The 72,089-nt window shown below is 45.3% G+C and overlaps 1 protein-coding gene, 2 long non-coding RNA genes and 1 pseudogene across 8 annotated transcripts; 2 read left to right on the top strand and 2 right to left on the bottom strand.

Moving 5' to 3' along the window:
• Window positions 1-28,046: 28,046 nt before the first annotated feature.
• On the bottom strand, window positions 28,047-30,227 carry LOC109752074 (calcium-dependent protein kinase 2-like). The gene is made up of 5 exons (XM_020310941.4): window positions 29,245-30,227; window positions 29,027-29,142; window positions 28,774-28,941; window positions 28,459-28,686; window positions 28,047-28,350 (listed from the first exon to the last, which is right to left on the bottom strand). Exons 1-5 carry the CDS (start codon window positions 30,188-30,190, stop codon window positions 28,255-28,257), a joined length of 1,554 nt encoding a protein of 517 aa, XP_020166530.1. The 5' UTR covers window positions 30,191-30,227; the 3' UTR covers window positions 28,047-28,254.
• An 8,434-nt stretch (window positions 30,228-38,661) lies between these two features.
• LOC109752089 (putative disease resistance protein RGA3) lies at window positions 38,662-48,371 on the top strand (annotated as a pseudogene).
• Window positions 48,372-48,806: 435 nt separating this feature from the next.
• On the bottom strand, window positions 48,807-50,075 carry LOC109752090 (uncharacterized). 3 transcript variants are annotated; one of them, XR_005755775.2, is made up of 3 exons: window positions 49,905-50,075; window positions 49,551-49,828; window positions 48,807-49,123 (listed from the first exon to the last, which is right to left on the bottom strand). It is a non-coding gene; the product is annotated as an uncharacterized lncRNA (long non-coding RNA). The 3 variants fall into 3 exon arrangements; XR_006663441.1 differs by having other exon boundaries at window positions 49,551-49,672; window positions 49,861-50,075; XR_006663440.2 differs by having other exon boundaries at window positions 49,551-49,726; window positions 49,861-50,070.
• Window positions 50,076-54,389: 4,314 nt separating this feature from the next.
• On the top strand, window positions 54,390-59,418 carry LOC109752092 (uncharacterized). Of its 4 annotated transcripts, none has more exons than XR_002230245.4 (4): window positions 54,390-54,839; window positions 55,745-55,898; window positions 57,733-58,813; window positions 59,101-59,418. It is a non-coding gene; the product is annotated as an uncharacterized lncRNA (long non-coding RNA). The 4 variants fall into 4 exon arrangements; XR_006663444.1 differs by lacking the exon at window positions 54,390-54,839 and having other exon boundaries at window positions 54,865-55,898; window positions 57,733-57,847; window positions 57,930-58,813; XR_006663445.1 differs by lacking the exon at window positions 54,390-54,839 and having other exon boundaries at window positions 54,865-58,262; window positions 58,402-58,813.
• Window positions 59,419-72,089: the final 12,671 nt, after the last annotated feature.

Here is a 72,089-nt window from a genome sequence, read left to right on the forward strand (position 1 = left end):
GCAAATGCACAATCGATTAGGATCATGGGTTACTCTTCCATGTCACATACATCTTGGTGGAACGCTCAAAATGATAGAAGTTAAAGCATGCACTCATCACCAAAACAAGTGAATGATCATCTAGGATATAAGAAATAATATCATCCAACAAGCATTAAGGGTAGCATATGATCAAACACATGATCAAACAAGTATCTCATAAGTAGCTCACACAAGCACATAATAAAGTTTCAAACCAAACCAAATAAGTGCAAAGAGAGATAAAAACCAACACTCTCTCTCTCTCGAAGCTTATGATCTATACATTTTTCTCCCCCTTTGGCAACAAGTTACCAAAAAGTTCAAAAATGCATAGTGCTAAACGACTCTCAGGCTTGATCTTCGGTAGGAGGTGTCGAGAGAACTCCAAGAATGAAGGCTTCAGATGAAGTAGCTGGAGCTGGTGGAGTAGCTGCTGGAGGTGGAACTGGAGTTGTAGCTGCTGGTGCTGATGTTGTAGCTCTAGTGCCTGTCACTGGCACTGCAGCAGATCTCTGTCCTCTGGGCACTCTGGCAAAAACATCTGTGGTAGACTTGCCCTTCTTCTCCTCTGCTTCCTCCTGAAGTTGCTCAATTGCAGTTGGGATCTCTGTTACCTTGACATCAAGGTCATAGAATTTCTGCTCAATGATCCTCTACAGACTCTCCTGGTTCTTGTTCAGGGTGGCCAAGCCCTTCTCAATCCTCAGGGTGGATTGGATCTGGTATCCAAGCTGGTCTTGCTTGCTCTTCAAGAATACCTGAGATGGCTCCTCTGCTGTTCGTGTCAGGACCCCGATTCTAAGTCACACCGATCTAGCCTGTAACACCTCATATCACTTTGCGGCCTCACGCACGGTATTCCCACTGGTGTCGCCTTACCCTGGCCCGGGACCGTTTGCGCCTTTTGGCTCACGTATATGATAGTGTCGCTAGCATCCATATGACAGAGAACCCGGGCGGACATGATTAGTCGTGAACCCAAAGTGGCACTAACTTACGGGGACAGGCATACATGAATCAACATCGAGCATGTCGGTCAGCAGCGTGCGAATCCGGGCTGTAGCTCTGGGCTAACAGGACTCCGGGAACCCAGGCTGTAGCAGGCTAGGCAGGACTCCGAATGTCACCGCATGACATTTCCCCGAAGGGACAGACACAGGAACGAAGTGAATCACATGCCGGCCAGTCAAGTGTTCCGGAGCAGTAGTGCTGGGCTAGCAGGACTCCGGTGAACCGGGCTGTAGCGGACTACTATGGCTCATGGAAGCACAAGATTACATTTCCCCATAAGAGAGGCTACCAAGGATAAACAACTAGGTTGTCGGATCCCACACATACCAAGCATTTCAATCATACACACAATATGCTCGATATGTGCAAATACAACATGGCATCACAACAAGACTCTACGACTCAGAGTATTTATTCATTAGGCTCCGAAGAGCGAGATATTACAAACATGGGTCTCATGACCCAACATTCAGAGCATACAAGTCAAAGAACATGCGGAAGCTTAACATGTCTGAGTACAGACATCTACAAAAGAAGACGGCTGCGAAGCCTGACTATCTACAAGACCCTGCCGAGGGCACAAGATCGTAGCTGAGGTATCAAGCTAAACGTCAAAGTCCACACGGAACTACTAGCGAGACTGACGTCTCTCTGCAAAACATAAAATAAGCAAACGTGAGTACAAATGTACCCAGCAAGACTTACATCAGAACTATCTACATATGCATCGGTATCAACAAAGGGGGTGGTGGAGTTTGACTGCAGCAAGCCAGCTTTGACTCGCTGGCTATCCTGAACTACGACTGCAAGTAACTCTTTTGAGGTGGCGCACACGAGTCCACAATTCATCATACCAATACACCACTATGGATCCGCTCCCGTCTCCCTACGAGAACGCCAGCCATAGCACTCACGCTTTTCTTGCGCATTTTAGAGTATCCACTTTCGCTTGTCTATGAACTGTACAGGCAACCCAGAAGTCCTTTACCGCGGACACGGCTATTCGAATAGATCATATTAACCCTGCAGGGGTGTACTTCGTCACACACGCTCTCGCCACTTACCACCATGTACACGTCGTGTACCTCGGCAACCTTCAAGCGGAAGCCTGGCGAGGGAGTCGGCCACGACCTGACTAACCACACAAGTCTCTAGTCCAGGTTTATCGCCTATTCGGGTTCCATCCGCAAGGAGATCCGGCCGGGGTGTCGCTCACGGCCCCAAACGATGTGTGCAGGGTTCCCGAGCCCACCATCCGGGTGCCACTCGGTACACCAGGCCACGTGTGCCTAGTCTGTCCCAAGCCCACCTGTACCGGGTGCCACTTGGTAGACTACTAACACTACCTACAAACACCAGAAACTAGTTGCAACTCCTGGACAGAGATCAGGTTGATTAATAAGTCGAGAGAGCTTGGAGCGCCCGGAGCCCAATGTGTGGTAGTAACTGTTCATGGATCACAAACACAGAACTCAGTTCCTGAGGACGGTTTCAATGAGACAACCCACCATGTACTCCTACATGGCCTCTCACCGCTACCTTTACCAAATCGTGTTCACACACTTAGCTCTCAACAGTAGGACATGTTCACCACATTCCAATTCATCCCCGATGAATCGGACCTGACTCAACTTTAAGCAGTACCAGGCATGACAAACAAGCACGAATGAGGAGGCACATCAGGGCTCAAACAACTCCTACTCATGCTAGTGGGTTTCATCTATTTACTGTGGCAATGACAGGTCATGCAGAGGAAAGGGGTTCAACTACCGCAGCATGTAACAGTTGAATCGCTGTTGTCCTAATGCAGTAAAAGAGAGCAGGAGCGAGAGAGTGGGTGTGACGCCCCCGATTTGACCGTACACTAATCATGCACGCAAATGTGTACGATCAAGATCAGGGACTCACGGGAAGATATCACAACACAACTCTACAACATAAATAAGTCATACAAGCATCATAATACAAGCCAGGGGCCTCGAGGCTCGAATACAAGTGCTCGATCATAGACGAGTCAGCGGAAGCAACAATATCTGAGTACAGACATAAGTTAAACAAGTTTGCCTTAAGAAGGCTAGCACAAACTGGGATACAGATCGAACGAGGCGCAGGCCTCCTGCCTGGGATCCTCCTAACTACTCCTCGAAGCCGAACTCCACGTAGTATCATCCTCGGGATCTCTAGCTCCTGGACTCCAGCATCTGGTTGCGACAATCAGGTATAGAAAGGGGAAAAGAGGGAGAAAAGCAACCTTGAGTACTCATCCAAAGTACTCGCAAGCAAGGAGCTACACTACATATGCATGGGTATATGTGTAAAGGAGCATATCAGTGGGCTGAACTGCAGAATGCCAGAATAAGAGGGGGATAGCTAATCCTGTCGAAGACTACGCTTCTGGCCATCTCCATCTTGCAGCATGTAGAAGAGAGTAGTTTGAAGTCCTCCAAGTAGCATCGCATAGCATAATCCTACCCGGCGATCCCCTCCTCGTCGCCCTGTTAGAGAGCGATCACCGGGTTGTATCTGGCACTTGGAAGGGTGTATTTTATTAAGTATCCGGTTCTAGTTGTCATAAGGTCAACGTACAACTCCGGGTCGTCCTTTTACCGAGGGACACGGCTATTCGAATAGATAAACTCCCCTGCAGGGGTGCACCACATAACCCAACACGCTCGATCCCATTTGGCTGGACACACTTTTCTGGGTCATGCCCGGCCTCGGAAGATCAACACGTCGCAGCCCCACCTAGGCACAACAGAGAGGTGAGCACGCCGGTCTAAATCCTATGCGCGCAGGGGTCTGGGCCCATCGCCCATTGCACACCTGCACGTTGCGTACGCGGCCGGAAGCAGACCTAGCCTAGTGGCGTTCCAGTCCAATCCGGCGCGCGCCACTCAGTCGCTGACGTCACGAAGGCTTCGGCTGATACCACGACGTCGGGATACCCATAACTACTCCCGCGTAGATGGTTAGTGCGTATAGACCAAATGGCCAGACTCAGATCAAATACCCAGAACTCGTTAAGCGTGTTATTTGAAGTAACCACGAACGCCGACCAGGGCCAGGCCCACCTCTCTCCTAGGTGGTCTCAACCTGCCCTGTCGCTCCGCCACAAAGTAACAGTCGGGGGCCGTCAGGAACCCAGGCCCACCTCTACCGGGATGGAGCCACCTGTCCTTTCAGCCCCCTCATCAGAATCACTTGCAGGTACTCAACGAGCCGACCCGACTTTAGTCACCACATGTGTCATGTATATAATGTATATAGTATATACCCATGATCACCTCCGAAGTGATCACGGCCCAGTAGTATAGCATGGCAGACGGACAAGAGTGTAGGGCCACTGATGGAACACTAGCATCCTATACTAAACAGTAGGATAGCAGGTAAGGGTAACAACTGTAGCAACAATGACAGGCTATGCATCAGGATAGGATTAACGGAAAGCAGTAACATGCTACACTACTCTAATGCAAGCAGTATAGAGAAGACTAGGCGATATCTGGTGATCAAGGGGGGGCTTGCCTGGTTGCTCAGACAAGAAGAAGGGGTCGTCGTCGACGTAGTTGATCACAGCGGCATCAGCGGCAGTCTCGGGGTCTACCGGAGAGAAGAGGGGGGAGAAACAGTAAATACATAGCAAGCAAGTGCATAACAGGACAACAGGCAGAGCTAGACGTGTGCTAACGCGGTGTCACGCGATACCGTGGAAGGGGGAAACATCCGGGAAAGTTTTCCCGAAGTTTGCATTTTTCGGACAGATGAAACGGAGGGGGAAAGTTGCAAGTTTGCTATGCTAGGGACGTGTGGCGGACGAACGGACTACGTATTCGGATTCGGCTCGTCGTTCTGAGCAAGCTACGGTTTAAAAGATATGATTTTCTAAAGATTTACTGATTTCTGGAATTTAATTAATCATTTAATTTAATTCGAAATTGGATTTATGACATCAGCATGATGTCATGCTGACATCAGCAGCCAACAGGGGTTGACTAAGTCAAACTGACATGTGGGTCCAGTGGGACCCACCTGTCATTCTATGTTTAGGTTAATTAGGGTTTAGCTAAACTAATTACTATTTAATTAAACTAACAAGTTAATTAGATTAATTAAACATAATTAAGTTAATTAATTAATTAATATATTATTTTATTTTTATTTTTATTTTTAAGAATCTTTTTTTAAACGTTCTTAGGGGCGGGGCCCCACTTGTCATAGGCCCACAGGGGCCTAGCGGATCGGGCGTGCGGGCGACGGGCGCCAGCCGGAATGGGCGCCCGCCCAGGCCAACAGGGGGAAACGGCGACGGCGTCAGCCGGGCGCCGAAGCGGCACGGCGAGTGGGCGGCGGCCCGGCGAGCTGGTGGGGGGGTGCTCCGAGCACGGCCGTGGCCGGAGCGGCGCGAGGCCGGCCGGTGGGCTGCAGAGACAGGGCGCGATGAGGGCCTGCGCGAGCGCGTGAGAGGCCAGACTGGACGCTGCCGGAGCGCGGCCACGGCGGACAACGGGAGGGGACGGCGAGCAGGGCCGCGCGCAGGGAGCGGCAGTCGGGGATCGGGGGGCCAGGGCGCGCGCGTGCCTGCGTGGCCGTGGGCTTGCGCGCACGAGAACAGGGGAAGGAGGAGGAGGAGCGGAGCTCACGGGGCCGGTAGGGGGGAAGGCAGCGGGGGTCGGGGTGGTCGACGGGGACGACGGCGACGTGGAGGAAGCTGTCCGGCGAGGAAGCTCCGGGCGATGAGGTGGCCGTGGCGGTAGCGTTCCGGGTGGCGTTGGCGGAACGATCCAGAGGCGGGGGGGCGTCCCGACGAGGTGGGCTTTGGGGAGGAAGGCGAGACGTGCGGCGAGGTGCAGCATCGGGGTGGGCGCCGGTGTCCGGGCGCGGGGCGGCGTGATCGCCGGAGTCTCTGCCCCTCGATCTGGATCGGGGGAGGGGCAGAGGGAGCAAGTGAATCGGGGGGAGTGTTGGTGGTTGGGCTAGGGTTTCGGGGGGTGGGGATATGGGGAGAGTGGGGTGGGCCTCCTGGTGGCCTGGGTGGCCAGTTGGGCCACTCGGCCCAAGGAGAGGAGGGGGCTTTGCCCCTTTTTTTTGTTTGTTCTTTCTTGATTTGCTTTTCCTTTTATATTTTTCTTTTATTTCTTTACTGTTTTCATTTATAGTTTCTATTATTTTAGTTTTATAAAATACCAATTTAGCACCTAAATTAGTATTACTAATTAGGCCACTGCCATAATTATTTTGGCACACTACTAATTTAGTTATATTATTATAACTTTATAAAAGGCATTAAATTTATTGTTTTGCCCTATGCTTTGGTTATTTTAGTGAATTTAAATATTATAAGAAATGTTGGTTTCTCCACCATTATTACTCATGAATTATTCAGCAACACCCCAATGTTTTAGTTTTAATATTTGAAAATATTTTATTGTTTGCTTGAGTTTGAATTCGAATTCGAACCGGTTTCGAACTAACGCGAGATTAGCAACAGAAATCGAGGTGACGTGGCAACATTAACGTGGGATTACTGTAGCTTGATTATCCGGGCGTCACAATTCTCCTCCACTACAAGAAATCTCGTCCCGAGATTTAAGCAGTGGAGTAAGGGGGGAAGGTGCTGGTAGCGAAAAACCTAACGAGTCTTCTCGGTCTTGGCTGCCCTTTCGAAGAGGTTGATCCCTTTCGTTGATGTCTTCATTTCTCTGCTTCAAGTCACCATGATCAAGTCGGCGTCCTTTCTTCAGGATCTCCATCGTACTTACGATAGAGTAAGGGGGTATTCCGGAAGAACGGACCACTGCAAGGTTGACTATCTGGTCGATATCATCGGGGAAGGTGGCGGAAAGTAACTCTCGAATTGAAACTTAAGAAAATGTCGAGAGCAAAATAAAGAGGTATCATGGGAAGTTTCAAGCGGGCAGGCAATCGTTCGATGCCTGAAACAAAGTGTGAAAGGGGTTGAGATCAACGGGAATAAGTATTGTGTCTGATACTAGAATATATCACTTGGCAGATGGCCCGTGAGTTACATAAGAAGTCAAGCGCGAGGAATATCTTTGATAACATGGTGTACAGGAGAGTCAGGTTTCGATCCTGTGGAACTATGGGTTATGGGCCCACCATGTGGATTAAAAGTAGGAGGAACGGTGACATCTTGCCCGGTCATGATAGCAAGGCATGTCAGAGGGTAGCCTCCCAGTTATGTCGGCAACAACGTCGGTACCAAGGGCGAGGGACGAAGAGAACAATTTTCCTACTCGTTGAACGAGGCGGACCAATAGGCAAAGTTCTCGTCCATCGGTGGTTACCAAAATGTCAATAGCAATAATAACAAGGTCTTACTGACAACTTGTACACCGAGGTGTTTACATAAGCAGGGAACTATTACTGCTTAGATCATATAGACCAAGAGAAAGGTTAAACAAGACTATGAAATGGAAAATGTGATTATTAGATTAAACAGAACAATTTAAAGGAAAATGTGTCTAAACACATATTTCAAGGGTATATCCTTCCCAAGGACAAGTACAGCATGATATCCATGACAGGATATAACATAGAAAACCATTTAGGTAAGGGGAGAGGAAGTGCATGACATTACCCAAACAACAGTGTTTGAATAATTGATAAAGGAAATTTAGCAGGGTGCTTCAAAATGTTCTTATCGATGACCAGCGTACCACAGACATGCTTCGAGATAGCACTGACATGGTCTTCGAACAAGGTCGGACTTTGGAAACATGCAGGATTCTTCATGAACAACTTATAGAATAAGTCTTACAACTTCCTCATGGAAGCATGGATAACCTTGCTAAAAAGGAAACTATATCAATAGGTCCTCCGGCCAGGTGTGCTACGCATGACATCATCTTATCGGGTTACATAACCGTCATATCTAACCGAGATGTAGATCTGAGTGGTGTCAGGATACCTCAGACTCAGGATGCCTGAGAAGAAAAGATGCAACACAATTGACGAGATGACATAGTAAGATCCTCGGGAAATGAACTATGGAAGCAAGTTCCGAAACAAGAGTCCAACATTAAACCAAGGAGAGGATGAGGAGGTGGCTGACGGACTCAACGACATATCATCGAGATTTCCAAAAAGATGGATTTCCACAATTATGTGAACAAGGAGATAACAATCATCATTTCAAATGATATAATGATGTATTCTCGAGGAAAAACATACACAGTTAAACATTGGTTGAAATGTGCACCCGAAATATGGGCTAGGTAGCACAATCAATGTTCGAATGATGATTCGTTAAGCCATAGACGTAGAATGAACTATAGATCAATAACTTCAAAGCAATAGGGTTGCTAGAAGTTTAGCATTTATACATCACAGACCATTTGTCAGTATTTCGTTTAGAAACAACACGGGGACCAAGAAAGAATGGTGATGGTGAGAAGTATCACTGTACCAAGAATTCTTAAGAGGTGGAGTAATCCTCACGACATTCTTGACATAAAAGATGGTAATACTCCAAGGTAGAACATATCATAAGCCAGATAGCAGGGAAATCAGGATACCACACAAAATATGAACAAGTTTGTGTTGGGGGGGAGGCAAGAATGTTGTCGATGATAACACAATTCATCGAGGGGCAAGGATGGTATTTCTCATCCTGAATTTCGACTCGCAACTTGGAAGAAGTCAAATTGTTGACAATGGTCACGACAAATTTGTCGAAGGTTTTCAAGAAGATGTAATTGATCAGCGACGACATCAAGTCAAAGGAATGATGAAGCAGACGGTTATTGGAACCATGGGTAGGACACAAAGTTGAAATCAAGCTTGTTGTTCAAGGTGAAATGGTATGAGAGGAAGATCGGCGTAAGCTTAGCTCATCATCGAAAGTTGTGCTCCGGGGTTAAGGACCAGGTAGCACAGTTAAAATTTAGCACGCTAATGATATAGCCGAGCAGGCTAGGAATGACTTGAAGGATTATTAAACTCGTAAGCAACAAAAAATTACTTAGAGTTATTGAATCAGAGTGCGGAATTGATTCACTTATCGGTGTCCTTGAGGGGTTCTAACAACTCAGAACCCGTTGGAAAAATGGAATCGGCAAGAATATTAGTTGATGAAGAACTCATAAGAAGTTATGTAGTTCCTTGGCATTCTCGAGATACCAGGGGGGTAATACTCGACGACAGATCAAGGTAAAGGTTGGACTAGGGTATTGCCCTGCAGAAGACAAGTGGTTTAACTTGTCTGGGAAATTGAATCAAGGGGAACAGTATGGTCAGAACCACATTTGTAAATGATCAAACCACGGATACAAGAACTTATAACAAGGGGGTAACTATTTTACGAGAAGCTTCCATGATAAGATTTACATCATGTCCATGGGCATGAACACAAAGTTCAAGGTCGACTCCCACTTCTTTAATGCATAACCTTCCATTCACTTCTCGCCTTGATAAAGGCATTAGTGTTGAAACTTTTACCTGGTGAAATACCAGATGAGTATGACTCGTGAAAACTTCCGAGTCCACACATATTAAGGAAGGCATAGGTTCAACCCGTCAGGCTATCGTGGAAACATATACCACAAGCTTCAATAGTAAATATCACCAGCTCGAAAGTAGAGCATGGTTGGCCAAATCATAGAATGGGATTTACCAATGGTATTATGTATCCCGAAAAGAGCTTCTCGAGGTTTTTGTATACGAAGGACACTGTCAGATGATAATTCAACAAAGGGCTTGATGGTTCATAACGGAGCTGATGTGAGCATCGGCACACAACCAGAGGAAGAATCAAGGCAAGGGCCTTAGATTATAGAAACAACTGACTAACTCAATGCTGAAAGGCAAAGAATCATAATTTCCAAATCAAGGGCTCAGAGGCAAAAACTCTGATTAAGGATGGATAAGTTGAGTAGGCTTAGGGTACAATCGACGGCAATTGGATTGCTTGAGAAAAAGCTCACGTTTAAAATGATGTCTGAGCAAGAAGGATGAATACTAGGATCTGATTGAGGATTGCGAGCATTCGCAACAAATTGAATCAACGGACTCAAAATGATAATGACAAGAGATGCCAATAAGATTATAGACTTATGGGATTAACCATAATGCAAGCAAGTAAGAATTTCAAGAGCAATAGGCTCCTGAGGATTTTCGGAAGATCGAATAGTATTTTGAAGACTATTGTGAAATACATGAATCAACTGGGGATGAGTCGATATTCGTTAGATGCGAGTAATTTATTCATAGTGGTATTCATGTGGCAAAGAACAGCAAGGCAGTAAGCTCAAAGGATTCTCGGAGCAACAAAGAGAATTTCGAGGTATCTTGTAATAACAAGATCAACTGGGAAACATTGTATGAATGGCGAGTATACGTGGTTATCCATAGGAGTCCATCGATGAAAGGGAATTGCAAAAGCGATGAACACAAGTTCTCGGGTTATCAGCGGAGAGTATCTTCCGGGTCTTCACGTGCAGCAGACGATCATCAGTAATAAGGGGCTCTCCGGGTGAAAGTGATAACGAGATCCTAATGTTAGATTTAGTAAAATCATTTAACCCGAATAGAAGAGAGATCAGAGTCCTAGAGTAAGGATCGAGGAGTAAAAGATCCTAATACCACCCAATGGCGACGTGGGCCCGTAAGCCACACAGCCATGTTAGTAAAAGTTTTTCAATGACTAGACTCGACTTCGGCCAAGGAGTTGGAAAGGGGGATTCCTACAGGCAGTCGGCTCTGATACCAACTTGTGACGCCCCCGATTTGACCGTACACTAATCATGCACGCAAATGTGTACGATCAAGATCAGGGACTCACGGGAAGATAAATAAGTCATACAAGCATCATAATACAAGCCAGGGGCCTCGAGGGCTCGAATACAAGTGCTCGATCATAGACGAGTCAGCGGAAGCAACAATATCTGAGTACAGACATAAGTTAAACAAGTTTGCCTTAAGAAGGCTAGCACAAACTGGGATACAGATCGAATGAGGCGCAGGCCTCCTGCCTGGGATCCTCCTAACTACTCCTCGAAGCCGAACTCCACGTAGAATCATCCTCGGGATCTCTAGCTCCTGGACTCCAGCATCTGGTTGCGACAATCAGGTATAGAAAGGGGAAAAGAGGGAGAAAAGCAACCGTGAGTACTCATCCAAAGTACTCGCAAGCAAGGAGCTACACTACATATGCATGGGTATACGTGTAAAGGAGCATATCAGTGGGCTGAACTGTAGAATGCCAGAATAAGAGGGGGATAGCTAATCCTGTCGAAGACTACGCTTCTGGCCATCTCCATCTTGCAGCATGTAGAAGAGAGTAGTTTGAAGTCCTCCAAGTAGCATCGCATAGCATAATCCTACCCGGCGATCCCCTCCTCGTCGCCCTGTTAGAGAGCGATCACCGGGTTGTATCTGGCACTTGGAAGGGTGTATTTTATTAAGTATCCGGTTCTAGTTGTCATAAGGTCAAGGTACAACTCCGGGTCGTCCTTTTACCGAGGGACACGGCTATTCGAATAGATAAACTTCCCTGCAGGGGTGCACCACATAACCCAACACGCTCGATCCCATTTGGCCGGACACACTTTTCTGGGTCATGCCCGGCCTCGGAAGATCAACACGTCGCAGCCCCACCTAGGCACAACAGAGAGGTGAGCACGCCGGTCTAAATCCTATGCGCGCAGGGGTCTGGGCCCATCGCCCATTGCACACCTGCACATTGCGTACGCGGCCGGAAGCAGGCCTAGCCTAGTGGCGTTCCAGTCCAATCCGGCGCGCGCCACTCAGTCGCTGACGTCACGAAGGCTTCGGCTGATACCACGACGTCGGGATACCCATAACTACTCCCGCGTAGATGGTTAGTGCGTATAGACCAAATGGCCAGACTCAGATCAAATACCCTGAACTCGTTAAGCGTGTTATTTGAAGTAACCGCGAACGCCGACCAGGGCCAGGCCCACCTCTCTCCTGGGTGGTCTCAACCTGCCCTGTCGCTCCGCCACAAAGTAACAGTCGGGGGCCGTCAGGAACCCAGGCCCACCTCTACCGGGATGGAGCCACCTGTCCTTTCAGCCCCCTCATCAGAATCACTTGCAGGTACTCAACGAGCCCACCCGACTTTAGTCACCACATGTGTCATGTATATAACGTATATAGTATATACCCATGATCACCTCCGAAGTGATCACGGCCCAGTAGTATAGCATGGCAGACGGACAAGAGTGTAGGGCCACTGATGGAACACTAGCATCCTATACTAAACAGTAGGATAGCAGGTAAGGGTAACAACTGTAGCAACAATGACAGGCTATGCATCAGGATAGGATTAACGGAAAGCAGTAACATGCCACACTACTCTAATGCAAGCAGTATAGAGAAGACTAGGCGATATCTGGTGATCAAGGGGGGGGCTTGCCTGGTTGCTCAGACAAGAAGAAGGGGTCATCGTCGACGTAGTTGATCACAGCGGCATCAGCGGCAGTCTCGGGGTCTACCGGAGAGAAGAGGGGGGAGAAACAGTAAATACATAGCAAGCAAGTGCATAACAGGACAACAGGCAGAGCTAGACGTGTTCTAACGCGGTGTCACGCGATCCCGTGGAAGGGGGAAACATCCGGGAAAGTTTTCCCGAAGTTTGCATTTTTCGGACAGATGAAACGGAGGGGGAAAGTTGCAAGTTTTCTATGCTAGGGACGTGTGGCGGACGAACGGACTACGTATTCGGATTCGGCTCGTCGTTCTGAGCAAGCTACGGTTTAAAAGATATGATTTTCTAAAGATTTACTAATTTCTGGAATTTAATTAATCATTTAATTTAATTCGAAATTGGATTTATGACATCAGCATGATGTCATGCTGACATCAGCAGCCAACAGGGGTTGACTAAGTCAAACTGACATGTGGGTCCAGTGGGACCCACCTGTCATTCTCTGTTTAGGTTAATTAGGGTTTAGCTAAACTAATTACTGTTTAATTAAACTAACTAGTTAATTAGATTAATTAAACATAATTAAGTTAATTAATTAATATTTTATTTTATTTTATTTTTATTTTTAAGAATCTTTTTTAAACGTTCTTAGGGGCGGGGCCCCACTTGTCATAGGCCCACAGGGGCCTAGCGGATCGGGCGTGCGGGCGACGGGCGCCAGCCGGAATGGGCGCCCGCCCAGGCCAACAGGGGGAAACAGCGACGGCGTCAGCCGGGCGCCGAAGCGGCACGGCGAGTGGGCGGCGGCCCGGCGAGCTGGGGGGGTGCTCCGAGCACGGCCGTGGCCGGAGCGGCGCGAGGCCGGCCGGTGGGCTGCAGAGACAGGGCACGACGAGGGCCTGCACGAGCGCGTGAGAGGCCAGACTGGACGCGGCCGGAGCGCGGCCACGGCGGACAACGGGAGGGGACGGCGAGCAGGGCCGCGCGCAGGGAGCGGCAGTTGGGGACCAGGGGGGCCGAGGCGCGTGCGTGCGTGTGTGGCCGTGGGCTTGCGCGCACGAGAACAGGGGAAGGAGGAGGAGGAGCGGAGCTCACGGGGCCGATAGGGGGAAAGGCAGCGGGGGTCGGGGTGGTCGACGGGGACGACGGCGACGTGGAGGAAGCAGTCCGGCGAGGAAGCTCCGGGCGATGAGGTGGCCGTGGCGGTGGCGTTCCGGGTGGCATTGGCGGAACGATCCAGAGGCGGGGGGGCGTCCCGACGAGGTGGGCTTCGGGGAAGAAGGCGAGACGTGCGGCGAGGTGCAGCATCGGGGTGGGCGCCGGCGTCCGGGCGCGGGGCGGCGTGGTCGCCGGAGTCTCTGCCCCTCGATCTGGATCGGGGGAGGGGCAGAGGGAGCGAGCGAATCGGGGGGAAGTGTGGGTGGTTGGGCTAGGGTTTCGGGGGGTGGGGGATATGGGGAGAGCGGGGTGGGCCTCCTGGTGGCCTGGGTGGCCAGTTGGGCCACTCGGCCCAAGGAGAGGTGGGGGCTTTGCCCCTTTTTTTGTTTGTTCTTTCTTGATTTGCTTTTCCTTTTATATTTTTCTTTTATTTCTTTACTGTTTTCATTTATAGTTTCTATTATTTTAGTTTTATAAAATACCAAGTTAGCACCTAAATTAGTATTACTAATTAGGCCACTGCCATAATTATTTTGGCACACTACTAATTTAGTTATATTATTATAACTTTATAAAAGGCATTAAATTAATTGTTTTGATCTATGCTTTGGTTATTTTAGTGAATTTAAATATTATAAGAAATGTTGGTTTCTCCACCATTATTACTCATGAATTATTCGGCAACACCCCAACGTTTTAGTTTTAATATTTGAAAATATTTTATTGTTTGCTTGAGTTTGAATTCGAATTCGAACCGGTTTTGAACTAACGCGAGATTAGCAACAGAAATCGAGGTGGCGTGGCAACATTAACGTGGGATTACTGTAGCTTGATTATCCGGGCGTCACAGTGGGATTGTATCAGAATGAACAAGGGGGTTTTGCTTGCCTGACACTTCCGAAGATAGTATAGCTCTTCATCAGTGTCATCGATCGCATCGTCGAAGCAACGTCTACTGAGAGGGGACAACACCGGCAAACAGAGGAGAAACACGATCAATGCAATGCACAATATGATGCATGCTATGACATGGCAATATGAATGTGTTTTGAGCTAATGCAACTAGCAACATATTAAATGGAGTTGGTTTGAACCTTAGGTTCAAATTCAAACTTCATATGTGGAAATTCAAATGCCATTTACATGATTTGTCCTAAACAGCAGCCATAAATTGTTCTAACATGCATGAAAATGGTACAGATGGATAGATTGGATTTTTCTGATCATTTTTCATATATAAATCTTTTCATTCTGAGCTATAGATTATTTTCTATGATTTTTTGAAGTTTGTGGTATTTTCTGGAACTTCCTGTATAAAAATAATTCCAGTAATTAAATTACTGCGTCAGCACTACGTCAGGATGACATCAGCAAGTCAACAGCGGCTGGTCCAGGTCAAACCTGACAGGTGTGGCCCACCTGTCATTGACTCAGTGCTAACCAGGGTTTAGTTAAATCCTAACTAAAGTAATTAGAAGGGTTGGGGCCCACAGTCAGCGAGTCAGTGGGTTAGCTAAAATTTGATTAGCATCTAAACTAAATTAGCACGGCCTCGGGCCCACATGTTAATGACCCAGGGGGGTCAAACCCTAGTCAACTCGGTCAAACATGCCGGCGACTCGACGCCGGCGAGGCTAGACGCGGCGGGGCACCTCGGGTTTCGCCTACAGGGCACGGCTTGCGACACAGTTGGGTTCTACGGCGAGCTGGGGCTCGTGCGCATCCAGCGGTGGCAGTGAGAGGGCGCGAGGTGGTCTGTAGCGGCGGCAGCGGCGAGTTGGGCGGCGGCCGGAGCTCTGGCGTCGACAAAATCGACGACACGGCGCGCGGGAGGACCGGCGTTTTGTACCTATGTGATCTACGAGAGCTCACGAACCCAACAGAGGCACGCACGGGACCAAATGGCCACCGGAGCCTCGTCGGCGACGGGCTCGTGCGGCGGCGTGCTTCGGCATCAATGGAAAATGCAGCTACAGCGAGTGCTAGGCCGCGGGATTAGGGGAAACGACGGAGAAGCTCACGGTGATCACGAAGAGGGGCTCGGCTTGCTCGGGGACGGCTTGGCGACGGTGAATCGACGTCGGCGGTGACCGGCTCCCGAGGTTGAGGACGGTGGCGATGACGACACTACGGAGCGTCCCGGCTGGCTTGGCTCGGTGGAGATGACGAGGAAGACGGCGTAGAGCTCGTGGGCACAACAGAGGGCGAGGGGGTAGCTGTGGCCGTGGTGGTTCTCGTCGGCGGTCTCGGGTGCGTACGGTCGGTCACGGAAGAGAGAGTCAGAGAGGGGATGGGGACGAGCAAGCGGTCGAGGGACGCGCGGGAGAGTGCGTGGCGTCCGTAGCCAGCGCTAGGCGTTCGGCGGCAAGCAGGAGGTGGCCCGGCGCGTGCCAGCGCGCCGCGGCCACGCGCTCCTGTCCTCCTGGCGTGAGGAGGGAGATGACTGGCAGTGCCAGGTGGGCTGGGCCGGTAAGCTACGGGTGAGCGCCAGGTAAGTTTCTCACTTTTCCTATTTTTCTGTTTTCTGTTTTCCTTTTCTGTTATTTGTTTTGATTTAGTTTTAGGCACTAAACCATTTTGCTTTCTTTTGATAATTTTGCAGGGACTGAAAGGATTATCCCAAAGCCCCTCACAATTTCTCAGAATTATTGGACACATATTCGATATATAGCAAATATAAATCCAATGCAAATAGTTATTGCATTAGCTTCAAATGCCCAAAATAAATATTTATGAGCTCCTAAAAATATTGGTTTGAATTTTAATTCTAGCCAATATTTCCATAGAGAAACATGAACATTTTCTTGGACCTATTTGAAGCAATTTTATCTTGGTCTTTTTTAGAAATGATTTCTGAGGCTTTCACATGTCCCCATTTCAAATTCATTGAAATTTAAACATGATGCACACATGACTAGCTAGCCTAGAGCAAACCAGAACTAGGGATGTGACAACTCACCCCCACTAAACAAAAATCTCGTCCCGAGATTCAAGTGTAGGGTAAGATGAAAGGGGAACGCAAAGTAACATAATCTTCATGATCCAATTGTTCTTCTCGAAGATGTTGATTCATTGCATCATCTTGATCTTGACATATTTTCTTTCGAGAGCTTCATCCAACTATGATGACGGAAGAGAGGGAAACTCTACAGGATCGATCTTCTTGAAGATCGGGCACTCAAGATCAACTTATGGAGTGAGACGTTGGAACAACTCTTGAGTTGAGACAGTGGATGGAAAGAAAACAGATGACAAAGGTTTCAAGTAGCGAGGAAAAATTGACATGACTCCATAACGGAGCACCTTAGGAAAGGTGACTCGTAGAATTATTCCCTTAAGTGGCAAAAAGAATTACTTTTGATACAAAGATCGTTGAAACTCTTTATACCACCCTAAGGCAATCACAAATGATCGTTCGAGGGAGTTCGGGAGAACGACACACTCGGGCTAGAATGGACGATGTGGACTACCTTGTTGAAGACAACGAAATGGATGATTTTTGCTTATCATCGGAAATGAATGGGACTCATGGTAAGTCCACCTTTGAAGATGGACCTGGACAGCAACTGCTGAGAAGGGCAGCCCATGGAAAATTGGCACGATGGGGTGCAAGCTGGGAACAAAATGCAACCGTTGGGAATGTTCCAACCATCATATCTGCCTGAGATTCAGATCCGATTGGTGATAGGATACTTCAGACTCAGCATGTCTGAAAAGAAAGTTTGCAACACAATTCGATGAGATGGCGTTGCGAGATTCTCGAGGAATGAACTAAGATAGCAAGCTCCAAAACATGAGCTGGTTCTGCTAAACACATGTGAACACGCTGTCCCAGACAAGCATGACCACATAGTAGTCTTATGATAAAACACTACCGAGTTCAGGTGGGGAACCATCATCTAGGGTAACGAAGTCTTGTGCATGACCTAGGATTTGCACAACAACTCCTTTTCCTTGAACAAATCAATCAGTGGCTTGGTGTGCTAGGAACACATATAGACTGGAGGTAGCGAGCCTATCAAACCATAGCATACTTCGCACATGCATGACTGACTTGGGATGGTTCCAGAGAAAACAAAAACAATCCTTCTCGGATCCACGGCGACACCTTACATCAAGTGCACGTGAATTAAAGGAAGCCACTTCTTTCATCCAAACATATCCTTCATGAGATAGCACGAAGAAAATGCTAGCACAAGTTTCCAACACTAACTTAATGTTCAACACGAGTCATGGAGAAGATAAGAATGTTGCCGATGGGCTCAGCAACAATTTATCAAAATTCCAATGGAGATGGACTTCCACAATTAAGTGAACATGGTGATAGCATTGGTTAGACCAAAGGATGTAATGGTGTATGCTCGAGGAATCAACCATGAGTAAGACAACATTGGAATATCGTTGGTTCTAACTTGATTTGACGATGGCCCACACTCAAATCAAGGTTTGGGCAAGACGATAGGTTCAACAACTGATCACAAGGAACAATCGATGAAGAAATCATCTTTCTACAACAAACACACAAACACAAGATATCCCTTTGGAATGAACTAAGTTAGGCAAGCTTTATCTTCCAACTCTCCAAGTTGTTGTTCAGCTTAACCAACTAGCTCAGGGGTATCCAACACAGATTCTTGGAGAAGGGGTGGTTTATAAGAAAACCAACTTGATCACGAGCTCAACATAACAGTCAGGGGATAACCTAGTAACACTTCCGAGAAGATATTCGGAAAATCACGAACCACCGGTACGTTGCTAAGCTCGAGATCAATCTTGCTTTTCAGGGCAAGACGATGTGATCAAGAGAGTGATGGATTGACACAATCCTATCTCATTAATCGAGGAGTGCACCAGAAATAAGGACTAGGTAGCACGATCAATCTTAGGATGATGATTTAATAACCAGCACACTAAGAATGGGAGTGTTGTCCATTAACTACCAAGCAACACGGTTGCTAGGAGTATTGATTTCACACATCATGGTTCACTTCTCGGCATTCCGGTTGTGACAACACGGGGCCAAGAAATGAATGATGATGGCGAGGAGTAACACTGCGTCAAGAATTCACAAAAGGTGGTGCAATTCCTACGATATTCTCGACATAAAGGGGGTAATACTCGAAGGTAGAACATAACAAAAGCTGGTTAGGCATTTGATCTGCGGAATACAACTACTTTGACCCAATCCCAAAGGTGGACGAGGTACTGGAGTTTGTTTCTCCTAGTCATTCTGGATTAGAATGGCTTGACAGACCACAAGAATAATAGGCATCGATAACACAAATGCACAATTACTCCTGACTATCAATTGATAGACGAGGGCCAGAAAATAACTAAAGAGGGACAACTCAAAGAAACATACGATTTTCTGAGTTGTGGGTGCATAGATTAGCATGTCGAACGAGTTCAACATATTTCTTCCGGATAACCCATGCAGAAGAAGAAGGACTGGCAGATTCACAATTTGAATGGGGTACTCCTCAAGAGCGCCCTGGTTGTGATCTTTTGGTTAAAAAGAACTTCTGCCATAAGCAGTTCATGGTATTTGGAAGAAGGAAATACCATGGACCTCGAGGACTATCGCAAAGGTTACTAATATCTTAAGGGAACTAGCAAATATTAACAACATGAAGTAGGGTGAATCTCGGGTTCAAAAACCCAGGAGTAGAATACCTACTACTAAGTAGCATCACGGGATGCTTTCGGGAATAATGGCCAGAATCATCACACTGGGGATACAAAGCATTGCTAGATTACTAAGTGACTCCCTAAAACACCTAGGGTCATAGTAATAGCTCCAACATATATACCGAGGCAATAGAGTGCCTCAACGCACCGATAGTGTGCTTAATCTGGCCCAATGGGACGCAAAAACAGAGGGAAAGGATTTTGCAAATGCATCAGACTATTTAGAAACCTGGGATGACTCAGACAACATAACGGCTGTAAATGCTCAGAAAAGATTCGAGACATCCTGCAAAATGGTGGCATAAAAACTTAACATCACAATATCATGGTTTCGAGATCAACTGTCAACACATGGAAGTAGTAGAAACTGAACTGAGGCTTCAGACCAACAATCCTACGAGTCTACGGATTAGTAACACGTGATCCTGATAGAAAGATGAGAAGCCTAGTTCTTAATCCCCGTAGAGGAGAAGAGGTTGACTCATATCAGAAGGGCATAAGGTAAAGGAGTAAAAAGAGCCTTACGTTCCCTCCCACAATCAATTCCCATATATAACTAAAGCATTTCTAGACACAACTTCGACCAGTTTGGCTTGGTAATCCTACAGGCAGTCAGGCTCTGATACCAAAGCTGTCAGGACCCCGATTCTAAGTCACACTGATCTAGCCTGTAACACCTCATATCACTTTGCGGCCTCACGCACGATATTCCCACGGGTGTCGCCTTACCCTGGCCTGGGACCGTTTGCGCCTTTTGGCTCACGTATATGATAGTGTCGCTAGCATCCATATGACAGAGAACCCGGGCCGACATGACTAGTCGTGAACCCAAAGTGGCACTAACTTACGGGGACAGGCATACATGAATCAACATCGAGCATGTCGGTCAGCAGCGTGCGAATCCGGGCTGTAGCTCTGGGCTAACAGGACTCCGGGAACCCGGGCTGTAGCAGGCTAGGCAGGACTCCGGATGTCACCGCGTGACATTTCCCCGAAGGGACAGACACAGGAACGAAGTGAATCACATGCCGGCCAGTCAAGTGTTCCGGAGCAGTAGTGCTGGGCTAGCAGGACTCCGGTGAACCGGGCTGTAGCGGACTACTATGGCTCATGGAAGCACAAGACTACATTTCCCCATAAGAGAGGCTACCAAGGATAAACAACTAGGTTGTCAGATCCCACACATACCAAGCATTTCAATCATACACACAATATGCTCAATATGTGCAAATACAACATGGCATCACAACAAGACTCTACGACTCAGAGTATTTATTCATTAGGCTCCGAAGAGCGAGATATTACAAACATGGGTCTCATGACCCAACATTCAGAGCATACAAGTCAAAGCACATGCGGAAGCTTAACATGTCTGAGTACAGACATCTACAAAAGAAGACGGCTGCGAAGCCTGACTATCTACAAGACCCTGCCGAGGGCACAAGATCGTAGCTGAGGTATCAAGCTAAACGTCAAAGTCCACACGGAACTACTAGCGAGACTGACGTCTCTCTGCAAAACATAAAATAAGCAAACGTGAGTACAAATGTACCCAGCAAGACTTACATCAGAACTATCTACATATGCATCGGTATCAACAAAGGGGGTGGTGGAGTTTGACTGCAGCAAGCCAGCTTTGACTCGGTGGCTATCCTGAACTACGACTGCAAGTAACTCTTTTGAGGTGGCGCACACGAGTCCACAATTCACCATACCAATACACCACTATGGATCCGCTCCCGTCTCCCTACGAGAACGCCATCCATAGCACTCACGCTTTTCTTGCGCATTTTAGAGTATCCACTTTCGCTTGTCTATGAACTGTACAGGCAACCCAGAAGTCCTTTACCGCGGACACGGCTATTCGAATAGATCATATTAACCCTGCAGGGGTGTACTTCGTCACACACGCTCTCGCCACTTACCACCATGTACACGTCGTGTACCTCGGCAACCTTCAAGCGGAAGCCTGGCGAGGGAGTCGGCCACGACCTGACTAACCACACAAGTCTCTAGTCCAGGTTTATCGCCTATTCGGGTTCCATCCGCAAGGAGATCCGGCCGGGGTGTCGCTCACGGCCCCAAACGATGTGTGCAGGGTTCCCGAGCCCACCATCCGGGTGCCACTCGGTACACCAGGCCACGTGTGCCTAGTCTGTCCCAAGCCCACCTGTACCGGGTGCCACTTGGTAGACTACTAACACTACCTACAAACACCAGAAACTAGTTGCAACTCCTGGATAGAGATCAGGTTGATTAATAAGTCGAGAGAGCTTGGAGCGCCCGGAGCCCAATGTGTGGTAGTAACTGTTCATGGATCACAAACACAGAACTCAGTTCCTGAGGACGGTTTCAATGAGACAACCCACCATGTACTCCTACATGGCCTCTCACCGCTACCTTTACCAAATCGTGTTCACACACTTAGCTCTCAACAGTAGGACATGTTCACCACATTCCAATTCATCCCCGATGAATCGGACCTGACTCAACTCTAAGCAGTAGCAGGCATGACAAACAAGCACAAATGAGTAGGCACATCAGGGCTCAAACAACTCCTACTCATGCTAGTGGGTTTCATCTATTTACTGTGGCAATGACAGGTCATGCAGAGGAAAGGGGTTCAACTACCACAGCATGTAACAGTTGAATCGTTGTTGTCCTAATGCAGTAAAAGAGAGCAGGAGCGAGAGAGTGGGATTATATCGGACTGAACAAGGGGGTTTTGCTTGCCTGACACTTCCGAAGATAGTATAGCTCTTCATCGGTGTCATCGATCGCATCGTCGAAGCAACGTCTACTGAGAGGGGACAACACCGGCAAACAGAGGAGAAACACGATCAATGCAATGCACAATATGATGCATGCTATGACATGGCAATATGAATGTGTTTTGAGCTAATGCAACTAGCAACATATTAAATGGAGTTGGTTTGAACCTTGGGTTCAAATTCAAACTTCATATGTGGAAATTCGAATGCCATTTACATGATTTGTCCTAAACAGCAGCCATAAATTATTCTAACATGCATGAAAATGGCACAGATGGATAGATTGGATTTTTCTGATCATTTTTCATATATAAATCTTTTCATTCTGAGCTATAGATTATTTTCTATGGTTTTTTGAAGTTTGTGGTATTTTCTGGAATTTCCTGTATAAAAATAATTCCAGTAATTAAATTGCTGCGTCACACTACATCAGGATGACGTCAGCAAGTCAACAGCGGCTGGTCCAGGTCAAACCTGACAGGTGTGGCCCACCTGTCATTGACTCAGTGCTAACCAGGGTTTTGTTAAATCCTAACTAAAGTAATAAGAAGGGATGGGGCCCACAGTCAGCGAGTCAGTGGGTTAGCTAAAATTTGATTAGCATCTAAACTAAATTAGCAGGGCCTCGGGCCCACATGTTAATGACCCAGGGGGGTCAAACCCTGGTCAACTCGGTCAAACATGCCGGCGACTCGACGCCGGCGAGGCCAGACGCGGCGGGGCACCTCGGGTTTCGCCTACAGGGCATGGCTTGCGACACAGTTGGGTTCTACGGCGAGCTGGGGCTCGTGCACATCCAGCGGTGGTAGTGAGAGGGCACGAGGTGGTCTGTAGCGGCGGCAGCGGCGAGTTGGGCGGCGGCCGGAGCTATGGCGTCGACAAAATCGACGACACGGCGCGCGGGAGGACCAGCGTTTTGTACCTACGTGATCTACGAGAGCTCACGAACCCAACGGAGGCACGCACGGGACCAAATGGCCACCGGAGCCTCGTCGGCGACAGGCTCGTGCGGCGGCGTGCTTCGGCATCAATGGAAAATGCAGCTACAACGAGCGCTAGGCCGCGGGATTAGGGGGAAACGACGGCGAAGCTCACAGTGATCACGAAGAGGGGCTCGGCTTGCTCGGGGACGGCTTGGCGACGGTGAATCGACGTCGGCGGTGACCGGCTCCCGAGGTTGAGGACGGTGGCGATGACGACGCTACGGAGCGTCCCGGCTGGCTTGGCTCGGTGGAGATGACGAGGAAGACGACGCGGAGCTCGTGGGCACAACAGAGGGCGAGGGGGTAGCTGTGGCCGTGGTGGTTCTCGTCGGCGGTCTCGGGTGCGTACGGTCGGCCATGGAAGAGAGAGTCAGAGAGGGGATGGGGACGAGCAAGCGGTTGAGGGACGCGCGGGAGAGTGCGTGGCGTCCGTAGCCAGCATGAGGCGTTCGGCGGCAAGCAGGAGGTGGCCAGGCGCGTGCCAGCGCGCCGCGGCCACGCGCTCCTGTCCTCCTGGCGTGAGGGAGATGACTGGCAGTGCCAGGTGGGCTGGGCCGGTAAGCTACGGGTGAGCGCCAGGTAAGTTTCTCTCTTTTCCTATTTTTCTGTTTTCTGTTTTCCTTTTCTGTTATTTGTTTTGATTTAGTTTTAAGCACTAAACCATTTTGCTTTCTTCTGATAATTTTGCAGGGACTGAAAGGATTATCCCAAAGCCCCTCACAATTTCTCAGAATTATTGGACACATATTCGATATATAGCAAATATAAATCCAATGCAAATAGTTATTGCATTAGCTTCAAATGCCCAAAATAAATATTTATGAGCTCCTAAAAATATTGGTTTGAATTTTAATTCTGGCCAATATTTCCATAGAGAAACATGAACATTTTCTTGGACCTATTTGAAGCAATTTTATCTTGGTCTTTTTCAGAAATGATTTCTGAGGCTTTCACATGTCCCCATTTCAAATTCATTGAAATTTAAACATGATGCACACATGACTAGCTAGCCTAGAGCAAACCAGAACTAGGGATGTGACAGTTGGCATCTTTGCAGCCTTCTCTGCCTTAGCCTTCTCTCTCTTCTCATGTGCTTGAGCTGAAGATGGTTCATTCTCATTCATCACAACAGTGTTATCTTCAAATTCAGGATAGATGGGCAGGTGCTCCTTATCCAAAATGTACTTGCCTTTGCCCATCTTTGAGTTGATTAGTTCCTGAATGTGTGGGGCATACCCACAACTTCTCTTTTGATCAGCTATAGTCCTATTGATTGTTTCAACAATCAGGCTCATAACTTTGAATTTCTGTGGGACATCAAATATGTGCAGCAAGTTGATGGCATGTCCTTTGATCATCTTGTGATCACCTGACTTGGGTAGCAGTGTGTGCCTTAAGATCCAGTTTATGGTTGGCAGACCAGACAACAGATAGTGAACTGATCCAAACTTATGTGTATCCAAAGAAGCATCTAGGATCTCCTTGTACATGTTGGCCATACTGTTGTGGTCTTTCTTCTTCTCTGCATAGATATCCAAGTCATCCTCATGTTCCTCAGGAGCATTTATAAGCTTGGCACACTCATCAACTGTAGACTGGCACCTCATTAAGCAACACCTCATCCCTTCTTAATAGTATTGGCTTTTCCTATAGACTCAATGTGATCTTGGATCACTAAAATAGAAAATGTAGAGTCGTGTGCTTTGAGCTTGACCCAATCTTTTGTCCTTAGCATTTTGAAGGGTCCACTTTCTAATCCATGCCATGCCAATCATTGAGCTTTCCTGAAATATTCATCTTGAAATAGCATTAGCTCAATGAGCTATATGTTGTTAGGAATTACCAAAACCACCCAGTGATAGTTGCACTTTCAGCCTCGCACAGTCCGCCCCCCACGGACCGGAAGCCTTGCAAACCCGTGCCTATGGAGGCGTGGTGCTCTTCCTTAAGGGAGGAGCCCTTTAAGGCCTCCTCCTCCTCCTCCTCGGTCCAAGTCAGTGGGGGTGGCAGAACGACTTTAGACCCAGGCACCGGTGTGCTGGCCTGGGTGATCTCCACCTGAGGGAGCGGATCTAAAGCAGATATCGGTTGGACCAATGATTTGCCTAGCCCCTCTTCTACAACCTCGGGGCACTTCTCCCCTGGGTCTTGTTAGGCCGAGGTGTCGACCTCGGCCATAGTGGCCACCTCTTCGGCCCCCGCCATGTTGACGTCGGGGGCCAGGGTGGACGTCACCTCCCCTAGCCCGTCATGCGCTTGGGGAGAGCAGAGGGCACTCGAGTCCTGCTGGCGGATGGCAACCCGCTTGACGAACCACTGGGGACCGCCTTCGGCGGGCTGCGTGAGAAACCCCCTATGAGTTTACCTTTGCTAAATAAAACTGGCCGAATAAAAATATGAGAGATAAATACAACGGCTTATCCTTTTGGTGCCGGTTTCTTCCTCTACATCGCGAGAAGGTCTTCTTCCAAGTCGCCAGACAGTTCGACTCTCTCCGGCAACTTGTCAGTTGCTCTGGCCGAGATTCTCTTCGGCCTCTTTGAGCCCTGGGGCCTCATGCTGGCTGCGGCATCCTCTGACGTCTTCCTCTTCCCCTTCGGGGGAGGGAGCTCTTCAACATCCTCCTCCTCCGCATCGTCGTCACGAGCGGCGGAGGCGTGGGTCTCCGCGGACCGGGTGGCCGAGGTCTCCCGAGTTCGAGAACTTGGCTTGCCCTTCTGGGACTTTGTCCCTTTAGGGATCACCACGTGCGGCTCCAAGGTTAGGAGCGCCGAAAGAAGCGGAGTCGCGGGCTGCTCTCGCAGTGGAGCGGGGTAGCGCACTCCTTCTACCCAGGCCTGCCACTTTTGCAAAGTGTCAAGCATAGCAATTCATTAAAATCCACTCCTCGGAAGATAGGAATGTTCAACTTGTGAGTAAGGTCACTTACCGGGGGGCTTCATAGCCGTCCTCGAGGCCGCGGAAAGGTCCTCAAACTCCTTGGGGATCTTGTCCTTGACCAGCTTCATGAGCTTAGTCCACATGGCGGCCAAGGTGGAGCGAAAGAAGGCAGTGAGGGGGCCCATCTCCTCGGGCTTTTATGCCCACATTGGAGTAGCCCGAAGTTGGAGGGGGAGCATGCGGCGGTAGAGCATGACGTCCGTGAGTTCGACCTTTCCGGTGGTGGACCACCATTTTACCCTATTGACCAAGGTTTCCGCCTCCTTCTGGTCCCCCCAGGCGACACCCTTCTCCTTTCAGGACTTGAGCTTCTTGGGAGGCCCAACCGAGAATGCTGGGACTTCGGCCTGGCCAGGGGCAAGCGGTTAGGTGATGTAAAACCACTCCCGCTGCCAATCCTTCACCATTTCGATGAATGTGCCCTTGAACCATTCGGCCCCTTGGTTTTTGCTGATCATCCCCCCCCCCCCCCCCGCGCGCGCACTCCGCGAGGTCGAAGCCACTAGACTTCAGCTTGATGCAAAAGATCTTCACCCATAGGCCAAAGTGTGGCTCGCAACGGAGGAAGGCCTCACAGACCGTAATGAAAGCAGCAAGATGGAGGATGAAGTTCGGGGCCTGATGATGGAAATCCAGCCTGTAGTAGTACATGACACCGCGCACAAAGAGGTGCAGTGGGAACACCAGCCCTTGGATGAGGTGGGGGACGAAGACTGCCCGCTCCCCGGCATTGGAAGCGGGCACTTGCTGGCCAGCGGCCGGAGCACGGGCGACGATGTCAGTGGATAGGTACCCCGTGTTGTGCAGGTCCTGGATGGTCTCCTCGGTAACAACGGAGCAGCCCCAGTGCCCCTGGAAGGTCTCGGCCATGGCTTGCGAGGGAGGATGGACTCGTTGGAAAAAAAGGGGGTGCGGGATCGCATCTAGGTGCTGGAGCTAGACGAAGCAGAAGAGGGGAAGACTGGGAGCGTGGTCAGTAGCGCTATCCCCCCGTTTGCTCTTATAGGCCTTTGAAAGGCCAAGAGCCCCCCCCCCCCTCGCTGCGCCGATAATCTCGCCACTCCCATCAAAGATGTCGTTGAGCGTACTAGGGGAAACAAAATCTTGATGATATCCTTGATAAAACGGGCACGATCTCTGCTTCGAAGGGACGTGCTAGTAAAATGTTTGCCTTGGGCCGCGATTCAAGGGAAGCAGTAACTACTCGACCTGTAGTGTGGTGAGTGTGTTTCGATAAAGTTTTCAGACGAAGTGGAACCGTTCATACTGAGGTGCTTAGTCTTCAAGGCTAAGATATCCAATCTCTTCGGGCAGAAGGGACAGGTTCGGCTAAGCTATGGTTGGCATCATTCCTTTGAAGGGGTGGTTTGAAAAGTTATAGGGAGGAACTCATATGTCGAGCCAAGGACTTCGGATCCGAGGTGTCGTCGGGAAGATCATCCTCGGCATAGAACACCAGTTCGGGGGCTACTGACAGTGTTGGACCGACAAGCTCTCATTCGTTGTCAAGATGGACTCCGGAGGCTGCGTACAGGAGGCGTGATCAAGACTACCTCTCCCGAAGACTTGACGTATACTCCAAGATATCTGTCGCCGCCTAGCTCTTAGCCACCGACCTTGTAACCTTAGATACCCTCACTGGCGTGTATATAAGTCATAGGGTTTAGCCCGGAGAGGAGACATCAACACAAAATCATTCACCTAGCCCTAGAGTTAGAATACACAGTACGATCTCGAGGTGGATCAACTATGTACTCGATACATCTTCATCAATATAAAGAAGAGCAGGACGTAGGGTTTTACCTCCATCAAGAAGGCCCGAAGCTGGGTAAACATCGTCTCCTTCGTTCCTGTTACCCTCGATCCGAGACCCACAGCTCGGGAACCCCTACCCCGAGGTCTGTCGGTTTTGACACTGACAAAGGGGATAAATACGAAAAAAACATGATGTATGTATAAGATAAAAGTAAATGATTTACATTTGTAAATGAGTACACTAAAGATGGTGCTGGAGGCCGCTGTGCTAGTTAATTTAAAGTCTATACTATTTCAGCGCTCCTTGCTGATCTGCACATCTAGTTTCCTCTTCCAAAGCATGCGTATACGTTAGTATCATCGTCCCTCCCCTGTCCTGCATATATTCTTGTCTGCGCCTGCTGCAGTGCTGCGTGCCTAACCTACCACGATAATTTAAGTGGCCCTGCAAGGACGTACTACGGCATAGCCACCCTGAAATACTTCTGTCCTCCCTGCCTGATGGAGGTGGCTCAGCTCGCTAGAGCATGACGTCGCGGCGCTTCTTGGGGTTGGCCGCCTCCGGGGCCCCCTTCCTCATCATCGCCACGAACTCCGTGTAGTTGATCCGCCCGTCCTGCACCATCTCCGCCGATCAGCCAGGCATCTTCGGCGCCAGGAGCCAACGTTGTGACAGGATGAATGCACAGAGCAGCAGCGTGAGAAGCGTTGCGAATCTACTTACGTGGTCGGCGTCGACCTCCGATATGATGTCATTGATGTCCCGGCCGTCCATCAGGCCTTTCTCCTTGAGGGCCTGCTCCAGCTCCTCGATCGTGATGTACCCGCTGTTGTCCTTGTCAAAGTACTGGAAGGCGGTGTAGAGGTGCTCCTCCCGGTCCATCCTGTTCATGTGCATCGTCGCCGTGATGAACTCGTCGTAGTCGATCATGCCGTTCCCGTCCGCGTCCGCCTGCGACCACCCATTGCCTGAGTATTATCAAGCGGCAATCCAAGGTGCCAAATCTATGAATCGATTGATCTCGCTAGCTCTTCTTACGGCCTCCATCAGCTGCTGGACCTCCGCTTCGCTGAGCTTGGTCCCCTTCTTGGCCAGCCCCTTCCGGAGCTCGTCCACGGTGATGGTGCCGCTGTTGTCCGAGTCCATGCTCTTGAACATCTCCTTCAGCCCCCTGATCTCCTCCTCCGACAAGCACCCGGCGATCACCTGCCAAGCACCATTCCTTCAGGTTTCTTAATTCATACTGTACTTGTTGAACTGGTTGACTGAAAAAGGATCACAAAGTAAGCACCCTTAGCGCCGCCTTCTTGAACTGGTTCATAGCTGTGAACTGCTTGAGCCTGCCAAGGACGGCGTTGTCGATCAGCGTGTCGGGCGCCTCGCCGTCTTCTTTAATCCATGGATGATCTGAACAGCAAAGGAGAAGAAATATTGCAAATGTGTATGGGTGCAACTTGCAGAGTTGCAGATGCAGAGCAAGCTGAAATTCAGAGATGATGACACGCTTACTGAGGACGTCGTGTGCGGAAATCCTCCTCCTGGGGTCGGAGGTGAGCATCTTCCTGACGAGGTCCTTGGCGCCGCCGGAGATGCGCGGCCACGGGTCGTTGTTGAAGTCCACCTGCCCTCTCAGGATGGAGTTGAAGATGCCGTGCTCCGACTGCGCCCAGAACGGCGGCACGCCGCAGAGCAGGATGTAGAGCATGACGCCGACGCTCCAGATGTCGGCCTGGGGCCCGTAGTTCCGCTTCAGCACCTCCGGCGCGATGTAGTAGGCGCTGCCCACGATGTCCCTGAACACCTCCCCCTCCTTGAAGAAGACGGACAGGCCGAAGTCGGTGGCCTTGAGCGGCGCGTTTTCTTCTTTGCTGAGGAGGAGGAAGTTCTCGGGCTTGAGGTCGCGGTGGATGACGCCCATGGTGTGGCAGGTGTGGATGATCCCCATGATGGTGCGGACGAGCGCCGCGGCGGCCCGCTCCGTGTAGTGGCCCTTGGCGATGATCCGGTCGAAGAGCTCGCCGCCGGCGCAGAGCTCCATGACCAGGTGCACCGCGTGCTTGTCCTCGTAGGCGCCCTTGAGCTCCACCACCCCGGGCTGGCCCGCCAGGTGGTACATGATCTGCACTTCCCGCCGGACGTCCTCCACGTCCTCCTTGGTGGACAGCTTCCGCTTGCTGATGGTCTTGCACGCCAGCTTCTGCCCCGTCGCCTTCTGCGTGCACAGCGACGTGACGCCGAACTGCCCGCGCCCGAGCTCCTTGCCGACGTTGTAGATGCTCTTGACGTCCTCCATGGGCCGGCCGAGGACGGGACCGATCGGGGCGGGGGGCTTGACGTGCTGCGGTGCGGTGGACGGAGACGCGGAGGAGGGCCCGCCGGAGCTCCCGCCGTCGGGGCCGGACGAGCCAGAGGCCGGGGGGTGGGACTTCCGGAACCACCGGCAGCAAAAGCCCATTGCCGGCGCGGGGGGTGCTCGCCGGCGAGCGGAACGTGCCGGGAACTTGGGGATGGTTCCCAGGTAGGCATTGGGCGCGTGCGCCGAGGAATTTGGGGGTCGCCGCTAAAAGGGAGGCGGGGAGGGAATGGCGGGAAGGCAACGGCTTCGTGCGTCGGCTTCGGTGTTTGCCTTTTTGCCGAGGAGAGAAAAATAACGGACGCTTCCGTGTGCCTATATCCCACTTGGATCAAATGACGTCACCTTTGGAAACTTTGCATACTTCGGTATGTTATATAATTTTTTTAGGGTAAACCAAGTTTATTATTCAGCAAAATCCACAGAATGTGGGATACAAATTTGGTCATGGGATTGGCCTCACATTGTACTGCGTCTGCATGCACATGCACCCAGCCTGGGAGACCTAGCCGTCAGCTTACATCAATACATGCCAAAGCCAGCGTTCTCTGCCTCCCGCCGGCGCCGCCGGTCCGTCCCATCTTCGGTGGCCTTAGGGCCATGGAGGCGGAGTGGATCTCGGCCCTTGCCGGTGGGAGGGCTCCGTTTTTAGATCTTTTTTTGAGCTTTGTTAGGGTTTGTGTTCTGCTCAGGAAGTCAGACGGCGGCGGCTCCCTGAATATGGAGTAAAGGTCTCCCCGCCTAGGCCCCGTTCTGATGATGCGTCTAGCATCATCGGGGCGTGTGGAGGTGTGTTTCCGGCAGATCTGTCTTTGGTGGATTTGCTCGGATCTGTTCGTCGTTCGTCTTGGTTCGTATGTTTTCAGGTTGGATCCTTTTGATCTATACACTTCATCCGCGGCGGTTGCTGTTCTGGTGCGTTGGTTCTATGGGACCTTAGCACGACGACTTCCCGACTGTCTACTACAACAAGGTTTGCCCGGCTCCGGCGAGGGAGGGGCGATGACAGCGGCGCGCATTCAGCTCGCTTCAGTGCTTGTAGTCGTCGCTAGGTGGTCTACAGATCTGGATGTAATTTTTATTATTCCTAGTGTTTGTTGTACTACCATGATTGAAGGTGAATAGATTGAAAAAATTTCTCGCAAAAAAAATATTTAATTGCACGACCTTCGAAAATAAATTTACAACTAAAAGAAGAAGCTTGAAGTTTGATTTCGCTGATAATTGCTCTGTTACTACGACGTCCGTCTTTGAGGATGGCTCTGACAACCTCCTTTGCATCCGAAGCTACCACGAAATGATGTAAGTTGAGATCTTGTGCAAGGGCTAGAGCCTCCCTGCAAGCTATCCCCTCCAAGATTTGGGGATTCTCTTCTTTGATAAGAAGGAAATTTTAGAAATTTGCGATGGGCAGATGCCAAAATTAGGAATTGTTTCTATAAAGAGGCAAGTGAGGCAGAGGAAAAAAAATCCCTGAGAGAGGAAGAGGAAGAAGATGTGGCACTTTTTTTGTCCATGTGTCATTTTTTTTGCCAACTCAGCCTGACAGGTGGGCCCAATCAATTAGTGACGTCAGCAAAGCACTTAGCATTTTCCATCAGTATTTTTTGTCACTGTCAATTTTTTGGTTCGGTGAGAAATGCCACGGATCGTAAAGTGGTGGTTTTCACTAACTGTAACATGAAAGTGATGGTTCCATGCATTAAACCGAGGTTGACTATTACACTATTCTTTTTTCTACCTTCTTTTTCTTTTTCTTCAATTTTATTATAGTTTATTAGGAGCACGTGTAGAGGTGTACTACTGCATTAGTGCCCACTCGTCTCTTTCTTTTCCCCCCATCTCCCTCACATAGACAAAGGAGCTATGTAAGAGGGTTAGTTTATAGCCCCTTCTTATACTTATCCTAAGCAAAAGTACTCCCTCCGTACCAGTACATTAGACACATTACAAAAACCAGGAGTTCTCAAAACTCTTATGCGCGAATAGCAATTAGTGATCCTAGTTTATCTCTCTTCTCCATCGGGTAACCGATGTGCATGCTAGGTAATTAAAGGGTGGACCACTACATGCCTATGGCATATACTGCGATTGGGTGTAGAGTTGCATGTGAATGCATGGGACTAAGAGTCAGTTTGGTTAGAGGCCTGGATACTGTGCCTGAGGAAATGAGTTGCCTGGATAGTGCCTGGAAAGATGCAATTTTTTTCCTGGCGAGGCCAGCCAGTAGTGTGCGCGTTTGGTTCATGTCCTTGCATGGCGCTGCCTGGTGGGTTGTTGATATTATTTTCAAATAGCAGACTATACTGTTTACAGGTTTTAAAATACTCCCACAGGTTGTGCTGCGGCACGCCAGGCGTAAGGGAGAGGAAGCCTGGCCCAAGCTAATCACAGTGCCTGGGCTAATCCTACCTGTGCCAGGCTAATCATACAGTTGGGGGAGGGTCAGGCCAGGTAGCCATCTGCTTTTTGAGGACGCAAAACAAACAAGTCTCAGGCACATCCCAAGGAGCATCCAGGCCAAGGGTAAGATGGCGTGGACAAGAATTAAACACGCCCTAAATCAGGACATTAAATTCGGGAGTGGAAGGAAGAAATTAGCGCTATGATTGGAACAATTTCGGGTCAAATTTCTCAACCTCGTCCAATATGTAGCCACCTAAGTCGTGTTGCACCTTCTAATGTACCTGATGCACTGGTATAGAGGGAGTAATAAGTGTGCATATAAAGGTAACAAATGTGCAGGCTGAAACACATGACCCTTTATCTCAGGGAGGGGGAGCACCTATATATATATATATAACAAAGGATTAAGGGCATCTCTAACACCGACCCCCAGACCGCCTGTATCCAGCTGGACGCAGCTGTGTCCGGACCCGCAAGCCATCCAACAACGACCCCATCGGTCTGTGGAGCAGTCCGAACCGCCACCTTCCCGCAAACTAGAACCAAATCAGGGGGCTTTGCGGGAGTCCGGACACAAACCACATAAGACTTCAGCACCCCAGGACCACCAAAAAATAAGGCGGAGCCCACACTTTTGTAGCTGGCCACACCGTTTCGATGGCAAAATCCCCAACTCTCGTCTTCCACCCCCCTGCCGCTCTCCACCCAATTCCTGCCCTTTTTCGCCGCCACCTACGCATGAATCCGCAGGACTCGCAGGAGCACCCAAAATCCCCCAATGTTTTTTTCGTAGTTTCCCCGTGTGTGTAGTGTGTTCTTGAAGTTGGAGAAGAAGAACTTCACTGTCATGCATTGTTGGTTGAAGTTTGTTAGGACTGAGAGTATATCGACCAGAAGGGGGGTGAATGGGAGATTCAAAATTTCTTTCGAAAGTTTTGAACTGATCCCAAACACGACAGCGAAGAAAAGGTTTGGTAGAAATGAAATTTATCAAGCATGACCTTCGGAAGCATATTTCTCGATGAATGAAGCAATAACATAACGAGCATGCGAGATCACTGGTTTAACTACGATGAGAGTGATGCAACATGCAAACAGGTGAAGTAGAACCAGGCACAACATGATACATGTGGTGAATGATATGCAAGATGATGGACTGAAGATAAATAGGGAAGATTAACAGAATGATAAATGTGCAACAAGATGGACACTGAATTATGTAAGTTGCAAGCAACAGAGATGTTTGATGCGAATGAAGATATGCAATTGAAGATAATGATGAGGTAAAATATCGACAGGGAGCACAAAAGTAAACTACTGAAGGAATTGCAGTAGAGTAGAATGAACCAGTGGTGCTCGATGGCGACAGAGAGATTTGATAGACCAGTTCACCCTTCTGCCAAAGAGCTACATCTGGTTGGAGGGGCTGTGACTTAACAAGGAAGATAAACTCTCTTCACCATATTCTCCTTCAATGCAGAGCTGATTAGACACAGGTTGATTTCACTTGTGGTAGATACTTGTCGGTGATCTCCAAACCTTCGGTCGACCTTCGCGAACCACAATCACTCTTGGTTGCTGAAGATCTAGCTCGCTGAAGATAACAACTCTTCAACACTCAAGCCGAAACCTATCCGTTTAGAGAGTGTGCAGCTCTCAAGAGTAATAGGTACAAGAACTCTAACTCAGAACTACTGTGATGCTAAACCACTGTCTAAGTTTGGGCTCTTGATTTTTCTCTCGGTGGATCTTAAACTCAAATCACTCGGATAGGGGTTGGTCAAATCAATCTTATAATATTTCTCAGAAATCTCAAGTGGAGCAACCAACGGATAATGTTGAGTGGGGTGGCTATTTATAGCTGCAGCCTTCCTTGATGGGAAATGACCAAATTAGACATCGGGATCAGCCAATGGCCGAACGACACGAGTCCAACGGTCGGATTTGAGCACAACGGTAACATTGCTTGCGGAGGAAGTAATGCTAACTCCTCGGTCTGAGATAAATCTCTCACAGCGAAGAAGATCACAGTCTCTTGCTAACGAGTATTTGCTCGGAACACAAAGAGATTTCTCTCGCAACTTTCATAGGTTTTGGCTAAGCATCACAGCGGATCTAAAGCTTCGAGAACCTATACCCCTCTTAATAGTACGGAGGTCCTATGACTCAATTAAACAGAAGAAGAAGAAGAACGAAATGAATACTACGTCTTCACTTTGTCTTCGACTTACATTCGCTGCAGTCCATTTCTTCGGACGACGATACCGAACCAAATGCTTCGCTTCAGCAGTAAACCTTTGAGGGTTTAATTCTTCACTTCAATCTTCTTGTCTACAAGGCTTAATCAAATGTAGATCTTTCTTCTCTGCAACGCAGATATACTTTGGTGAAGTTCCTCGAACTTGAAACCGGAGACATCATTCGTTTCGGGTTCTGTATGGACTATTTCTCTCTGTATGCACTAGCAAACAAGTCAGTCCATACTTGTTTCTGTCAACAATCTCCAAAACACAAGGTAGGCAGATATTGCACCAACAAAGTTGAATGGACAACCCAAGTGGAATCTCCACATTGCTAAGAGCACCGCCCATGCCATCGAGGAAGAAACCGGTGATCCAACTGACCCATCGAAAGAACCGCCCAAGAAGGTTAGAAGAGGGTTCTGGGGAAAGAAGTGGGAGGAGGAGAAACCGAAGCGAGAAGATGTGGCGGCCAAGATAACAGAGAGGTTCCAAGACATCTTGCGAAGGAGGAGGCATATGTCAATCACTCTGACGTCAAGGAGGAAAAAAAGGCAAGGAGGTTTAACTTGTTGATGGAGGCGACACAGAAGAAGCTCAAGCTTGAAGAGAAAAAAAAAGGCCATGCTCAAAGAGAAGAAGGTGGAGATCGCAGCCGCTGCGCAGGACACAAAGATGTTGACCTTGAAGATGGAGGATTTAGATGATGATGCAAGAACGATTGTGTAAGCCGTCTTTTTCAAGAAGTTGCAGTGGCAGAAGGATGTGTTGGAGAGGGCGGAGAAGGAGGCGGAGGCAGCCGAGATAGCGGTGACGATAGATTGAGCATGGAGGCTCGAATTGCCGATCCGGCAGGACAGAAAATCCAATTTCTTGCATGGACTACCGGACTGATATTCTTTTGTGATGGGGCATGTAAAAACTAAGCATACTTGTCTCTTTTTGATTTTAATCAATCGATGATGTGATCCAACGCTGGTGTGATCTGACGCGTGCTATGTAGGGCTGCCGGTGCATGGAAGAGGTCATCACGATGGAGGCTGGTGAGGGCGGCAGGCGGCGCGACGCTTGGGCTAGAGGCGTATGGCAAGGTCGGCCGCTAGCTTCATGATGGCGGTAGCCTTGTCTCGACACGCTTTGTATTTTCCAGTGAACTTTTATAGTACTCCTAAGAGCGTTTAGATCACTACTTTACAGAGGGAGTATATCTTTTTTTTTGAATTTTTTCTCAAACTCACATTGAACTTTTTTTTTGATTGGTACAAAACGTATTTTAAATAACAGGAACATTTGTTTATATTTTATTAACTTTAAAAAAATTCATGAACATATTTTTGATAAACTTGAACTTCTGTTTTTAGAATAAAAATTTGTTTAATGTTGATTTTTTTAAATAAAATAGGTGCACATTTTTTATATTTTCATTCACATTTTTTTAAATGCCGCAAATAGGTTTTTGAAACCAACACTTTTTGAATAGTCATGGTCATTTTTTCTAATGTTATGTAACACATTTTTTCCTAAAATTATGCTAACATTTTCTATCATTGTATTACCTTTTATAGGAATGTTACAAATATTGACCATTTTTTAAATGTCATGAAGTTTTTATATGAACGCTATCTACATTTTTCTTAAAGTTTCGCGAATATTTTTTACATTGCATGTACATTTCTTAAACACGGTTCTTTAAAATTGAAGTAAAATATTATTCCATTTCATATAATAAAAAGGAATAAAAGCTATAATAGAAATAAATAAAAATACGTGCTAGCGCTCATCCCGCATTGGGTCCCATTTAGGAAGCGCCAGAGCTGTGCCCTTTCTTTGTTTCGCTGCAGGCGAGATGAAGCCCCCCCCCCCCCCCCGCCCTATCAACCCTCCTCCGTGAGCGCGCTCTATTTGTGCGAACGGGCTATTCCTCGCCAGCAACGAGAGGAGCATCCATCTCTCCTTTGCGATTAGTGCACTCACACCTTAGCCGGCCGACTACTCGAAGCATTTTAGCAAGTTTCTATGGACTTGTTCTAGAACCTTTCGATTGCCTCATGTTTTCGTCATTTCATTTCTCTATTTTCCTTCTTTTTTTGAAACATGTCTACTTTTTAAAATTCATGTTGTTCATTTTTCACATACATGTATAACCTTTTTCGATACACATTGAACATTTTTCAAATACACGATGAACATTTTTTTGAATCATGTTCAATCATTTTTTTTCAAATAAATGTTAAACATTTTCAAAGAGACATTAAACATTTTTTTGAATGGTATGAAACTTTTTTTATATTACGAGAATTTTTTTACATTATATTAATATTTTATAAAAATGTCACAACATAATTTTGAAATGTGTGATTTTTTTTTTCAAATGTAACGTAATTTTTTTTGAATGCTACCCATTATTTGAGTTAAATAAACATTTTAGTTACCTTGTATAATTTTCAAAAATATCACAAGCACTTGTTCGAAACACTTGAACATGTTTTAAAATTTAAAAATTAATAAATGGTACTCCCTCTGTCCCATATTAGTTGGTGCTCAAATGGATGTATCTCGACGTATTTCAGTGCTAGATAATCCATTTGAGCGCCAACTAATAGGAGATGGAGTGAGTAGGTAACATTTTTTCTCAAAACATTTAATAATATTTTTTAAATGTCGTGCATATATTTTTGAAACACGTGAAATGTTTTAAGTGTCAAGAACATTTTTTAAAGTTGCACGTATATTTTTTTTCACACTGCTTGAACATTTTTTATATGTGCGTTCAATGCTTTTAGCTTTAAATAAATTAATTTCTTAAACATATGTATTTAGAATATATAAAAGAAAACTAAGAAAACAATGAACGAACGAAGAGATAGGTCATACTGGGCCGGGCTACTAGAGGCTGCGCTGAGGCGAGCACATGCTATGTCTTGCAGCAGGCCAGACAGGAACGGTTGGATCGAGCATTTGATCATGTAAAAGTGGGCGCATCCTAAACGGTTTGTACCGTATCGCTGAGCTAGCACAAAAAATGCCAGTTTATTAGGCGGCCTTTGGTCCTTCCCCTTGCCCCCACACATTAGGTGGGGGTACTTGTACAATACAGATAGAGATGTAAATATAAATTATAAAAAAAAAAAATCTCATCTTTGTTTTCACCACTATACACCACCGTTACACGCCTGCATTCAAATACACCGATACTACGATCCTTCAGAAGACAAAAACAAACCTTCACAGAATCAACCTCCTCATACAAAAAACTGAACGCGCACCTGATAACTCAGTCTCAGCTTCCGCTAAAATGAATCATACTAACTTGAAGATGTCATCCTTGGTGTCTTTCCTCCAAATTTCCAACCAATCTTCCAGACATTGTTGACAGACAAGAGCTGTAAGGAAAAGTAAATCAGTGGTACACGATGTCACACACAACGACAAACTGTGTTCCTTTTTTTCCTTCTCTGATGAAGTCTTCATCAGTCTTCCCAGGATATTGCCAGGCTCGGATCCTTCGGTCTGTGAAGGAAACATAAACTATATGTGAAGGCAAGAAATAGTCAACTTGTTCCCTCGGTTAGCTTTGGCTGCACAAGACATGAAACAATCAACGAAATCAAAGCGAAGAATCAAACAACCAATGTTACAGACAGTTACACATCAAGTAGATATAATTTCTAACGTGAAATTAGTCGTGCCTAGCGCTATGATCAAATGGGTGTCACATTCGCAGATGACACCATTTAAATGATACTGTACTTGTTTGGGACCAAGTGGGAAAACAGAAGACACTGTTTTTTCTTTAAAAAAATATCGTCAGCTTCAACTGCTACCAAGAACGACATTGGAATCAATGATAGAGGCATAGAGCACTAACAAAATGCACCCCCCCCCCCCCCCCCCCCCCACACACACACACACACCCCACCTGCCATTCTGACTTCCAGTTTGCATCTCTAGGAGACTGTAAACAACCAAAAATCATGCCGATCGGAGAAGCTATTCTGTCCGCCTTCATGCAGGCACTCTTCAAGAAAGTGATTGCTGTCGCTTTTGGTGAACTGAAATTACCTCAAAATGTAGCCGAGGAGCTGGAGAAACTATCCAGCAGCCTGTCGACCATTCAGGCCCACGTTGAAGATGCTGAGGAGCGGCAGCTGAAGGATGAGGCGGCACGAGACTGGCTTGCCAAGCTCAAGGACATCGCATATGAGATGGATGACTTGCTTGATGATTATGCAGCTGAGGCCCTTCGATCCAAACTAGAAGGCACATCCAACTACAACCATTTGAACAAGGTGAGGAGCTGTTTCTGCTGCTTTTGGTTCAACACTTGTTTATTCAACCACAAGATATTACAAGACATACGGAAGGTAGAGGAGAAGCTCGACAGGCTTGTCAAACAAAGACAGATTATTGGCCCAAACATGATCAGTACTACGGACAGGAAAGAGATAAAAGAAAGACCCGAGACCAGTTCAATCATTGACGACTCAAGTGTGTTTGGAAGAGAAGAAGATAAAGAGATCATTGTGAAGATGTTGCTTGATCAAAAGAACCGTGCCAACCTTTCTATTCTTCCCATAGTGGGTATGGGCGGACTAGGGAAGACGACTCTAACACAGCTGGTCTACAATGATACAAGAAGACCTCTCAAAAAAGCTAACAGATAAAAGGTTTCTTCTAGTACTTGATGATGTATGGAATGAGGACCCTGAAAAGTGGTATACATATCACCGTGCTCTAGTTACTGGGGGAAAGGGAAGCAGAATCGTAGTAACCACAAGGAACAAAAATGTGGGGATAGTAATGGGCGGGATGGCTCCATATTATCTCAATCAGTTATCTGACGATGATTGCTGGTATTTGTTCAGAAGCTATGCATTTGTAGATGGTAAATCCATTGAAGACCCAAATTTGGTACGAATAGGCATGGAAATTGTAAAGAAGTTGAAAGGCCTGCCACTGGCTGCAAAAGCAATAGGCAGCTTACTATATTCCAAGGATACCGAGGATGATTGGGAAAATGTATTAAGGAGTGAAATATGGGAATTGCCATCAGATAAGAACAATATATTACCAGCTCTGAGATTGAGTTACAATCATTTGCCGCCCGTACTGAAGAGATGTTTTGCATTTTGCTCGGTCTTTCACAAAGATTATGTGTTTGAGAAAGACAGGTTCGTCCAGATATGGATGGCCCTTGGGTTTATTCAGCCATAGCAGAGGAGAAGAATAGAAGAGACTGGAAGTAGCTATTTTGATGAATTACTAAGCAGGTCCTTCTTCCAATATCACAACGGTGGATATGTGATGCATGATGCTATGCATGATCTAGCACAGTCGGTCTCAATCGATGAATGCCTCAGACTGGATGACCTTCCAAACAGCAGCAACCCTGCAAGAAGTGCCAGATGTTGGAAATATGAGCAATTTACCAAATGATTTTATTAACAGAAATACTAGATAAAGCATGACTAATATAGCAGAGATAAAACAAGCCATGCGATCTGACAGAGAGAAGGTAAATAGCATCTGCATATATGAACTGTAGCCAAATATATCCAGAGCAGATAATAGAGCAAAGTGCATATATGAAGTAGAACGGGACATATGTAGGGCAAACACTAGAACAAGGAACTGTGGCAGGACCTCGAACAGAAAGAAGAACACATATGGGACAACAGCAGCAGAAGCACTGGACTTGGGGTCGGTGTCCTCGCCAGCCATGTCGTCGAGGAGGTTGTCGACGTCGGGGAAAAAGTCGTCGTCGGGGAAGTAGTCGTCGGAGTCCGGGGCGTCCGTGACGAAGAATTCAGTAGTCGCGCGGAGGGCTCCCCAAAAACCTTATCACCCTTCTCCCGTACAGGACTCAAAGAGGTGCGGTTTCGGAGGCCTACTGTCCCGACCCGCAGTGCATGCCGCAAGCCGGGATGGGGAAGAACGTAGCAGCAGCGCAGTGCTCAGGAACTTGGTGGCGAGAGGGAGATGATCTTCTGGTGCATCTCTCTGAGAGGAGCGACCTCCCTTTTATATAGGCGCAAGAGAAGGAGGCGAGAGGCTGCGCCGGGAGCTGAAGGGAATGAGGGAGACGAAACGAACAGGCAACAGCCGAAGAGTGCAGCGTTCGTATTCAATATCCACTACGGCAAAAACTTTCCAGTCCCGAGTGACCTTTCGTATACCCGTAGTGTGTGGCAAAAATTTAGACATCGGCTCATTCCCGCAACCCGCGGCGCGTCGTGACGTGGCGAGGCGGGTGGCGGAGGAGGAGCGCGCGTGGATGTCCCTCTTGTTCTCATGCTCATACAAGTGGGGAAAGAACCTCCCTTATAAGGAGGTCCAACTCCCACTAAACTAGCAATGTGGGACTAAACTTTAGTAGTATCCCTTGCCTTGCACGAATGGGCTAAGTGGGCCTCTAGGGTTTATTTAGGAATTTCTGAAATAGTTATTGGGCTGCCCCAAAATAAACTAAATTCCAGCAATCCCCCACCAGATCCCAGAGGCACACAAAAATTTACCTTTGATTCCAAAACACTGTTTTATATACCGGTATTGCAGTGGAGACTGTTAAGTTGAACTTCCACCTAAAACTCTATGCTACCTAGTAAGCAACTTGAACAGTGGACTGGGCCTTGAACTGCAAGTTTTCTGCGAATCTAGCTTCACACAAAGCTTTGGCCGATACTAGGCTACCGTGGGTCTTCCCCGCGGGTGGAGCTTATGCGTCATACTCCGTGACCTTTCATGAGTTTACTAGAGAGAATCCTACTCTCATAGATTGCGACGTTTGACAATCAGACTCATATAGGTGCGTTCTTTAAAAGATGTTCTGCAGGACAACATCTCTGCTTCAATAAGCTACTTAGAACACATTAAGATATACATCAACCTGCCATGCAGATTTAGGAGAGTATTGCATCTTCATGGAGTGGTATTGTTAACAGTAAGGATACTCTCCTCTCAGTTGACCAACAGCTTGTCTTCCACATCTAATTCACGGGATCTCCGATCACGAAGAATAGGTTACCACTATGAACAACTCATATTGTGGGTCTCATACCCATCTCCCTCGATGCATTATCAATCACATTACGTGATAGACCCTTAGTAAAAGGATCTGCCAGATTTTTAGATGTTTGGATATAATCCAATGCAATAACTCCGGAGTTTCTCATTTTCCTGACAGATTTTAACCTTCTCTGAACGTGTCTTGATGACTTCATGCTATCCTTTGAGCTGCTCATTTTCGTGATCACAGTTTGATTGTCGCAGTTCATAAGGATGCCCGATACAGGTTTCTCAACAACCGGCAAGTCATTCAAGAGCCGACGAAGCCAATCTGCTTCGACCGTAGCTGTATCTAGTGCTGTGAGTTCTGCTTCCATTGTTGACCTCGTTAAGATGGTCTGCTTGCAAGACTTCCAAGAAATAGCGCCACCTCCATGAGTGAATACATATCCGCTCGTGGCCTTTATCTCATCAGCATCTGAGATCCAATTTGAGTCACTATACCCTTCAAGCACCTTTGGGTGCCCAGTGTAGTGAATTCCATAATTCGCAGTGCCTTTCAAATAACGCAAAACTCTCTCTAGAGCTTTCCAATGCACATCTCCTGGTTTTGAGACAAACCGACTCAGTTTGCTAACAGCAAAAGAGATGTCAGGTCTTGTAGCACTGGCTAAGTACATAAGCGAGCCAATAATCTAAGAATACTTCAATTGATCTCTAGCAATTCTTCGATTCTTTCGAAGCAGCACGCTAGCATCATATGGTGTTGGAGAGGGCTTGCAGTCACTATAGCCAAAGCGACTCGAGATCTTTTCCACATAGCGAGATTGAAGCAATGTAATCCCACCATCATCGTCTCTCAACAACTTGATGTTCAGAAAGACATTAGACACTCCTAAATCCATCATCTCAAAACAACGAGATAGGAAACCCTTGACATCCTTAATAACATTCAGATTTGTTCCGAAAATCAGTATGTCATCAACATACAAGCAAAGGATAACTCCCTCGCCCCCACCATGGCGATAGTACACACATTTGTCAGCTTCTTTCACAACAAAGCCTGCAGCTGTTAAAGTTCTTTCAAACTTCTCATGCCACTATTTGGGTGCTTGCTTGAGTCCATACAAAGACTTCAGCAACTTGCACACTTTCCCTTCCTGACCATATAGTACAAACCCATCTGGTTGTTCCATATAAATTTCCTCGTCCAACTCTCCATTTAGGAAAGCAGTCTTAACATCCATTTGATGAACGAGAAGACCATGTGAGGCAGCTAGTGAAAGTAGAACTCGAATAGTGGTCAGTCGAGCCACAGGTGAGTAAGTATCAAAGAAGTCTTCACCTTCCTTTTGGGTATAACCCTTAGCCACGAGCCGAGCCTTGTACTTTTCAATAGTACCATCAGGCCTAAGCTTCTTCTTGAATACCCATTTGCATCCTATAGGTTTGCACCCATAAGGACGATCAGTTATCTCCCAAGTTTCATTCGCCAAGATGGAATCCATCTCGCTACGAACTGCTTCCTTCCAGTAGTCAGCATCTTCAGATGCATAGGCCTCTGAAATAGAACTGGGAGTGTCATCTATGAGATACACAAGAAAATCATCACCAAAGGACTTTGCAGTCCTCTGTCTCTTGCTCCTAGTAGGAACTTCATTGTTCTCCTCCACAGGATTTTCAAAGTGTTCCATCGAAATAGCAAGTTCAGTAATTGTAACTGGTTCCTGATTCGATGAACTAGGCATCTCCTGATTAGATGAGGTAGCCATATCCTTCGTGGGAACGATATCTTCAAAGAAAGTCGCATCATTCGACTCCATGATCGTACCGACATGCATGTCAGGTACCTTAGATTTTACAACCAAGAATCTATAATCAATGCTATGAAAAGCATATCCCAGGAAAACACAATCCACAGTCTTTGGTCCAAGCTTGCGCTTCTTTGGAATTGGCACATTGACTTTCGCCAAACAACCCCAGGTTCGTAGATAAGAGAGCTTTAATCTTTTCTTCTCCCATTCCTCGAATGGAGTTATCTCTTTGTTCTTTGTGGAAACTCGGTTTAGGACATGACATGCAATCAATATCGCCTCCCCCCACCATGCCTTGGAGAGACCCGATGTGTCTAACATGGCGTTAAGCAAATCAGTTAAGTACGGTTCTTTCTTTCGGCTACCCCATTTGACTGAGGTGAATAGGGAGGCGTCCTCTCATGGATTATACCATGTTCCGCATAAAAAACATCAAATTCATTGGAAAAATACTCTCCACCATGGTCGGACCTAAGCCTCTTGATTTTCCGATCAGGTTGGTTTTCCACTTCAGCTTTATAGATCTTGAAAAAGTTCAAAGCCTCATCCTTAGATTTCAGAAGATACACACGACAGTATCTAGTGGAGTTGTCAATTAACATCATGAAATATTTCTTTCCACCTTTTGTCAAAACACCATTCATATCACATAGATCTGAATGTATGAGTTCTAGTGGTGCAAGATTTCTCGTTTCCGCAGTCACGTGAGACTTACGAGGTTGCTTAGCTTGCACACACACTTGACACTTAGATCCCTTGACAGTGGTGAAACTAGGGATTAAGTTCAACTTCGCTAGTCGTGACATGCAACCAAAGTTAACATGACAAAGACGTGAATGCCACACATTTGATTCACTATTGTTGCAAACATGATTAACAACTTTATTGCAAATGTCTGATAAGGATAAACGAAACAGGCCTCCTGACTCATAGCCTTTACCAACAAAGGTTCCAAACTTAGATATTACAAATTTATTCGACTCAAGACAAGCTTATAGCCATCTCTACATAGAAGAGATCCGCTAACAAGATTTTTATTGACGGAGGGGACATAATGCACGTTCTTCAGCCGCATGATCTTCCCCGAAGTAAACTTCAGATCGACCATGCCAACACCACGAATAGAAGCACTTGAACCGTTGCCCATCAGCACGGTTGAAGTCCCTGCGGTCTGATAAGACGAAAACATGGAAATATCACCGCATACATGCACATTAGCACCCGTGTCAATCAACCAATCAGGAGAATGACATACTGAAAGAATAGTGGGAAATATACCATACCCAACATCCTTCATGTCAGTGTCTCCAATGACAGCATTAGCGGTCTTGCCACCTTTCCCAAGATGACGCTTGTCATAGAGATTAGGGCAACTAGGAGCCCAATGATCAGGATCCCCACACACATGACAAATACCTTTCTTCTTGTCATTCTTCTTCTTGAAGTTCTTGTGCTGCACAGCCTTGTTCTTCCCATCAAACTTTGCTTTAACATCAAACTTGCCCTTGTTCTTGAACTTGTGGGGCTGGAAGTTCTGCTTCTATACCAGATTGGCACTAGATCCTCCCTCAATACCTCGAGCACGTGTGTCCTTTGCTCTCGCCTTTTCTTCCACATCAAGAGTACCAATGAGATCCGGAACGGAAAACTCCTGTCTCTTATGCTTCAGTAAGGTAGCAAAGTTCCTCCACGAAGGAGGGAGCTTAGTGATGATACCTCCGGCAACAAACTTGTCCGGTAGCATACAATTGAAGTGTTCAAGTTCTCTAGCAATTGACTGTATTTCATGAGCTTACTCAACCACGGAGCGCTCTTCAGTCATCCTGTAATCATAGAATTGCTCCATGATGTACAGCTCAGTGCCAGCATCCGAGACCCCAAACTTGGCCTCGAGTGCGTCCCACATATCTTTTCCATTGTCAATTGACGCATACGCATCAACTATGTTCTCACCAACACTCAAGAAAGCAGCCTTAAACAGAGTATCCATTTTCTGAAAAGTTTGTTCCTGTTGGGCATCATACTCCCCTTCAGGTTTGCCAAGAGTGCCGTCATAGCAACTCATGGTTTGAAACCATAAGACTGCTCTCACGCGCCACCTCTATAGTGGATACCCTCAAACATAGGAGGTCTCATGGAAGCAGCAAAACCACTTGGTGTAAATTGCCTATAATAAGGTTTTTGGATTGTTGGAAATATGAGCAATTTATCGAATGATTTTATTAACAGAAATACTAGATAAAGCATGAGTAATATAGCAGAGATAAAACACGCCATGTGATCTGACAGAGAGAAGGTAAATAGCATCTGCATATATGAACTGTAGCCAAATATATCCAGAGCAGATAGTAGAGCAAAGTGCATATATGAAGTAGAACGGGACATATGTAGGGCAAACACTAGAATAAGGAACTGTGGCAGGACCTCGAACAGAAAGAAGAAGAACACATACGGGACAGCAACAGCAGAAGCACTGGACTTGGGGTCGGTGTCCTCGCCAGCCATGTCGTCGAGGAGGTTGTCGACGTCGGGGAAGAAGTCGTCGGAGTCCGGGGCGTCCGTGACGAAGAATTCAGTAGTCGTGCGGAGCGCTCCCCAAAAACCTTATCACCCTTCTCCCGTACAGGACTCAAAGAGGTGCGGTTTCGGAGGCCTACTGTCCCGACCTGCGGTGCAAGCCGCAAGTCGGGATGGGGAAGAACGTAGCAGCAGCGCAGTGCTCAGGAACTTGGTGGCGAGAGGGAGATGATCTTCTGGTGTGTCTCTCTGAGAGGAGCGACCTCCCTTTTATAGGCGCAAGAGAAGGAGGCGAGGCGAGGCGTGGCGTGGCGGGCGGCGGAGGAGGAGCGCGCATGGATGTCCCTCTTGTTCTCATGCTCATACAAGTGGGGAAAGAACCGACTAAACTTTAGTAGTATCCCTTGCCTTGCATGAATGGGCTAAGTGGGCCTCTAGGATTTATTTAGGAATTTCTGAAATAGTTATTGGGCTGCCCCAAAATAAACTAAATTCCAGCACCAGACACCTATCATTCTCTTGTGAAAATAGAAGTGAGACTTCATTTGAAGCCTTTCTTGGATTTAAGAGAGCACGGACACTTCTACTGCTAAGTGGATATAAATCAACGACAAGGTTTATCCCCAGTGATTTGTTCCTCAAGTTAAGGTACCTCCATGTGCTTGATTTGAACCGACGGGGCATTACCGAGTTGCCAGATTCTATTGGAAGCTTAAAAATGCTACGGTATTTGAATCTCTCGGGCACTGGTATTGCAATGTTGCCTTCATCAATTGGTAGGATCTTCAGCTTGCAAATACTTAAGTTGAAAAACTGCCATGAATTAGGTTGCCTCCCACAAAGCATAACCAATCTTGTAAATCTTCGATGGCTAGAAGCAAGAACAGAGTTGGTCACAGAGATATCCGGAATAGACAACTTAACTTGCCTTCAACAGTTGGATGAATTTGTGGTCCGTACGGACAAGGGATACAAGATCAGTGAATTGAAGACAATGAAGGGGATCCGAGGTCATATTTGTATTAAGAATATCGAGAGTGTGGCTAGTGCAGAGGAGGCAAGTCATGCTTTTCTCAGTGAGAAGACATTCATCAACATCCTGGACCTTGTATGGTCCGATAACAGGAACTTACCATCAGAAGAAGTAAATTCAGACAAAGAGATACTTGAAGTCCTTCAGCCACATCATGAACTGAAGGAGCTAACTGTCAAGGCATTCGCAGGCTCCTCCTTTCCAAATTGGTTAAGTAGTCTTTCCCACTTGCAAACCATCCACTTGTCTGATTGCACGAAATGCTCGATTCTACCAGCGCTGGGAGAGCTGCCTCAACTCAAGTATTTAGATATTGGTGGGTTTCGGGCCATTATTCAAATCAACCAAGAATTTTCAGGTACCAATGAAGTTAAGGGGTTTCCAGCACTGAAAGAGCTCTTATTTGAAGACACGACTTGTCTTGAAAAGTGGGCCTCTGTAACTGATGGTGAATTTCTTCCGTCCCTCACAGAACTTGCAGTTATGGACTGCCCGCAAGTAACAGAATTTCCACTCCTCCCATCAACATTAGTGAAGCTCAAAATTTCTGAAACAGGGTTCGCTATTCTTCCAGAAGTCCATATTCCAAACTCTCGGTTTCCATCGTCGTTAGAATGCTTACAGATTCATCAATGCCCAAATCTCAAATCCTTAAAGGAGGGACTGCTTAGCCAGCAATTATTGGCTCTCCAGCAGTTAACTATCACTCACTGTTTAGACCTAAAGGAACTGCCAGTTGAAGGATTCAGATCCCTAATTGCTCTTAAGAGTCTTCACATCTATGATTGTCCAAGGCTAGCACCATCAGGACATCATAGCTTGCTGCCGTCCAAGCTTGAAGACTTGCGCATCAGCTCTTGTTCCGATCTTATTAACCCTCTTCTTTGGGAGCTTAATGAGCTCTCTTCGCTGACACATCTCGCGATCACCAATTGTGCTAGCCTTCATTCTTTTCCAGTAAAGCTCCCTGTCACTCTGCAAAAACTGGAGATCCTCAATTGCAGTAATCTGATCTACTTGCCTGGTGGTCTCGAAGATGCACCGTGTCTATCAGCTATAACCATCTTGAAATGTCCTCTCATACCATGCTTACCAAGGCGCCTTACAAAATCGTTGAAAGAACTGTACATCAAAGGATGCCCATATCTAACAGAGAGCTGCCAAGAAAACAATGGAAGAGATTGGTGTACCAATCATGGAGATCGATGATGATACCAACATACACAGCCAGAGCATACGGAAACGACTATCCTGAATACTTTACAGCAGTAGAACACAAATGGTATGAACTAGATGTACTTTTCTTCCTTTTTATTGCCTAAACATGTTTTTGTACTAACTGTGAACTGCATACTCAAACCGATCCTCTACAGGAGATTCTGTATTCATTATTTCACCTACTTCCGCACGTTAGCACAGAGACATACTAAGGTTCAAATCTCTTGTGTGTCAAATAGCAAGCAATAAATTACACACTAGGAAACTATAGCACATCAGCAGCAACAGCATATATTCAAAGAAGAATGAAGAAAAATAACTGGATCTCCAATTCGAGTAATAAGAATGTAATAACAAAAGAAAAGCAACAAAGACTACATCATTTGCCTCATGTACCAAGAATAAACCAGCAAATACCAAAGTTCCCTACTCACAAGAACTTTTTACAGATCAGTCATGTACCATGGTCAGGCCACATCTGTTCAGAAAATAAAACCGCACTGTCCCTGCATACATAGTAGTAAGTATTTCTAATCAACGTTACAAAATAGTGTTACATTAAATTCTGAGTAGCAAATTCCAGAGTGATGATTATATACTGCTAAGCCATTAGAAATTGGTGGCTCTTTGTACATATGCATCGCCTGCCCACAGAATGCAGTTCATCCAAATAAAAATAAAACCCTAAAAAAGGTTCAAGTACTAACTTGTGCAGTTCTTTTCTTTATTTCCAGATTATCGTCTGGATTCTGCAAATAACGTTTGGACGATGGTGATATCTCGAGAACAGTTTATGCCCCACCTGCCATCAGAAGACCAATTGAATGCGCAGAACTCGAAGGAGCAGAAAACACAACCAGTACTTTCTGAACAAACTATAGTTTCAGCAGAGGAAGTGAAAATACATTATTGTTTTCTGGACATTGAACAATACATTACTGCCAGTCGCCAGATGGTTATATCTGTCATTTCATTTTTAGAAAAATAAAATCAACGCAGTCCTTTGTGTTTGCGGAATTACACTCTCCCTTCCCAAATATATGGCATTCTATAATTTTAAGATGGGCCATTTTCAAGATCATGCACTACTATGGAGTACCATCAAGGGTACTATACGTGAGCTAACAAAACAAGATAAAAGTTTTACACATGCCTTGTTAATTTATTGTGCAAAACCAGAATGGCATCTATTTAGGAACGGAGATGGTATTAAACATTGGGAACCTGACCTTCCCTCCGTCACTTCATCATCTCATATCATAGTCTGGCAACTCCTCCAGCCACAGCTAACAGTCTCCATCATCTTCCAATGCCCCATGGTACTCAGTTGCTGAAATCCTAGCTGACAGGACTTTTTTTGACAGAAACTGTCAAGAGTTAGGTCACTAGTCATTGGTAGGATAGGCTGCAACTATGCGATGGCAAGTTAGAGCTACGAGAACAGAGGCATGCACCAAGTACATGTCAATCTGATTCGCCAAAGCCTATGGAGACCAAAAGAATCAATCTGAAACAGTTAATGAGAACCCGTGAGCTTACAGCGTCCAAAATGGTGGGCGCGTTGCAGATCCGCTCTGCCCTACCTTTTCTCCTCTTCCCTCGCCATGGGTTTGTAGCGGTGCGAGCAGGTCGGGGGCGCGACGAGGCGGCGCCGGTGGCGGCGGCGATGCGACGGCGGCGACGGGGCCGGAATCGCGAGGCCAGTAATTCTTTCCAGGAACTGCGAGGTGAGGCCCAACTATTGGTTTGGTCAAATTTGGTTTTTATTTGATTTGAGGGGCGGTCAATTTTGGTTTGCTAGTTGTCAGCTTACCAGGCCCGTCCTACTGGCTGTGAGTGGGCCGAGCCCGTGCATCCACAAGTTCACGTCATTTGTATTTCCCGCACCATTGCGTTTTTTTAAAATACATTACATTGGCGAAATCACTAGTTGACGAGTACTCGTTGCAAAGATCACTCCAACCTCTTCAGGTTGCGACAAATGGCGCCCCGGCATGTGCGCCACTTTTCACAACCCGGGAGTTTTCTCTTTTTTCATAGATCCGTTTATTCAAAACGCTTTATCTCTTAAACCGAGCGTCCAAATCACGAACCGCTTTCACCGTTGGATTCCTCGCGTCGAGATCTTCAAAATTAGATCCAATGTTGATAGGTTTTGACGAACTTTTTTCACACAAAAAACAGACGAAAAAACGAACCGGAAGCACGGGTTTTTTCTCTTTCAGAAAAAGGCACGCCCATACCTCTCACGAAATCACAACCGTGCCTCTCGCGGAAGCAAAACTGTGACTCTCGCCGAAAAAAAAGAGAGAAAACGTGCTTTTTTCGTTTCCGAGGAGGCATGGCCGTGACTCTCGCGAAAGCACAACCGTGTCTCTCGCGGAAGCAAAACTATGACTCTCGCGAAACAAAAAAGCAGAAAACATGTTTTTTTTTCGTTTCCGATAGGCACGACCGTGGCTCTCGTGCCTCTCGCGGAAGCAAAACCGTGACTCTCGCGAAAGGAAAAAGAAACAGAAAACACATTTTTTTTTCGTTTCCGAGAGGCACGGCCGTGACTCTCGTTAAACCGTGCCTCTCGCACAAGCAAAACCGTGACTCGCGAAAGTAAAAGAAAAACAAAAAACATGTTTTTTTTTCGTTTCCGAGAGGCACGGCCGTGACTCTCACGAGAACACAACCGTGCCTCTCGCGGTAGCAAAACAGTGACTCTCGTGAAAGAAAAAAAAACAAAAAACACGGTTTTTTCCGTTTCCGAGAGGCACGCCGTTACTCTCTCTAAAGCACAACCGTGCCTCTCGCGGAAGCAAAACCGTGACTCTCGCGAAAAGAAACAACAGAAAACGCATTTTTTCCGTTTCCGAGAGGCACGACCGTGACTCTTGCGAAAACAAAACCGTACCTCTCACGGAAGCAAAACCGTGACCCTCGCGAAAGGAAAAAAACGTGTTTTTTCGGGCAAAAAAATTTCCCCCCAAATTTTTTTTATCGAAAAGCTGAGGAAGACCGGTGAAAAACCAAAACGTCGAAAAAAATCGTTTAAAAAGCAGAAAACGCGTGCGAAAAAAAACAAAATCCGAAGGGAGCACCCAAAGCGCGACACGTGGCGAATGGCTGAGAGGGCGCCAAGTGGCGCTGATCGTTGCGAGGCTCCCGAAAAAGCGCTAGTTAACTAATTGCTCTCCTACATTGGTTGTACCGCATCGCTAGGCTACCGCACGATAGGCCAGTTTATAAGGTCGCCTTCGGCCATCCCATTGCCCCCACATTAGGTGAGGGTACGGGCCTACAGTGAATGTATATACAGCCCTTTGTACAGTCTTGTAGATAGATGCACATACTATTGTGTTGTACATTGTACAATATATGTGAAAATACAGATGTAAATGAAATACATTTGTCTTGTAGATAGATGTACTTTACCACATCTGGCCAATAAGTACACCGTTACATACTTGCATGCAAATAGACCATACAATGATAGAGTATGATTCTTCAGAAGACAAAAACAAACGACTGCATAACCTAACACCTCGACCATACAAACGACCTTACGTATTTGAAGAAAGCAGGACGTGGCTAGCGAGCGCGCATGCGCCTACCGCGAGGTCCAGCGCCCCTATTCATACGCTTTCAAAAAAGGAAACAGCCTGGTCCCTTGCCACCACATTCCCCGTGCCCACGTGATCCTGCTATATATATATTCACAGAGAAATCGGCCTAGATCTTTTTCCCCACATGCATTTATTTGGTGGTTCAAAAAGTTTTAAAAGTCGTAACTTTTGATTCAAGCGTCAAAATCCAGTTATGTTTTCACTGTTGGGTTTCTCACGACGAGTTCTTCAAAACTGATCCCATTTGGGCACGTTTCATCAAACTTTTTTCGAGGGCAACTTTAGGCGCGATGGAGGCAACTGTAGTGCTATATTGAAGCAATTTCTTCTTTTTGGCCTAGTAAGACTGCCATTAGGTTGGTTTGCATGCGTAAAAACGAGAAAAATCACACAAAAGATAAGACAACTTTAGTGCTACATACAAAGCAACTTCACTGCAGTATGTGTACCTGTGAATTTTAACATTATCCGAACTTGTTTATCATGGTTGCTTAGTTGTCTATTGTTGATGGTCAGTTGTCTACTAATGATGTTCACTTGCTTATAAATACTATAAATTGTCTATCATTAATGCCCAATTGCCTGTTATTGGTAATTAGTTGCCTATCATTGCTGCCCAGTTGCCTAACTTTGCAAAATAGTTGCCTACAATATTGTTAAGTTGTTTATCATTATTTTTCCAAGTTGCCTAGATTCACCACCAAGTTATCTACCATAACTAGCAATAGCAGACACAAGAGCATCAATGGCAGACGGCTTTATGGTGTTATATGCAATTTAGAAACAACGACATACAAGCATGAACAACAGGCAACTTAGAAGTACCGGTGAGGAAGTTAGAAGAATGTTAGACAAAATTAACTAGGAAAATGTAGTGAAGTTGCCTCTAATAAAAGGAAAGTTGCTTATGAAGGTGATGTGATGTTATCTACCTCTGATTTGAAGTTGTTCTCTATCACTAATTAGTTTCTTATTGTTACTAATTAATTACTTTTAATGGAGTGAAGTTGCTTCTTTTTAGCACTAAAATGCCTCTGTTTAGCACTAAACTTCCCTCATGTAGCATCAAAGTTGCTTTTGAAAAAAAATCATTGAAACATATTCATGTGGGATTTAGTTTTGAAGTGCCTGTCGCGACCTGTCTAGCCAACACCCATGCACTCAGTAGCGATGACGAACAGACTCCCCCAGAAAAGGAAAGCACAAGAATCTGATACCATGCAAACCCACATAGTTTTGAAAAATGGAATCATGATAGAAAACTTAGATCCCATGAAAACTTTTCAACATTGTAGGCAACTTAGGTCCCTTGATGGACAACTTCCATAGTATTGTAGGCAATTGAGGATCATTCGTAGGTAACTTTGTAGCAACGTAAGCAACTTAGTTTCTAAGGTAGACAACTTAGAATCCATGTTAGGGCCAGTTCTTTTGCTAGCTTCTAGAATAAGCTCAAATAAGCTACACCCTACCCAGCTTATTCTAGAAGCCCAACCAAAATTATTATTTTATAAGCCTAATAGTTAAGACTTGACTAGTAGGCTTCTAAAAGAAAAAAAATTGGTTTGGCTTCTAGAATAAGTTGGATAGGGGGCAACTTATTCTGGAAGCTCAGAAAAGCCAGGAAAAGAACTGGCCCTTAGGCAACTTTCCACTCTACGGAAGCAACTTTAACAGCATGGTAGGCAACTAAACTATATACAACTTTAGTTTTTGATGTATGCAACTTAGCAACCATGTTAACCAACCATTACACTACTGCATACAAGTAATTAGGAGGCTACTAGGCGAATTCAGTTGTACACATGGTGCAATTCATTTATCATCAAAGTAGCTCATGTTTAGCACTAAAGTTGCCTCATCTAGCATCAAAGTTGCTTTTAAAAATAAATCGTCAAAACATATCCATATGAGATCTAGTTTTGAAGAGCTCGTCACGAGGAACCCAACGGTGAAACCAGATCATAATTTTGACACGCGGTTTGAAAGTTATAGCTTTTTGAATTTTCTCATGCCGCAATTAATGCACGTTAGGTCATCGTTGAGTTCGTACACTTGGCCGGATGAGGTGGACAAAAAACAACATATTATAGTTAAAGAATCTTTTCATATATAGAATGGGTGGGTGGGTAGTTTTCTAAATCTGGAATGGAGCTTTCCCATCGTGTGATCCGTGCGCATGCGCTCGCAGTGACGTAATAGCGCAGCTGCACTTTTAAGTATTTGGGTTGAAGAAAAAGCTAAAATTATGCACGTACCTTCATCCATTACATTAAACACAATAAGAGTGGCGCAAAGGGCCAACGCTCGCATTAGCCACGTCATCGAGGCGCACTGTTCTGGCCAATCTTTGCACCGTGCCTGGCCAATCGTGTCATAGGACCAGGCCTCCTATCCCAGAAATATCTCTCCTTTGTTTTTCCCACACGCAACCTCCTCTCCCCACTCCCCATCGAGGGTTGCTGCTGCCGCCACCGCCGCTGCCTCCATCGCTCCTCCGGCTCTGGCCACCAAAGGAAGGCTGGCTTCTCCAGCGGATCTTCTCCTCTTGGTGATTTCCTCGTAGAAAGTTGCGGCGCTGCGCCTCCCCACAGTCCCGACATCAAGGCGGGCGCCGCCACGAGGTCTCGTCCCGAGGAAGCCGCGGCAGGACGAGCACAATCCAGACGAGGCCGATGCGGTCGTCGGCGCCTCCTCCGCCTCGGGATCGAACGGGCTGGTGGAGAGGGGCGCGGATCTACGCCCTCCTCAGTCGAGGGTTGGACGGACCCTCGGCTGCGGCCTGCGGGGAAACAGCCGATGGAGGCGAGCTCCTCCTCCCCCGCCGGCCCCGTGCCACCGCCCTCCACACCCCCGTCCGGTGACTAGGGCGTCTGGGCCGACGCCTCGCCGCGGCATGCGCTGGTAAGCTCGATGCGCCTAACCCGCTTCCCTGCTCTATTTGCTAAGACGTTGAAAGTGAGTGATAAGTTATTTTGAAGAGCGGGGAGTATTAGCAGGTCTACGGACTGTTGCTCGATCTATCTCGTGTGTGTCTGGATGCCTGCTTCTGCTTGATCGGGTTCACGGTTTGTTTCCAGCAATGTGAAATGCATGTTTGCATTGAACTGACTAGATTGTGCTCATTTTCTCTCTCCTTTTCTGTACGGAACAAACTCGCGTTACGAGCAGAGTACAGTTGGCTGTTCTGTTTGCGTGAGTTTATGAGGTATCATATACTATATGTTACAAATGTGTTGCCGCAAGCATGCAGTTTCATGTATTGGAGCAGGTTTGCATTGGCCAATGGTCAGAAGATAAAAGACATGCTGACACTGTGATGCTTTCTTTTAATTCCTAGGCGATGTGGTGTTTGTGCCAAGCGTGCATCTATTTGGTTCTTCAAACCAATTTCGTGCTTGTTTGGCTGGATTTGGATCAACCTTTGGATGGGCAGGAAAATTGAACAGTAAGCCGAAACAACAAAATTCGGCGAACCTGAATTTTGTTAGGATGTGAATCTGGTAGTTCGGTTGGTCATCTTCTGACAGCCCAAACAACAAAATTTGGCAAACCTGAATTTTGTTTTCATCAACTGTCAAGCGAAATGAAAAACAAGCCTCGAATTGACTGTAAATTTGGCTTGTTAGGCTTGCTGTCGTGTTCTGATTTTGGCTTTCCCGTGCTTTGCCCAACCTGGGATTCTGTGTCGATTGGGATCTGCTTACATAACTCATAGGATGGCATAGACAATGTTATCTATTCTTTAATCTAAGTCAAATACTCCCACTTATTATATAAGATATGGTCTTCATCATATGCTTTTGTAGGAAGAAGACCTCTTTACGATGACTTTTGGACGGCCTTTGAATGGTGAAGGTGATGATAAGTGCCTGTCAGTTCTGAACTCATTTGAAGAGACAATATCTCGTCAACTGCGTGCATGTAAATCCTAAGCATTGTCGAAGAAAAAAACACTAGAAGGTACTTGTATTGTCATGTCAGATATCGATCCTTTGATGCAATTACATGTTCATTATTTTGCGTTGCCTAAAACCTTGTTCCTTATTTTTTCAATTTACTGATGTCACGGTCCTTGGTCCTAGCTCCAGTAGTAATGTTGAGCTCATGCATTAAGTTTGCCGATACCAAGATAAACCCTAGCCTTTTACTAAACATACACCAAATATATGTCCCTGCTTTTTTTAAAATTACAACTGGCTTTTGTTTAGCTCTGAAATTTTTGGACTGCTGATTAGTTTGCATCAAATTGTTTTGTATATGAAGTTTTTGAAGTAACTAGGTACTTCATGTTAAGATACTTCTAACTTAGTCTTTAGATTGCAACACCAAATTAATAAAAGAATTTGGACTCTGGGCGTTGGAAACGAAAGGGAAGTTATTGAATTACTTGGTAAATGATTGGCATATTTAATTTGAACATATGCATGGTGTGCAATTTGTAGGTTTTGTGTTGTTAACTAGAAAGTTCTATTAGGACAGAGTTTGAATCGCTGCAAGATAATCCTGAGCTGGAAGAAGGTTACTGCAGAGCCTTGTTGTGTAGATTACATTTTCATAAGGTCTTAGCCCATGTTTCTTTTCCAATTCTTCATTTAAGTTGCTCAGTCTACTTTCCTTAATGCTAATACTTGACATGTGTATCGTGATTCATGAATCATGTTGGTCATCTATGTTTGTGCTGTATTATTGTGATAACGCAGTGGTTTCAAATTAAATAATAGCAAGTCAAGTTATAAGCTGGTGGTATCTAAATTGGGAGGTTTTAAGAATTTGCCACCGCATTCATTGGCAGTTGCGGATTTACCACTTGATGTTTCATGTCATTTGGGTCCTGAACAGTTGTCATTGAGATAATGGAGTGAGACTGAAATGCCAGTGAATTGAGTGGCAATCCTTAGTTTCTCTCTAATTGTCAGTGAGAGGGGAGGGACAGAGTTTGTTTCGGCACACAACTTTACCCACTATATGCATTGATTGCGATTATTGTATTTTTACTATAACTAAATGTTATGTCGTATATCATAGGGAAACAAGGTTTTTTAAGTGCTAGGCGATGAACAAGCGTTTTGCCTCCGTTTCTGAACCAAGCGCACACCTAAGCATAATAAGCGCACGTTAAGCGCTGTCCGTTTTGCCTCCGCTCAGCACCTAGGAGCACCGAACTTTCCAGTGTAGAGAGATGTGCAAATAAAGACCACCATAAGTGATTACATAAATGAAGGCCAAGTCGTGTGATCATCTGAACGATGCTTAAGAGGGGTATTCATCAATTTCTAAATGTCATCGCACTTCTGTATGGCCGTGTAGCACTTTACCATGTCATCGTGTGCATGAGCAAACCTCATGCAAGAATACCGTCATTTCTGAAGATGATACATAAGAGGATTTTAATTGATTTCTGAATGTCTTCATATCTATCCTTATTATTAATAATGTAGTTAGCTTACTTCTACAAATACCCATCTATTTTTGTTTCATTGGTATATCCACAACTGTTGTTTAGGAGTCTGTTGTTTCATTGCTATTTTTCCTTTATAATAAATGATCCCTCTTATATAAATAGCTTCGAGGTTTTCTTAGTCCAGTAAAGCTCATTTATGATGTAACATTGACTTTCTGATAAATGGCTCACTTTTTATTCCATTAGGCCCTTTCTTGTAGAAATATGATTTGTTTCCCTATCCTAAGTCTCATCCTGGCAAATATGTATTCAGTGAGTTACTATGTTATAGTTTGTTGTTTCCCTCTTACATTAACAATGATGCAAAAATTGAAACAGACCTTACTTGTTCAGGATGGCAAGCTTTACGAGCGAGACTTGTTTTGCGATGTAATTTCAAGGGCCCTGTTATTAACGGACATTATAGGAGATAAAGAGTTCCAGTCGAATGAGTTTGTAGTGCAACTAGGTCAGGTCAGCCACCAGGGTCATTCCTTTTTCCAACCTTTACGTCACACATAATTGTTTCTTGCTTATTATTACTCATGCAGTCATAAAAATATATATGGAGATCTGTACGTGGTGGTCGCTCAGATCCCAACCGTGCTTCCACAGGTGTACCAGTTCCTCTATGTATATTCTTTGATTTTTTTAGTTCGGTTCATCTTTCATAGGTAATCCTTTGCAACAATTTTATAAGATGCTGAAATCAAAGGTGTGGGCTCTATTTGATGAGTAGAGTCTGCTATAAAATCAAGAAGAACACAAGGAGTATGGGTCTGCACGTGCCTATAAGAAGAAGATGGCTTGAGGTGATTTTTTTTCCAGTTGCGTCAACGATGAGATCTTCGTCATGGACCTCAAGAGGGGCGTCGTCTTCATAGGTACTAGCTCCCTCTGCCACTCGATTCGTCTCGTGTGGGTCTTGTGAACAATTTGGAGCCATGACCCGACATTATATACTGATGAATCAAAGAGCAATAACCTAACATACTTTATACTGAACCATGTTATGGTGTAAAGGTCTCTGGACAAACAGGTGCAAGGAGGGCTTTGTTTGGTGCAGCGCAGGGGAATAGCCAATAGATGTTTAAATGGCAGATGTTTAGACTGCCAAGGATTGGATTATATTAGTCAATACAGTGAACATGTTGGTTTGTCGCCACTTGTTGTAAGCCACTTTAGATGATGAATAGATTACTAAAAACGTTTTAGTATTTACCTTCCTTACATATACATGATTTACTACATTTATGTATATCTTGCCTTTCAGCTAATGGTCAAATTCACTTGATCAATTTTCGGTATCCAATCTGATGAATGGCTTGGTGTTCGACTAACCTGAGACTGAGAGCATTTGTACATAGTATCCCTTCTACCTGAAATTGTCCCAGTGAGACGACAACTATGAGAACATAAGCTATTAACTCTATAGGTATGCATTTAGATTTCTGTGGTTCACGATACACTGGTTTATCTATGCATAAGTAAAGATTTACCCTCATTTCTAATGATTAGGCTGTCACATTATTTGATTACTAAGTATATTTGGTTGTTTGCCGATTTTGTAATTTTTGTATGGGATGTACCATTTTGTTGACCATTCTATGATTTTCTAATTAGAAAATGGATGTTTCCTGCAGAAATTCTTTTGTTCCTCAAGAAATCTCTCTCATGCCATATTCATTCGTGAACTAGGGATAATAGTTCATGTCATTTCAGGTCGAAAGGGGCTCTCCAAGGATGAGAAGGGCTGAGGTGCGGAAGCAGGGAGCCTTTCTTCTTCTCACGAGTGTTACAACCAGCCGGGGTCTTATTAAAAGTATCTTAGACCTTCCTGTAAATAGATAGTCAAAGCTTTTTTATTAAAAAAACTTTACATTTAAGTTTGAAATATTTATGTTGCATCAACTCACGCTATTCTTTTTTGTATAACATCACCCTTTTTTGTATAGATAATCAAAGTTTGAAATATTTACTGAACTTTGTACTTCTTATTCATTTGTATAGCTTATGACAAGGTACATATTCTATTTAGCATTCATGTTTACCATTGGTTATGGGTTAAACTCAGCAAAGACAGCATATTCATATGTTTGCAAATCACTTTTGCTGTATATATAAGTGCTATCAAGGATCAACCTAGACCTGCGGACGTGCGTAAGCTAGATAAGTGCGCACACGAACGCTCAAGAGGCGTGCCAATGGCACGCCCCAGTCACTAGTCAAGATGGCAATGGGGCCCCGAAACCCGCGTCCCCGCGGGTTTTTACCCTATTAGGGGACGGGGATGGGCGTCTTTTTAACCCCGCGGGGCTGCTGCTGGGTAAAGTATAAAACCCAACACGATTCGCGGATTCAAACCCGTCTGAGTAATATCCGAACCCGAAACCCGCCATCCCCGTCAAAATACTACACTAAGCGTAATTGGACATCTTGTTGAACCATGTATGGCTGAAGTATGCTATTGTTTGTTGCTGAAATATGCTTATGTAGCTGTTGTTACTCCTCTTTGTAGCTGTTGTTATTGTTGTTTTCACTCAAGTTATGCTGCTGAAATATGCTCCTTATAGTTGTTGAACCATGTATTATTGTATTGTGCTGAAATTTGCTCCTTGTAGCTGCTGTTATTACTCTTTTTGCTCAAGTTATGTTGTTGACATATGCTTCTTGTACATGTTGAACAATGTACTATTGTATTGTGCTGAAATTTTCGCAAGTTATGCTGCTGAAATATGCTATTTTTCCTGATGCAATGTTATTCTTTGTTGCTACTATATTTGTCTAAATATGCCAATTTCCCCGTGGGTTTAGAAAACCCGATGGGTTTAGGGGACGGGCAAAAAACTAGCCCCGCGCACGGGGACGGGTTTGTGATTTTCTCATGGGGATGGGTTTCAGAAGGCAAAACCCGATGGGTTTCTTCCCCGTTGCCTTCTTGAGTCACTAGTGATAAGAAAGGCTGGCTAGCTGAGCACTTTTACCTGTACCTGACCATCATCAGCATCAACTCAGCCAGCAAAAAACTATACAACACTCTTGAGTGTGCTTCTGCTGATTTTCAGTCGTTTTAGCTGTTTCGTTCTCGCTAAGCCCTGCAAGCGCTGAATAAGCACAAGACACTGTTAATTGGTTTTATTGTCAACGATGGTAGGATAACATATTTTGTTGTCACATTAATTCACACAGGAACTGTGCCTCTCCTTCTGCTTCCAAGGTTAAAAAAATATAACTATAGCTACCAAGAGATTTTTTTTCTTAAAAGAAAATATGTTGGAGACAAAGACAGACCAAACATTACTACTGTCCTGACAAAATAATGAACAAAAAAAATTCAGCTTACCTGCTGATCTCCATGTTAGTTAATGTTGCAAAGGAAATTCTTCATTCAACAAGGCAAAGGCACAAGAGAAATGTTCTTCATTTTCAACACAAATATACAGCTAATGAAGAGCCAAGCAGACACAAAGTAGTCAACTCAGAAAATGCAAAAACCAAAGGAAATAAGAAGATACTCTATCTCGAGACGAGCACGGCGATGTAGCGGACGAGCTCGCTTGCTCCCACTTCAATGCGATCGTACAGGGGTGCAGGAACATACGTAGCGCTCAACGGTGGATACGGTGAGTCCGCCGTTTAACATGACGATGACGGAAGCAGCGGCCTGGGTGTTCGGTTAATTCTTGAATTCGGTTAATGAAATTGCTAACCGAAAATGGCAGCTAAAAACAGCAAACCGAAAATTCGGCTAACAGTTAATTCGGTTCGGTTTTCAGTTTAAACCGAAAAGCGCAGCGCAGTGCAGCATACTAGTCACACCCTGCCCCCTTATATAGCCTAGCCATCTGCGTCCTTGTACTTAAACTGGTGTGGTGGGACTAAATAAACGAGCACTACGGCAGTTCGCTGCAGGCTGCAGCAACTGTGCACTTCCTGGTTTAGCTAGCCCACAGAATTACACGTGATTGGGTTTGGGCCTTGGATGCATGTGCTCAGCCCATGTTACTTGAGAGATAGTTGTTTGATCGCACGCGAGCCTGTGGGCCTGTCGCAGATTCTAAGCGAGTTAGCGACTTGTCGGGGGAACGAAGCTTGGGCTGTTCGTTGCCTCGCATATATAGTTCGGTTTTTGTCAGCTTAACCGAGATAGTACCGAATCTGCCAAACTTAATTCGGTTAGTGAATGCAAAAACCGAATATTCCTGTACACAGCATAAAAACCGAAACCGAAATTTCGGTTTTTTGGGTTTCGGTTTCGGTTCAATATTCGGTTTCCCAGTTTTTATGCCCACCCCTAGAAGCATATGTACCAACGGCACATGATGCTATCGGCACGTAACTTTTGGCGACGTTCCCATCCGTCACATAAAACGGCTGGTGCTTAGCAGAAAGCATATATCGCACCGCTGGTCCACCCCATGCCACCCCACCCCCTGACGCATATAGGAGAGAAACAAAAAGAGATTCATCCCTCCGGCCGCTGTACGAGGCAAAGCAGCTCGGAGTCATGGCGATGGCGGAGGCGGGAGGACGGATTCAAGTTTCTGTCAGATCATGTTGATATGTACTACTTCTGTAAACTAATATAAGAGCGTTTAGAGCAACTCCAATGGGAAGACCCAAACAGACATCGATTTTGTTCTTTTTTGTCCGTTTGGATCGCCAGTCCGCTTTTTCAATTGGGTCGGCCGGTGCGCCCAACTGGGGACGGACGCATATTTTGACATGTCCGTCTGGGCATTCCGTCGAACACGTAGTAGGTAGAGAGCTTGTAGCGAGGAACGTCGCCGGTGCCGGCCGTCCGTATCCGATTCCACGGGGGCCGGCCGGGCATGGATACCTAGGCAAGGCACCGCCGATGTCGGACTGCAGCACGGGCACGGACTCGCCGCGGGCGGACTCAGTCGACAAGCAGCCGCCCGCCAACACCGAGTCGCCCGGCGGAGGCCAGAGCAAGCGCGACCACCCCTCGCCGTCGTCCCCGCTACCGCCGCCCAAGCGCAGGTACATACACACACGCATCTCCGTGCGGCGAGGCCAGCGAAAGCAAAAATCGAACCATCCCGGTTCGGACGGCAGAGTGGACAGAGAGAGTGACTTGCCTGACGGTCTCCTGCTTGCAGCGGATGCTGGTGTGAAGGTAGCCGCGGGTGCTGCGCGGGCTGAGGCTGACCCTGGAGACGACCTTGGCGCCGCCGGTCACCGTGTACTGCAGCTCCCGGAGCCGGGCCATGCACCGGTCCATCTGCTTGCGCGCGCCCAAACCCATCAAATCCATCAAGACTCCGTACCACGAGCCCACCATGGCGGAGCGCCGACGCCGGAGGAGGACAAGCCCGCCTGTCCTCTGCTGTTGTATGATACGTCTCCAACGTATCTATAATTTATGAAGTATTCATGCTATTATATTATCTGTTTTTAGATGTCTATGGGCTTTATTATGCACTTTTATATTGTTTTTGGGACTAACTTATTAACCGGAGGCCCAGCCCAAATTGCTGTTTTTTTTGCCTATTTCAGTGTTTCGCATAAAAGGAATATCAAACGGAGTCCAAACGGAATGAAACCTTCGGGAGAGTTATTTTTGGAACGGAAGCAATCCAGGAGACTTGGAGTAGACGTCAGGGAAGCTTCGAGGTGGCCACGAGGCAGGGAGGCGCGCCTGCCCCACTGGGCGCGCCCCCCACCCTCGTGGGCCCCTCGTGGCTCCCCTGATCAACTTCCTTCGCCTATATATATATATATCCATATACCCTAAAAACATCGGGGAACAGAATAGATCGGGAGTTCCGCCGCGGCAAGCCTCTGTAGCCACGAAAAACCAATCGGCACCCTGCCGGAGGGGGGTTCCATCACCGGTGGCCATCTTCATCATCCCGGCGCTCTCCATGACGAGGAGGGAGTAGTTCACCCTCGGGGCTGAGGGTATGTACTAGTAGCTATGTGTTTGATCTCTCTCTCTCGTGTTCTTGATTTGGCACGATCTTGATGTATCGCGATCTTGAGAACACTTGATGTATGTCTTGCATGTGCTTATCTGTGGTGACAATGGGATATTCACGTGATCTACTTGATGTATGTTTTGTTGATCAACTTGCGGGTTCCGTAACATTGTGAACTTATGCATAGGGGTTGGCACACGTTTTCATCTTGACTCTCCGGTAAAACCTTTGGGGCACTCTTTGAAGTTCTATGTGTTGGTTGAATAGATGAATCTGAGATTGTGTGATGCATATCGTATAATCATACCCACGGATACTCGAGGTGACATTGGAGTATCTAGGTGACGTTAGGGTTTTGGTTGATTTGTGTCTTAAGGTGTTATTCTAGTACGAACTCTATGATAGATTGAACGGAAAGAACAGCTTCGTGTTATTTTACTACGGACTCTTGAATAGATCGATCAGAAAGGAAAACTTTGAGGTGGTTTCGTACCCTACCATAATCTTTTGGTTTGTTCTCCGCTATTAGTGACTTTGGAGTGACTCTTTGTTGCATGTTGAGGGATACTTATATGATCCAATTATGTTATTATTGTTGAGAGAACTTGCACTAGTGAAAGTATGAACCCTAGGCCTTATTTCAACGCATTGCAATACCGTTTACGCTCACTTTTACCACTAGTTACATTGCTGTTTTTATATTTTCAGATTACAAAAACCTATATCTACCATCTGTATTGCACTTGTATCACCATCTCTTTGCCGAACTAGTGCACCTATACAATTTACCATTGTATTAGGTGTGTTGGGGACACAAGAGAATCTTTGTTATTTGGTTGCAGGGTTGTTTGAGAGAGACCATCTTCATCCTACACCTCCCACGGATTGATAAACCTTAGGTCATCCACTTGAGGGAAATTTGCTATTGTCCTACAAACCTCTGCACTTGGAGGCCCAACAACGTCTACAAGAAGAAGGTTGCGTAGTAGACATCAAGCTCTTTTCTGGCGCCGTTGCCGGGGAGGTTAGTGCTTGAAGGTATATCTTTAGATCTTGCAATCGAATCTTTTAGTTTCTTGTTTTATCACTAGTTTAGTTTATAAAAGAAAAACTACAAAAAAATGGAATTGAGGGTGCCTCATATGCTTCATCTTTTTAACGTCTTTCGTGAAAATGATGGAATGGAAAATTGTGCTCAAGTGCTAGAAGAAGAATGCATTAGAATGTTTGGCACTAAATATTTGAATGATGAGCATGATTGCAATGTTGTTAGTATGAACTCTTTGAATATCCATAGTACTAATGATGATTGCACTAGTCATGATGAAAATATCTCTTATAAGCATGTCGATTTTTGTGGAGTGCATAGAGTTTGCAAGTACATACCAAACAGGGAAGATAGATTTTGCAAGAGGCATAAGTATTTGGAAACTAAATGGTTGCAAGAAAGGCTAGATGTTTGTGCTGAAAATTTAAACTTTCTTAGCCGTACTTGTGAACTTTGCAATGAACATGGTCATTTAAGTCTCCAATGCAAATTGTTTCATGATCGAATCGTGTCCAAGAATTGTGATGACTTGATTTCCCTTTCACATCATAATGAACTTAGTTTGCTCTTGGGTTATGAAGAAATGAAACGTATAACTAAGGTTATTCCAGAATTTGCCCTTGATAGAGTTCTTGATTTTGATCTAGAGGAAATTTATATGTATTGTGCGGTGAATTGCATTGAAAATCCTTATATTGCCAAGTATATAAAGAAAAAGAAAACAAATATAAGATGAAGAGAATACTAATGAAAGGGAAGAGACTTCCCAATATCCTCCTATTATTTCTTATGATGAATCAGGTAACGAGGAGGAGCCTTTTATTCAACCAATATCATCAATAAGGAGCTCAAAAAAGAGGGTTAAACCCACACATGACGTGAAGAAGAAAAAGAAAAGACGGAGGAGCAAAGGTAGAAAGGTATCCCTCTCAAACGATGTTGCTCCTATTACTCATTGTGATGATGATAATTGCTATACTATTGGTGTTATCCATACTATTAATGATGAGAGTGATTATGCTTATGATATGAAAAGGCCCAAGCTTGGGGAAGCTATGTTTGATGAGAATGACATGTTTGAGAATATATTTGCTGCAATTAATGTTTGTCCCAATCTGGGGGATGCTATGTTTAATGAATGATGTTATTAGCCTCCCAAGTTTTGATATGCAAATTTGTTATGATAGCATGCCTCCTACTTATGATGATTATATTGATGAAAGTGGGTTTGGAAGAATGTCAACTTTAGGAAGTAATGATCCCACTATTTTGGAGGATGTTTAATCTTATTGTGATAATTATGAAAGTGGATTTGATGAGGTCATGACTTTATCTAGTGATGAATCCACTATTTCGGAAGAGGTTTCAATTGATTATGGTGAGAACAAAGTTGCTACTTATGATGATTATTGTGATGACACTTATGCTATAAAAATTAGTGATGATTCTATTTAAAAAACTTGTCATGATTATGATTACCCTTTTTCTGAACATTACTCTTTTAATGTGGAAACAATTTATAGTATTCGAGTCTCTTATGATACTCCCACTATTCCGATTGAGAAGAATTTTGCTTATGTAGAGAGTAGTAAATTTTCTATGCTTGTAGATCATGAAAAGAGTGCTTTATGTGATGATTATATTGTTGAATTCATTCATGATGCTACTGAAAATTATTATGAGGGAGGAACATATGATTGTAGTAATTGCAATAATATCAAGTTTCCTCTCTATGTGCTTAAAGTTTTAAAGTTATGCTTGTTTTGCCTTCCTATGCTAGTTGATTATTGTTCCCATAAATTGTTTGCTCACAAAATCCCTATGCATATAAAGTGGGTTAGACTTAAATGTGCTAGTCATAGTCTTCATGATGCTCTCTTTATGTTTCAATTCTTATCTTTTATGTGAGCATCGTTGAAATCAGCATGCCTAGCTAGGGGCGTTAAACGTTAGCTCTTGTTGGGAGGCAACCCAATTTTATTTTAGTTTCTTGCTTTTTGGTTCTGTTTAGGAATAAATAATTCATCTAGCTTCTGTTTAGATGTGTTTTTATGTTTTAATTAGTGTTTGTGCCAAGTTAAACCTATAGGATCTTCTTGGATGATAGTTATTTGATCTTGCTGAAAATTCCAGGAACTTTCTGTTCACGAAAACAATTGTTAAAAATCACCAAAACGTGATAAAATACTGATTCCAATTGCAGTAGATCAATAAAAAAATTATCTAGGTCGTCCCAATTTGGTAGAAGTTTTGGAGTTCCAGAAGTTTGCGTTAGTTACAGATTACTACAGACTGTTTTGTTTTTGACAGATTCTGTTTTTCGTGTGTTGTTTGCTTATTTTAATGAATCTATGGCTAATAAAAGAGTTTATAAACCATAGAGAAGTTGGAATAAAGTAGGTTTAACACCAATATAAATAAAGAATTAGTTCATTACAGTACCTTGAAGTGGTGTTTTGTTTTCTTTCGCTAACGGAGCTCATGAGATTTTCTGTTAAGTTTTGTGTTGTGAAGTTTTCAAGTTTTGGGTAAAGATTAGATGGACTATGGAATAAGGAGTGGCAAGAGCCTAAGCTTGGGGATTCACAAGGCACCCCAAGGTAATATTTAATGACAACCAAGAGCCTAAGCTTGGGGATGCCCCGGATGGCATCCCCTCTTTCTTCTTCGTTCATCGGTAACTTTACTTGGAGCTATATTTTTATTCACCACATGATATGTGTTTTGCTTGGAGCGTCAATTTATTTTGTTAGTATTTGCTTGCTTTTATTTAGAACAATGTTTTGCATCTTTTATTTCAATAAAAGTGGCATTGATAGCCTTTACTATGCTTACTTTAATGTCTACATGTTGCTGTTTGAAAACAGAAAGTTTACCGATGTTGCAAAAATTCCCTAGAAAAGTCAGAATGTGATAAAATGTTGAAACCTTTTGCATAATAAGCTCTGATAAATTTTCTACAGTGTGGTGTAATTCCATAATGTTTGGAGTTAGGGAAGTATGATGAATCTTGCATTCTTTACAGACTGTACTGTTTTGGCAGATTGCTGTTATGTTTGCATTGTTTGCATATGTTTGCTTGTTTAATGACTCTATTTGAGGATAGGAGTATTAAATATGCAGAGGCATTTAGTATGCAATGTTTAATAATAATTTTAGTGATTTGTTACAGTAGAAAATGATATGGTTTTTGCATTGGTTTATACTAACTTATCTCACAAGTTCTTGTCGAGTTTAGTGTGGATGAAGCTTTCGAGATTTAGGAAACCGTGATATGAGAGGAATTAAGGAGACACAAAAGCTCAAGCTTGGGGATGCCCAAGGCACCCCAAGATAATATTTCAAGAAGTCTCAAGCATCTAAGCTTGGGGATGCCCCGGTAGGCATCCCACCTATCTTCTTCAACAACTATCGGTTAGTATCGGTTGATCCTAAGTTTTTGCTTCTTCACATGATGTTTGCTATTCTTAGATGTCATTTTATTTTGTTTTGCTTGCTGTTTGAATAAAGTATCAAGATCTGAAATTCTTAAAATGGGAGAGAGTCTTCACATAGCTACATAATTATTTAACTACTCATTAATCTTCACTTATATCTTTTTGGAGTAGTTTGTCATTTACTCGTATGCTTCACTTATATCCTATGAGTAAATGGTTGAATGAATTGAATATCATAAATCTGAAATTATATATGTTTCATATGTTTATCCCATGGGGAGTAATGACTTTACATATAAGAAGTAGAGGTGCTAAATTTATTGAAGGTTAGCAAACATTGTATTGGTCGCTTGAACAATTCATGACAGAATATTGAAGGAAGAGAGATTTTACATATAAATATACTATCTTGGACATCTTTTGTAATTGTGAGCACTCATTAAAATATGACATGCTAAAAGGTTGATGTTGGACAAGGAAGACAACGTAATGGGTTATGTTTTCTTATATCCGAAATAAAGTATATTGTCATGGATCGCGCAACACGTTGAGCTTGCCTTTCCCCCTCATGCTAGACAAATTCTTTGCACCAAGTAGAGATACTACTTGTGCTTCCAAACATCCCTTAAACCAGTATTGCCATGAGAGTCCACCATACCTACCTATGGATTGAGTAAGATCCTTCAAGTAAGTTGTCATCGGTGCATGCAATAAAAATTGCTCTCTAAATATGTATGATCTTTTAGTGTGGATAAAATAAGCTTTATACGATCTTGTGATATGGAAGAAATAAAAGTGACGGACTGCATAATAAAGGTCCCTATCACAAGTGGCAATATAAAGTGACGTTCCCTCGCATTAAGATTTTGTGCATCCAACTATAAAAGCGCATGGCAACCTCTGCTTCCCTCTGCGGAGGGCCTATCTTTTATTCTTGTCTTTTACCTTATGCAAGAGTCATGGTGATCTTCACCTTTCCTTTTTACATTTTATCCTTTGGCAAGCACATTGTGTTGGAAAGATTCTGATATATATATATATATATATATATATATATATATCCAATTGGATGCAAGGCATCATGAGCTATTATTGTTGACATTACCCTTCAGGTAAAAGGTTGGGAGGCGAATCTATAAGCCCCTATCTTTCTCTGTGTCTGATTAAAACTTTGAACTCATAAATGTCGCGTGAGTGTTAGCAATTGTGAAAGACTAAATGATAGTTGAGTATGTGGAGTTTGCTAAATCAAAAGCTCTGACATAGACTCTTCCTGAAAATAAGATAAATTGTAATTGTTTGATGACTAATAACACTGTTTGTTAGTTTTCAAGAAAGTTTATGATCTATACTATAACATGTGAATAGCTTGTTACTTGATCATGAGAAGCTTTATGAGATGAGCTACTGTTATGATATAATGTGATGCTAGAAAAGGTGATTGAAATTATCATTGATCAAACTTGTCCACCTGCTAGCATTCACACTTCATAAATTATTTCTTTTATCATTTACCTACTCGAGGACGAGCAGGAATTAAGCTTGGGGATGTTGATACATCTCCAACGTATCTATAATTTATGAAGTATTCATGCTATTATATTATCTGTTTTGGATGTTTATGGGTTTTATTATGCACTTTTATATTATTTTTGGGACCAACCTATTAACCGGAGGCCCAGCCCTAATTGTTGTTTTTTTTGCCTATTTCAGTGTTCCGCAGAAAACGAATATCAAACGGAGTCCAAACGGAATAAACCTTCAAGAGAGTTATTTTTGGAACGGAAGCAATCCAGGAGACTTGGAGTAGACGTCAGGGAAGCTTCAAGGTGGCCACGAGGCAGGGAGGCGCGCCTGCCCCCTGGGCGCGCCCCCACCCTCGTGGATCGCCTGACCGATTTCTTTTGCCTATATATATCCATATACGCTAAAAACATCGGGGAACAGAATAGATCGGGAGTTCCGCCGCGGCAAGCCTCTGTAGCCACGAAAAACCAATCGGCACCCTGCCGGAGGGGGGTTCCATCACCGGTGGCCATCTTCATCATCCCGGCGCTCTCCATGACGAGGAGGGAGTAGTTCACCCTCGGGGCTGAGGGTATGTACCAGTAGCTATGTGTTTGATCTCTCTCTCTCTCTCTCTCGTGTTCTTGATTTGGCACGATCTTGATGTATCACGAGCTTTCCTATTATAGTTGGATCTTATGATGTTTCTCCCCCTCTACTCTCTTGTAATGGATTGAGTTTTCCCTTTGAAGTTATCTTATCGGATTAAGTCTTTAAGGATTTGAGAACACTTGATGTATGTCTTGCATGTGCTTATCTGTGGTGACAATGGGATATTCATGTGATCTACTTGATGTATGTTTTAGTGATCAACTTGCGGGTTCCGTAACATTGTGAACTTATGCATAGGGGTTGGCACACGTTTTCGTCTTGACTCTCCGGTAGAAACTTTGGGGCACTCTTTGAAGTTCTATGTGTTGGTTGAATAGATGAATCTGAGATTGTGTGATGCATATCGTATAATCATACCCACGGATACTCGAGGTGACATTGGAGTATCTAGGTGACATTAGGGTTTTGGTTGATTTGTGTCTTAAGGTGTTATTCTAGTATGAACTCTATGATAGATTGAACGGAAAGAATAGCTTCGTGTTATTTTACTACAGACTCTTGAATAGATCGATCAGAAAGGATAACTTTGAGGTGGTTTCGTACCCTACCATAATCTCTTCGTTTGTTCTCCGCTATTAGTGACTTTGGAGTGACTCTTTGTTGCATGTTGAGGGATAGTTATATGGTCCAATTATGTTATTATTGTTGAGAGAACTTGCACTAGTGAAAGTATGAATCCTAGGCCTTATTTCAAAGCATTGCAATACCATTTACGCTCACTTTTACCACTAGTTACCTTGCTGTTTTTATATTTTCAGATTACAAAAACATATATCTACCATCCATATTGCACTTGTATCACCATCTCTTCGCCGAACTAGTGCACCTATACAATTTACCATTGTATTGGGTGTGTTGGGGACACAAGAGACTCTTTGTTATTTGGTTGCAGGGTTGTTTGAGAGAGACCATCTTCATCCTACACCTGCCACGGATTGATAAACCTTAGGTCATCCACTTGAGGAAAATTTGCTACTGTCCTACAAACCTCTGCACTTGGAGGCCCAACAACATCTACAAGAAGAAGGTTGCGTAGTAGACATCACTGTACGCGGGGGAGCGTGCGCGGCCAGGTGCTGCTCCAGCTCTCGAGCCGGTGGGCGGGTGGGTGGGAGAAGAAAGAGGAAAAGGAGGAAAGAGATGGGATGAGACAGATGGGTGGATGGCAAGTGGGCCAAGAGCCACATGCAACCGGACAGAGGGGGGCGAAGAGGGCACAAAGAGTGTCCGCTTTGTGTCCGCTTTTGACCCAAGTTTTCCCAAATTTGAGCCCAATATGGGTCCGAGCGGACACCAAACGGACAGCAGGCGGACGCTGTGTCCGTTTGGGTCGCCCTGTTGGGCTGAGTTTTGTGTCCGGATGACCCAAACGGACAAAATGGGTCGCCCCATTGGAGTTGCTCTTAGATCACAAAAATAGTGATTTAAACGCTCTTATATTAGTTTGCGGAGGGAGTACGTTTCATATCTCACGCTTTTGGTGTGTGCTGATTACTATTGTGATTTGGCCGCCAACTTAGTACTCTGCTCCTTTCTTTGCCACAAGATCCCCCATTCTAGATTTTGGAGGTGGCCACTCCATAATCGATGTTGAAGCCAGCCAAACTCTAGTTCGTATAGCCGTGCAGTCCAACATTGGTGATGCGAGCGATGCAGTCGTGATAGTACAATTCAATTTGAACAACAGTTGCAAAAGATTGAGCTTGTCACAACCCATCTTGGAGCAGTCAACCGGAAAGGACGATCCTTAGACGCCGGGCTAGACGAAGTGTTAGAGATTGTTGCGGAATATGATGGATGTATTATTTGAATGAAATATGCCCTAGAGGCAATAATAAAGTTATTATTTATTTCCTCATATCATGATAAATGTTTATTATTCATGCTAAAATTGTATTAACCGGAAACATAATACATGTCTGAATACATAGACAAACATAGTGTCACTAGTATGCCTCTACTTGACTAGCTCATTGATCAAAGATGGTTGAGTTTCCTAGCCATAGACATGAGTTGGCATTTGATTAATGGGATCACATCATTAGGAGAATGATGTGATTGACTTGACCCATTTCGTTAGCTTAGCACTTGATCGTTTAGTTTACT

The sequence above is a fragment of the Aegilops tauschii genome, chromosome 1 (genome assembly GCF_002575655.3).
Source record: "Aegilops tauschii subsp. strangulata cultivar AL8/78 chromosome 1, Aet v6.0, whole genome shotgun sequence".
In the NCBI taxonomy this organism is placed as follows: domain Eukaryota; kingdom Viridiplantae; phylum Streptophyta; class Magnoliopsida; order Poales; family Poaceae; genus Aegilops; species Aegilops tauschii.

Excerpts from the sequence above, each read along its gene's own strand:
- LOC109752074 (XM_020310941.4), bottom strand. The coding sequence starts at position 30,190 with ATGGGCTTTTGCTGCCGGTGGTTCCGGAAGTCCCACCCCCCGGCCTCT. Across the intron at positions 29,143-29,244 it reads TTCCGCACACGACGTCCTCA|ATCATCCATGGATTAAAGAA; the intron begins GTAAGCGTGTCA and ends TTTGCTGTTCAG. Across the intron at positions 28,351-28,458 it reads CGGAGGTCGACGCCGACCAC|GACGGGCGGATCAACTACAC; the intron begins GTAAGTAGATTC and ends GAGATGGTGCAG.